This window comes from Hyla sarda, chromosome 2 (assembly GCF_029499605.1).
Source record: "Hyla sarda isolate aHylSar1 chromosome 2, aHylSar1.hap1, whole genome shotgun sequence".
Classification (NCBI taxonomy): Eukaryota; Metazoa; Chordata; class Amphibia; order Anura; family Hylidae; genus Hyla; species Hyla sarda.
In genome coordinates this window covers 16,193,446-16,265,534 of record NC_079190.1, presented here as the reverse complement: position 1 = coordinate 16,265,534, position 72,089 = coordinate 16,193,446, and the positions used below count along the sequence as shown (strand labels likewise).

Here is a 72,089-nt window from a genome sequence, read left to right as displayed (position 1 = left end):
TAAAATTTTTATTAACATTTTTTACAATAATTTGTTACTTTCTTTTTTTATATTTATTAAAATTTTTACTATTATTTTTAGCCTTTTTTTTAATTTTAAAAATTTTATAAATTCTTTAAAATGTATTTTAAAGATTCAAGTTATTTCGTTTTCTTTAGTTATTTTATAACAGAAATAAAATTTGCAATTCGGCAATATGAAAAAAATGGAATAAAATACTTTTTTTTTTTATTTTGCCATAATGTTATTTAAATCTTTTTGCATTGTACTATATTGTACAATGCAAAAAGATTTTTTATATATATATATATATATATTAATTAAAAATAAATAGAAAGAAAGCAAATTAGCAGAAAAATTGGTTACAAAAATCAAAAGCATAATATTAAATAAATAAATTAAAAAAAAATCTCTCTCTCTCTCTCTCTATATATATATATATATATATATATTTATTTATAATTTTTTTTAAATGTATTTAATATTATGCTTTTAATTTTTGTAACTTATTTTTTTTGTCAGTTTGCTTTCTTTCTATTCATTTTTAATGAATTTTTTTCTCCTATTTCATAAATTCATTTATTCACTATCTATTTATCCATCATTCCATTTTAATTATTTTTTTCTTTTAAGTGAGAACATTTAATTTTTTTTATTTAATTTTGTCATTTTTACTTTTTTTTTTTATAAACCAATTTTTTTTTACTTTATTAATTAGGCTGTGTTCACACTGTTTTTAGTTGCAGTACATTTAATTTTGCTGTATACAAAAAAAAGACAACTACGCATTTATACAAATATAAAAAAAAAAGTATAGAAAAAATAAATAAAAAAAATTTACACATTGCAATCTTTAAAAAATAAATATATGTCAAAAGGGAAAAAAATATATGTCAAAAGGCAAGATACAGCAGCATCTGTTAATATATCCTTTTTCTTTGTATTAAACTTTTACGTTAAACCGAAACAAAAAGGCAGTGTGAACCCACCCTTACATATATTAATGATTTCTTTTTATGATTCTTCTACCCATCTGATTATAATTTTTTTAAAGCAATAAAATTATTTTATTCTTTATTGTTTTATATATATTATATTATTAAACTTTTTATTATTTGAATTTTTTATTTATTGTTTTAATTCGGTTTTTTTTTATTTAGTTTTTTTTTAATGCATCCCTTTAGCAGAACATTAACCACAGCCTGAATACCGTTCTGACTCACTGCTCCTTTTTTCCCCCTTATTCTTGGCCTGAATGTGGAAAACAAGTGTATTATTAACAGCGGTATTAATTCCTCCCCTTAGGCCATGATAGGAATAGGCTCATCTGCAGGAAGGAGTGACACACCAGGGTGGGGCGCCAGTGCTGTATTATTATCCACATAGCAGGCGCCTGCTTCATACTGTAATAGTTACAAGCATAGACCGGTAGGAGAAGCTTCAGACCAGATGAATCATTCTAGGAATTGCAATTCTGCTAAAATTTTACTTAAAAATAAAATTGTCAAATGAAAAATTTTCAAAAACATTCCGTATTTGGCACTTGAGTATGCCAGTAGTTTTAGGACAGTCGCTTACTGAGTCTTCTCCTCTTCTCTCTCGTAGGATTATATTGTGTCTTTATACATTTGACGCCACCATGTGGATGATAAAATTCTTGGCTCTTGGTCTCCTCATTGCCGTGGAAGCAGCAGTCGATAAGAAGGCGGTGGAGAAAGCAGCTCAGGAGGCGCCAGCAGCGAAGAAGATCAGTGAACATGCCAACACCCTGGCCGACAAGAGCGCAGGCCTTGCCTTCAATCTCTACCACACCATGGCCAAGGATAAGTCGGTGGAGAACATCCTAGTCTCACCAGTGGTTGTGGCTTCATCTCTCGGCCTGGTCAACCTGGCTGGTAAAGCCAGCACCGCTGCCCAGGCCAAGGCCGTCCTGAGCGCCGACAAACTGAGCGACGACCACATCAATTCCGGGCTCTCAGAGCTTCTCAATGAAGTCAGCAACTCCACAGCTCGCAACGTCACCTGGAAGATCGGAAACCGGCTCTACGGTCCAAGCTCCATCAGCTTCTCCGATGACTTCGTAAAAAACAGCAAGAAACACTACAACTATGAGCACTCCAAGATCAACTTCCGAGACAAGAGAAGCGCCCTAAAATCCATCAATGAGTGGGCAGCGCAGACCACTGATGGCAAGCTACCCGAGGTGACCAGCGATGTGACAAAGACTGATGGCGCCCTCATCGTCAACGCCATGTTCTTCAAACGTAAGTAGTCCAATCCCATTGTGTTCATTGGCATAATCTGCCATGTTATAATGTTTCCACCCAACTAATATTTGTTCCATTCCACTTTACAGCCCACTGGGATGAAAGATTCCACCACAAGATGGTCGACAACCGTGGCTTCATGGTGACCCGTTCCTTCACCGTCTCTGTTCCTATGATGCACCGCACAGGTATGTTCACTTCAAAGCAAAGGGTCATATTCTCCGCCCAGTCCTTATTATCCTAAATATTCAACTAATATATTTTCTTTCAGGGTTGTACAACTACGTTGAGGATGAGACCCACAGCCTCCAAATCCTGGAAATGCCTCTGGCCCACAAGCTGTCCAGCATGATCTTTATTATGCCCTACCATGTGGAACCCCTGGAGAGAGTAGAGAAACTCCTCACCAGAGAGCAGTTGAAGACCTGGATTGGAAAGATGCAGAAAAGAGCAGTGGCCGTATCTCTACCAAAAGTCAGCTTGGAAGTCAGCCATGATCTTCAGGTAGGTTCCACTATAGTATAACATATGTCCCATTTGCCAAACTGTTACCAACTTGTTGACTTGAGTCACCTTCACCAAGTACAAGCGTAAGCCAAGACTCTTATGTTGGTCACAATTGACCATAGATAACATGAAATCCTATTCTCAAGTCCAAGAGGACATCTACTGTATATGGAAAAGTTCGGTAGATGGGTAATTGGATAATTTGGGTAGAACATATACTTAACCATCTCCTTACATAACTTGACCATTTTCTTATATTTACACTTGACCATCTTCTTACATATCTTTCTCTGATTCCCTCCTAGAAACACTTAGGAGAACTTGGTCTTACAGAAGCCATTGACAAATCTAAGGCCGACCTCTCAAAGATCTCTGGAAAGAAAGACCTTTACCTGTCCAACCTCTTCCATGCTGCTGCCCTTGAGTGGGACACTGATGGAAACCCATTCGATGCCGACATCTATGCCAGAGAGGAGCTGAGGAGCCCCAAGCTATTCTACGCCGATCACCCCTACGTCTTCCTTATCAAGGACAACCAGACGGACTCTATCCTATTTATTGGTAGATTGGTCAGGCCAAAGGGAGATAAGATGCGTGATGAATTATAGTCCCAAATGTGGTGGGGATTCGGGGTAGGGGGAGGGTAGTTTAAAAAATTTCTGTTATCAATTCAAAGGATGACGAAACATCTTGACGTGACTTGTTGGCTTTGAAGATCTTGAGCTGTTTACATCAAAAATAACATTCCACCAAAGCAAAGGGTAATTATATGATCTTTGGTTGGATCTAAGGAGCCCTATGGGTTGCCTAGGGAGTTGGGGATATGGTGCTAAGTTTACATACTTTGAAGAGTCACTGAATACCTCCTGGCCTTCACGAAGACTTGAGGCCTCAGCCAAGATAGCAGTAGTCATGGACCTGAGTATCACTACTGGACTGACAGCAGGGCCTCTGTGATTTGCTTTGGATGTCCTTTAAAGATGCAGGAAGCCGGCTCTTCTTTCCCCTATTTTAGGGGATGTAAGTCTGTTGAGCTTGTCCGAAAAACATGTGTGATGTACGAGGGCAACGCACAACTGACAACTATGCAATCACTCCGGGCACCATGTTGTGTGGTGCCGGTGTTTTTATTTTTGTTTGTTTGTTTTTGTTCTTTGAGGATGTGTGTTTGTGGGACAGGATGGGGGAGGGAGGGAGGGATGTAATTTAACAAAAAAAAATGTAAAAAAAAAAATATGGGGATTTTGAACTACTTTCACCATGTGGATTCACAAAATCTTTATTTTGTAAAAGTTACAAAACAGTATGACTGATGTGTGTGTGTTTCATTTTGCAATAAAAAAATAAATAAATTTGGTCTGTTTTTATGTTTTACAAAAACTACTCCTCCCTTTTGTCACCTTCCTGTCCTCCTCTATCAGTGACAGCCCAATTTCTCCAGTGTGTTTGAATTAGTACCCAAAGGAAAGACCATTTAGGGTCTATTCACACGTACAGGATTTCAAGCTGTCATTCAGTTTACATTGAAATCTGCAGCGGAAAATCCTGCGCATCAAATCTGTGCAGAATACTGTACGTGTGAATAGACCCTAATGGTGTATTTTGGTTTCCAGAAATGCTCTTATACATACTTACCTACCTTGCTCCCTTGGGTATCTCCCTGTGAAGTCTTCCGACCCCCCACTAAATGCTCTGGCTGCTACTTCTGAGACGGCCGGCCCACTGCAGCTGGTGATTGGCTGAGCGGGCCGTCATTGCGCATTTCAAGTCCATCTGAGAAGTTCAGCAGGATGACCGGTAGACTTCACTGGAGGATCCCTGAGGGGGCAGGGTACAAATTTACAAATATGCAGATTTGTGTACACCGGAACATCCCTTTATTGCTACTTCCAATAGGCGGCACTAGAGAACAAAGCAAATTTGCATATTATTTGTCCCAGGGAGCATTGCCTGGTCCATACATTTTTGTAACCCACCCCCCATCCCCATACACAGCTGATGGTGGCTTGACAACCCCAACAAAATCCCACCAGGTTTGGCCAAATTAAATTAAAAAAAATTTTCATCTAAGAGCTGAGGAACGTGCTCTTCAATCACCCAAAGTGCAAACGTGTTACACTAAAAAAAATGTGCACAAAGGATGCGGTCTATCGCAAGCCCTTCTCCTACAGGAGAGAGGCCCCCCAACAAACCTTACTCTTCGCCTCCAGACCAAAAGGTACCTGCGAGGTTCCAGGTTCAATGTCCCATTTTGCCGAAGCTACTAAGGGACCACAAATAATCCCAGTGAGTTTTGGCACCTCGGGGTCACCACTCCCTATAGTACCTCGGCTCTAGACCCTCTCAGCCTCATGACGAGACCCAGAGGAAACAGGCCACATCGGGGCAGCTGTTGAGCCGATTCCTCAGAACCAGCCCCGAAACGCCCCGGTACACCTGCCCCCTCCATGCAACACCCATCCCTACCAGCTCCAGACTGGCATGAAACTGATAAACACAGATACTACACTTCATCTTCGCCAAAAGGCAGAGAAGCGAGGTTTGCCAAATTTTATATAAAATGTACCGCCACTTTAAGACTCATTACGCCACCTGGTGGTCCCCATAATGAACGACATGACCCACAAGGCTTTGCTACATTGAGGCAACGGCCTCTATAATACTATAGAATGAGAATCGACAAAAAAAGGACATCAAAATGCTTCTACTGTGGTTCTCACTTCTTATTTACTGTTTCTTTGTGCAACTCAGACATTACCCAGCAGGGGGCAATAAGCGCACAGCAGAAAGGGTCCATAAAATCTGCTTCCTGGCTGCTGAGTAGTGATGTCGCAAACATTAAATTTTCAGTTCGCGAACCGGGCGAACCGCCATTGACTTCAATGGGCAGGCGAATTTTAAAACCCACAGGGACTCTTTCTGGCCACAATAGTGATTTAAAAGTTGTTTCAAGGGGACTAATACCTGGACTGTGGCGTAGGGGGGCCGGAGGGGGATCCATGGCAAAACTCCTGTGGAAAATTACATAATTGATGCAGAGTCTGGTTTTAATCCATAAAGGACATAAATCACCTAACATTCCTAAATTCTTTGGAATAACGTGCTTTAGCCCCCTTTAGGCAGCACATAGAGCCCCCCTTTAGGCATCACATAGTTAGATCCCCCCTTTAGGCAGCACATAGATTCCCCCATGTTAGGCAGCACATAGTTAGAGCCCCCCTTTAGGCAGCATATAGATTCCCCCATGTTAGGCAGCACATAGATTGCCCCATGTTAGGCAGCACATAGTTAGATCCCCCTTTAGGTAGCACACCGGTCATAGAGGGCTCATTTTTTGCGCCGTCATCTGTCCTTTTTTTAGATATGCATATATAAAACTTTTAGATAATTTTTTATAATTTTTTTTTTATAAAATGTGACAAAAAAGCAGCATTTTTGGACTTTTTTTATTTTTTACGTTTACGCCATTCACCGTACGGGATCATTAACATTATATTTTGATAGTTCGGACATTTACGCATGTGGTGATACCAAGTATGTTTATAAAAAAAAAAATGTATGCTTTTTGGGGGGTAAAATGGGAAAAACTGCCAATTTTCATTTTTATTGGGGGAGGGGATTTTTTCAATTTTTTTCACTTTTTATTTTTACATTTTTCAAAAAAAATTTTTTTTTACATTTTTTATGTCCCCATAGAGGACTATCTATAGCAATCCTTTGATTGCTAATACTGTTCAGTGCTATGTATAGGACACAGCACTGATCAGTATTATCGGTGATCTTCTGCTCTGGTCTGCTCAATCACAGACCAGAGCAGAAGACCCCGGGAGACAGCCAGAGCTAGGTGAGGGGATCTCCGGCTGTCATGCTGGATAATCGGATCACCGCGGCAGCGCTGCGGGCGATCCGATCATCCAATCAAAGTACCACAATGCCGCAGATGGCATGATCTGTATTGATCACGGCATATGAGGGGTTAATGGCGGACATCCGCGTGATCACGGATGTCGGCCATTGCGGGCGGGTCCCCGGCTGCTGCTAGCACCCGGAACCTGCCGTGTATGACACGAGCACCCTTCCGATGCTCGCGGTCATACACAGGATGTAAATGTACGTCCTGGTGCGGGAAGTTCCGCCAAACCAGGACGTACATTTACGTCCGTGATCGTTAAGGGGTTAAAGGGGTACTCCACTGGAAAACATTTATCAACTGGTGCCAGAAGGTTAAACTGATTTGTAAATTACTTCTAATTAAAAATCTTAATCCTTCCAGTACTTATCAGCTGCTGTATACTACAGAGGAAGTTCTTTTCTTTTTGAATTTCCTTTCTGTCTGACGACAGTGCTCTTTGCTGACACCTCTGTCCATTTTAGGAACTGTACAAAAAGCACTGTGGTCAGACGAAAAAGGAAATTAAAAAAGAAAAATAACTTCCTGTGGAGAATATAGCAGCTGATAAGTACTGGAAGAATTAAGATTTTTAAATAGAAGTAATTTACAAATATGTTTAACTTTCTGGCACCAGTTGAGTTAAAAAAAACACCAGACACTCTCTCCGGACTGGTCAGTTTAGACTGACTAGCTAGCTCCCCCCAGGGTTTATATGGGGGAGACTCTGGAGGGGTCCGATAGGTCACCCTGTAGGTCACATGGTCAATGGTACCTTCCTTGGTTACAACACATAGCAACATTACTTAAAAGGTATATAACAATATATACACACATTACATTAGATAACATAACAGGTACTTAGTACTATTTATGGAACATAGGTAAAGAGGGGGCCCAGGGGTCACGGAATGGAGTCTACCTGATGGGGCAGCAAGGTTACAGGGGTGCAACTCCTGTACCGGGCCACCAAAATACCATCTCTGACTGCACAAAACATCTAACCTTGGAGCAGATGGGCTACAGCAGCAGAAGACCACATCGGGCGCCACTCCTGTCAGCTAAGAACAGGAAACTGAGGCTACAATTCACACAGGAACCAAAACTGGACAATGGAAGATGGAAGAACGTTGTCTGGTCTGAGGAGTCTCCATTCCAGCTGTGACAGAATTTGGTGTAAATCATGGATCCCTACCAGCGGGTCAGGCTGGTGGGGGTGTAATGGTGGTGTGTGTGTGTGTGTGTGGGGGGGGGGGGACATTTTCTGGGCACTTTGGGCCCCTTAGTACCAATTGATCCTGGTATAAACCCCACAGCCGACCTGAGTATTGTTACTGACCATGTCCGTCCCTTTATGACCACAGTGTCCCCTGTATCTTCTGATACTTCCAGCAGGATAATGCCCCATGTCACATGACATCATCTCATACAGGACAATGAGGTCACATGACTCCAATGGCCTCCACAGTCATGTGATCATCCAATAGATCACCGCTGGGATGTGGTGGAACCTAAGATCCTCACCATGGATCCGACAAATCTACAGCAACTGTGTGATGTCATCATGTCCGTATGGAGGAACTGTGTGATGTCATCATGTCCGTATGGAGGAACTGTGTGATGTCATCATGTCTATATGGAGGAACTGTGTGATGTCATCATGTCCGTATGGAGGAACTGTGTGATGTCATCATGTCCGTATGGAGGAACTGTGTGATGTCATCATGTCCGTATGGAGGAACTGTGTGATGTCATCATGTCCATAGGGAGGAACTGTGTGATGTCACCATGTCCGTATGGAGGAACTGTGTGATGTCATCATGTCCGTATGGAGGAACTGTGTGATGTCATCATGTCCGTATGGAGGAACTGTGTGATGTCATCATGTCCGTATGGAGGAACTGTGTGATGTCATCATGTCCGTATGGAGGAACTGTGTGATGTCATCATGTCCGTATGGAGGAACTGTGTGATGTCATCATGTCCGTATGGAGGAACTTTGTGATGTCACCATGTCCATAGGGAGGAACTGTGTGATGTCATCATGTCCATATGGAGGAACTGTGTGATGTCATCATGTCCATAGGGAGGAACTGTGTGATGTCATCATGTCCATATGGGGGAACTGTGTGATGTCATCATGTCCGTATGGAGGAACTTTGTGATGTCACCATGTCCATAGGGAGGAACTGTGTGATGTCATCATGTCCGTATGGAGGAACTGTGTGATGTCATCATGTCCATAGGGAGGAACTGTGTGATGTCATCATGTCCATATGGAGGAACTGTGTGATGTCATCATGTCTATATGGAGGAACTGTGTGATGTCATCATGTCCATATGGAGGAACTGTGTGATGTCATCATGTCCATAGGGAGGAACTGTGTGATGTCATCATGTCCATATGGGGGAACTGTGTGATGTCATCATGTCCGTATGGAGGAACTGTGTGATGTCATCATGTCCGTATGGAGGAACTGTGTGATGTCATTATGTCCGTATGGAGGAACTGTGTGATGTCATCATGTCCGTATGGAGGAACTGTGTGATGTCAGTATGTCCGTATGGAGGAACTGTGTGATGTCACCATGTCCATAGGGAGGAACTGTGTGATGTCACCATGTCCATAGGGAGGAACTGTGTGATGTCATCATGTCCGTATGGAGGAACTGTGTGATGTCATCATGTCTATATGGAGGAGCTGTGTGATGTCATCATGTCTATATGGAGGAACTGTGTGATGTCATCATGTCTATATGGGGGAACTGTGTGATGTCATCATGTCCGTATGGAGGAACTGTGTGATGTCATCATGTCTATATGGAGGAACTGTGTGATGTCATCATGTCCATATGGAGGAACTGTGTGATGTCATCATGTCCATATGGAGGAACTGTGTGATGTCATCATGTCCATATGGAGGAACTGTGTGATGTCATCATGTCCATATGGAGGAACTGTGTGATGTCATCATGTCTATATGTAGGAACTGTGTGATGTCATCATGTCCATATGGAGGAACTGTGTGATGTCATCATGTCCATATGGAGGAACTGTGTGATGTCATCATGTCCATATGGAGGAACTGTGTGATGTCATCATGTCCATATAGAGGAACTGCGTGATGTCATCATGTCTGTATGGAAGAACTGTGTGATGTCATCATGTCTGTATGGAAGAACTGTGTGATGTCATCATGTCTGTATGGAAGACCAGTTCTTTAGGAAACGCAGAACCTTCCTTGTCCCTGTATGTCACATATCTCCAGTGCTCAAAACCTCTAGAGCAGTGTTTCCCAACCAGGGTGCCTCCAGCTCTTACAAAACTACAACTCCCAGCATGCCCGGACAGCCGGAGGCACCCTCTGACTCTGAACACTGCATGGTGTGAAACTTCCCCTATAGACATTGCTATTGAGCCTTGTCAATATAGTGCTGACACCTGCAGGTAGACTTATGAATTGCAGGTCCAGATTGGATTGCATTTTAGACCACCAGATCATTTTCACGCCCCCCAACCCCCCTCTTCATTATAATATTGTGGGAGGTGCTGCGCTTGCCTGTTTACACCCCCCCCCCCTCCAGCTGTGCGAACACGTCAGCCACTGGAGCTCAAGGGGTGCACGGTGCAACTGGTGAACAAACCAAAAAAAAAATCCGAAACTTCCATAGAGAAGTATGGAAACTTCTGGAAGGTTCATTAAAACTCTAAAAAAATATAATTTTGCATTTAAAACGTCCCTATCAATAATGTATATAAGTCATAGAAGTAGATTTGGGGGGGTAGGGTCACATACTTATTGAGGGCAATAGTATAGAGCAGTGGCCTACAACCTGCGGACCTCCAGATGTTGCAAAACTACAACTCCCAGCATGCCCGGACAGCCAATGGCTGTCCGGGCATGCTAGGAGTTGTAGTTTTGCAACATCTGGAGGTCCGCAGGTTGGAGACCACTGGTATAGAGAGTGGTGTCCAGTTGCAAAAACCTACAACTCCCAGCTGGTTGCAGAATCACCGCTCTATAGGAGTTGCTGGAACCTGTAGTTCAACGAGAAAGAGAGAAAGGGATGTACAATTAAACTGCTAAACATCGCCCTAATTCCTAAATCAGAGAAACATGCTGGGACTTCTAGTTCTGCAACTGGTAATGAAAGGAAATATCACTTCTTTCATCCTATTGAACAGTGTATCCCAACCAGGATACCTCCAACTTTTGCAAAACTACAACTCCCACCATGCGCGGACAGCCAACGCTGGGAGTGGTAGTTTCGCAACAGCTGGAGGCACACTGGTTGGGAAACACTGCTATTGAAGCTTCATCATGTTCTGTATCTTTACATGTGGCTGCAGGTGGTGAATGAAATTGTCCATCGTCCCCTATTGTTATTTAATAAAATCCTGTACATCAGCTCCAGGGGGGATGAAACAACAAGGAACACGACTGACAGATAGTGCCCATCAATAAACCCGCAGACAGTGACACATTGTACTGAATTAAGAGAAGCCTTACAATGGTGGGTCTAGGATGGAGGCGCCGTGTACAAAGCATTTTCTGTTGCTTCTGCTGTGGTTCTTGCCTGGTATGTGACTGCACTCTACAGGACGAGACTACACACCCTGGAGTCACTCAGCTACGCTGGGTCTACATGTCCGCCATTACTGAGACAGCCCTGCAGAAACAGACAGATGCATCAGGGAGTCCTTGGATTATACAGTTTACAGGAATACAAGAATATAACTACTATAATACTGCTCCTATATACAAGAATATAACTACTATAATACTGCTCCTATATACCAGAATATAACTACTATAATACTGCTCCTATATACAGGAATATAACTACTATAATACTGTTCCTATATACAAGAATATAACTACTATAATACTGCTCCTATATACAAGAATATAACTACTATAATACTGCTCCTATATACAGGAATATAACTACTATAATACTGCTCCTATATACAAGAATATAACTACTATAATACTGCTCCTATATACAAGAATATATCTACTATAATACTGCTCCTATATACAAGAATATAACTACTATAATACTGCTCCTATATACAAGAATATAACTACTATAATACTGCTCCTATATACAAGAATATAACTACTATAATACTGCCTCCTATATACAAGAATATAGCTACTATAATACTGCTCCTATATACAAGAATATAACTACTATAATACTGCCCCCTATGGACAAGAATATAACTACTATAATACTGCCTCCTATATACAAGAATATAACTACTATAATACTGCTCCTATATACAAGAATATAACTACTATAATACTCCTCCTATATACAAGAATATAACTCATATAATACTGCCTCCTATATACAAGAATATAACTACTATAATACTGCCCCTATATACAAGAATATAACTACTATAATACTGCCTCCTATATACAAGAATATAACTACTATAATACTGCCTCCTATATACAAGAATATAACTACTATAATACTGCCTCCTATATACAGGAATATAACTGCTATAATACTGCTCCTATATACAAGAATATAACTACTATAATACTGCTCCTTTATACAAGAATATAACTACTATAATACTACTGCTATATACAAGAATATAACTACTATAATACTGCTCCTATATACAAGAATATAACTACTATAATACTGCTCCTTTATACAAGAATATAACTACTATAATACTACTGCTATATACAAGAATATAACTACTATAATACTGCTCCTAGATACAAGAATATAACTACTATAATACTGCTCCTATATACAAGAATATAACTACTATAATACTGCTCCTATATACAAGAATATAACTACTATAATACTCCTCCTATATACAAGAATATAACTCATATAATACTGCCTCCTATATACAAGAATATAACTACTATAATACTGCTCCTATATACAAGAATATATCTACTATAATACTGCTCCTATATACAGGAATATAACTACTATAATACTGCTCCTATATACAAGAATATAACTACTATAATACTCCTCCTATATACAAGAATATAACTCATATAATACTGCCTCCTATATACAAGAATATAACTACTATAATACTGCTCCTATATACAAGAATATATCTACTATAATGCTGCTCCTATATACAAGAATATAACTACTATAATACTGCTCCTATATACAAGAATATAACTACTATAATACTGCCTCCTTTATACAAGAATATAACTACTATAATACTGCTCCTATATACAAGAATATATCTACTATAATACTGCTCCTATATACAAGAATATAACTACTATAATACTGCCCCCTATATACAAGAATATAACTCATATAATACTGCCTCCTATACACAAGAATATAACTACTATAATACTGCTCCTATATACAAGAATATAACTACTATAATACTGATCCTATATACAAGAATATAACTCATATAATACTGCTCCTATATACAAGAATATAACTACTATAATACTGCTCCTATATACAAGAATATATCTACTATAATACTGCTCCTATATACAAGAATATAACTACTATAATACTGCCCCCTATATACAAGAATATAACTCATATAATACTGCCTCCTATACACAAGAATATGACTACTATAATACTGCTCCTATATACAAGAATATAACTACTATAATACTGATCCTATATACAAGAATATAACTACTGTAATACTGCCTCCTATATACAAGAATATAACTACTATAATGCTGCTCCTATATACAAGAATATAACTACTATAATACTGCTCATATATACAAGAATATAACTACTATAATACTGCTCCTATATACAAGAATATAACTACTATAATACTGCTCCTATATACAAGAATACAACTACTATAATACTGCTTCTATATACAAGAATACAACTACTATAATACTGCTCCTATATACAAGAATACAACTACTATAATACTGCTCCTATATACAAGAATATAAGTACTATAATACTGCTCCTATATACAAGAATATAACTACTATAATACTGCTCCTATATACAAGAATACAACTACTATAATACTGCTCCTATATACAAGAATATAACTACTATAATACTGCTCCTATATACAAGAATATAACTACTATAATACTGTTCCTATATACATGAATATAACTACTATAATACTGCTCCTATATACAAGAATATAACTACTATAATACTGTTCCTATATACAAGAATATAACTACTATAATACTGCTCCTATATACAAGAATATAACTACTATAATACTGCTCCTATATACAAGAATATTACTACTATAATACTGTTCCTATATACAAGAATATAACTACTATAATACTGTTCCTATATACATGAATATATCTACTATAATACTGCTCCTATATACAAGAATACAACTACTATAATACTGTTCCTATATACAAGAATATAACTATTATAATACTGTTCCTATATACAAGAATATAACTACTATAATACTGCTCCTATATACAAGAATATAACTACTATAATACTTCCTCCTATATACAAGAATATAACTACTATAATACTGCTCCTATATACAAGAATATAACTACTATAATACTGCTCCTATATACAAGAATATAACTACTATAATACTGCTCCTATATACAAGAATATAACTACTATAATACTGCTCCTATATACAAGAATATAACTACTATAATACTGCCTCCTATATACAAGAATATAACTACTATAATACTGCTCCTATATACAAGAATATTACTACTATAATACTGCCTCCTATATACAAGAATATAACTACTATAATACTGCTCCTATATACAAGAATATAACTACTATAATACTGCTTCTATATACAAGAATATAACTACTATAATACTGCCCCTATATACAAGAATATAACTACTATAATACTGCTCCTATATACAAGAATATAACTACTATAATACTGCTCCTATGTACAATAATATAACTACTACAGTGGGGAAAAAAGTATTTAGTCAGCCACCAATTGTACAAGTTCTCCCCCTTATAAAGATGAGCGGCTGTAATTATCATCATAGGTTATAACCTCAACTATGAGAGACAGAATGAGAAAAAAAAATCCATAAAATCACATTATCTGATTTTTAAAGAATTTTTTTTGCAAATTATGGTGGAAAATGAGTATTTGGTCAATAACAAAAGTTCATCTCAATACTTTGCTCTATCCCCTTTGTTGGCAATGACAGAGGTCACATGTTTTCTGTCTTCACAAGGTTTTCACACACTGTTGCTGGTATTTCGGCCCATTCCTCCATGCAGATCTCCTCTAGAGCAGTGATGTTTTGGGGCTGTCGCTGTACTACACAGACTTTCAATTCCCTCCAAAGGTTTTCTATGGGGTTGAGATCTGGAGACTAGCTAGGCCACTCTAGGACCTTGAAATGCTTCTTACGAAGCCACTCCTTCATTGCCTGGACGGTGTGTTTGGGATCATTGTCATGCTGAAAGACCCAGCCCCGTGTCATCTTCAATGCCCTTGCTGATGGAAGGAGGTTTTCACGCAAAATCTCACGATACATGGCCCCATTCATTCTTTCCTTTACACGGATCAGTCGTCCTGGTCCCTTTGCAGAAAAACAGCCCCAAAGCATGATGTTTCCACCCCCATGCTTCACAGTAGTTATGGTGTTCTTTGGATACAACTCATCATTCTTTCTCCTCCAAACATGATGAGTTGAGTTTTTACCATAAAGTTCTACTTTGGTTTCATCTGACTATATGACATTCTCCCAATCCTCTTCTGAATCATCCAAATGCTCTCTAGCAAACTTCAGACAGGCCCGGACATGTACTGGCTTAAGCAGGGGGAGACGTCTGGCACTGCATGATTTGAGTCCCTGGCGGTGCAGTGGGTTACTGATGGTAGCCTTTGTTACTTTGGTCCCAGCTCTCTGCAGGTCATTCACAATGTCCCCCGTGTGGTTCTGGGATTTTTGCTCACCGTTCTTGTGATCATTTTGACACCACGGGGTGAGATCTTGTGTGGAGCCCAAGAGGGAGGGAGATTATCAGTGGTCTTGTATGTCTACAATTTTGTTTCTGGTGTCCTTCGACAGCTCTTTGGTCTTGGCCATAGTGGAGTTTGGAGTGTGACTGTTTGAGGTTGTGGACAGGTGTCATTTATACTGATAACAAGTTCAAACAGGAGCCATTAATACAGGTAACAAGTGGAGGACAGAGGAGACTCTTAAAAAAGAAGTTACAGGTCTGTGAGAGCCAGAAATCTTGCTTGTTTGTAGGTGACCAAATACTTAGTTTACCGTGGAATTGACAAATTCATTCATTAGAAATCCTACAATGTGATTTCCTATATTCTTCCCCCTCCGTTCTGTCTCTCATAGTTGAGGTTATAACCTATGATGGAAATTACAGCCTCTCATCTTATTAAGGGGGAGAACTTGCACAATTAGTGGCTGACAAAATACTTTTTTTCCTTCACTGTATAATACTGCTCCCTATGTGCAAGAATATAACTACTACAGTCATGCCCTTCCCCCCCCCCCCCTTGAAATTTTTCAAGAAAATTAAGTATTTCTGACAGAAAAGGATTGCAGTAACACATGTTTTGCTATACACATGTTTTGCTATACACATGTTTATTCCCTTTGTGTGTATTGGAACTAAAAAACAAAAATTTTGTCTTACTCAAGTTCATTTTGGCAAAATATAGTCTTTTTTATGTCTCTGTGTCAGTAGTGGGGTCCTCCTGGGTCTCCTCCATAGTGGGGTCCTCCTGGGTCTCCTCCATAGCGTTTCATTTCATTTAAATGTCGACAGATAGTTCGTGCTGACAGGACAGCTTGAATATCTTTGGAACTTGTTTGGGGCTGCTTATCCACCATCCAGACTATCCTGCGTGGACCAATTTTTCTCTTGCCTCCATGCCCAGGGAGATTATCTAAAGTGCCATGGGTTACAAACTTCTTGATAATGTTGCGCACTGTGGACAAAGGCAAATCTAGATCTCTGGAGATGGACTTGTAACCTTGAGATTGTCGATATTTTTCCACAGTTTTGGTTCTCAAGTCCTCAGACAGTTCTCTTCTCCTCTTTCTGTTGTCCATGCTTAGTGTGGCACACACAGGCACACAATGCAAAGACTAAGTGAACTTCTCTCCTTTTTATCTGCTTTCAGGTGTGATTTTTATATTGCCCATACCTGTTACTTGCCCCAGGTGAGTATAAAGGAACATCACATGCTTGAAACAATCTTATTTTCCCATAATTTTGAAAGGGTGCCAATAATTTTGTCCAGACCATTTTTGGAGTTTGGTGACATTATGTCCAATTTACTTTATTTTTCCTCCATTTTTGGTTTAGTTCTAATACACACAAAGGGAATAAACATGTGTAAAGCAAAACATGTGTTACTGCAATCCTTTTCTGTGAGAAATACTTCATTTTCTTGAAAAATTTCAGGGGTGCCAACATTTACGGCCATGACTGTATAATTCTGCCTCCTAAGTAGAAGAGTATGCGTCCATTTATTTGGTAATAACTTTGAAACGCTTTTACTTATGAAAGCGATTCTGAGTTCGTTTTTTCGTAACATATTGTACTTTACATTAGTGGTAAATGTTGATTAATATATTTGGCGTTTTTTTGTAAAAAAAAAATTCCAAATTCTGCAAAAAAAATGAAAGATTAGCATTTTTCTAGACTTTACATTTTCTGCTCGTATGATAAATAGTCATACGGCACCAAAATAATGATTAATTCCCATCTACGACATGTCTGCTTTATGTTCCCATCATTTGATAAACATTCTTTAACTTTTTTAGAATGTTAGAAGATTTCAAAATTAGATTTTTTAGGGACCAGTTCAGTTCTGAAGTGGAATTGAGAGGCCTGTATGTTACCCCCATAAATCACCCCATTTTATAAACCGCACCCCTTAAGAAGTTTATTAACCCTTTAGGCCAGGGGTCCTCAAACTTTTTAAACAGGGGGCCAGTTCACTGTCCCTCAGACCGTTGGAGGTCCGGACTATAGTGTGTTTAAAAAAATAAAAATATGAACAAATTCTTATGCTCACTTATATATCTTATTAGTGGACTACCCCTTTAAGTATGCAGCACACTTCCCCCACATTAGGTTGGCAGTATAGCCCCCCCCCCCACATTAGGTTGGCAGTATAGTTCCCCCACATTAGGTTGGCAGTATAGTTCCCCCACATTAGGTTGGCAGTATAGTTTCCCCCCCCCCCCCACATTAGGTTGGCAGTATAGTTCCCCCCCCCCCCCCCACATTAGGTTGGTAGTATAGTTCCCCCCACATTAAGTTGGCAGTATAGTTCCCCCACATTAGGTTGGCAGTATAGTTCCCCCACATTAGATTGGCAGCATAGTTCCCCCACATTAGGTTGGCAGTATAGTTCCCCCCCCCCACATTAGGTTGGCAGTATAGTTCCCCCACATTAGGTTGGCAGTATAGTTCCCCCACATTAGGGTGGCAGTATAGTTCCCCCCACCACATTAGGTTGGTAGTATAGTTCCCCCCCCCACATTAGGTTGGCAGTATAGTTCCCCCCCCCACATTAGGTTGGTAGTATAGTTCCCCCCACATTTAGTTGGCAGTATAGTCCCCCCCCCCCCATTAGGCTGGCAGTATAGTTCCCCTCCCCCACATTAGGTTTGCAGTATAGTTCCCCCAACAGTAGGCTGGCAGTATAGTTCCCCCCACATTAGGTTGTAGTTCCCCCACATTTAGTTGTCAGTATAGTTCCCCCACAGTAGGCTGGCAGTATAGTTTCCCTCCCCCACATTAGGTTTGCAGTATAGTTCCCCCCACAGTAGGCTGGCAGTATAGTTCCCCCCACATTAGATTGTAGTTCCCCCAGATTTAGTTGGCAGTATAGTTCCCCCACAGTAGGGTGGCAGTATAGTTCCCCCCACATTAGGTTGTAGTTCCCCCACATTTAGTTGGCAGTATAGTTCCCCCACAGTAGGCTGGCAGTATAGCCCCCCCCCCCCCCCACATTAGGTTGTAGTTCCCCCACATTTAGTTGGAAGTATAGTTCCCCCCACATTAGGTTGGCAGTATAGTTCCCCCCACATTAAGTTGTAGTTCCCCCACATTAGGTTGGCTGTATAGTTCCCCCCACATTAGGTTGGCAGTATAGTTCCCCCCCCCCCACATTAGGTTGGCAGTATAGTTCCCCCACATTAGGTTGGCAGTATAGTTCCCCCACATTAGGGTGGCAGTATAGTTCCCCCCACCACATTAGGTTGGTAGTATAGTTCCCCCCCCCACATTAGGTTGGCAGTATAGTTCCCCCCCCCACATTAGGTTGGTAGTATAGTTCCCCCCACATTTAGTTGGCAGTATAGTCCCCCCCCCCCATTAGGCTGGCAGTATAGTTCCCCTCCCCCACATTAGGTTTGCAGTATAGTTCCCCCAACAGTAGGCTGGCAGTATAGTTCCCCCCACATTAGGTTGTAGTTCCCCCACATTTAGTTGTCAGTATAGTTCCCCCACAGTAGGCTGGCAGTATAGTTTCCCTCCCCCACATTAGGTTTGCAGTATAGTTCCCCCCACAGTAGGCTGGCAGTATAGTTCCCCCCACATTAGATTGTAGTTCCCCCAGATTTAGTTGGCAGTATAGTTCCCCCACAGTAGGGTGGCAGTATAGTTCCCCCCACATTAGGTTGTAGTTCCCCCACATTTAGTTGGCAGTATAGTTCCCCCACAGTAGGCTGGCAGTATAGCCCCCCCCCCCCCCCCCACATTAGGTTGTAGTTCCCCCACATTTAGTTGGAAGTATAGTTCCCCCCACATTAGGTTGGCAGTATAGTTCCCCCCACATTAAGTTGTAGTTCCCCCACATTAGGTTGGCTGTATAGTTCCCCCCACATTAGGTTGGCAGTATAGTTCCCCCCACATTAAGTTGTAGTTCCCCCACATTAGGTTGGCTGTATAGTTCCCCCCACATTAGGTTGGCAGTATAGTTCCCCCCACATTAGTGTATGGCTGGAGGCTGTATGCCTGTGTACTGCCCAACTTCAGTGCTCCGACCACCACTCCTCCGAACCAGCCATAGCAGTAGGTCCTGGGACCGGAGTGGTGGTCGGAGCACCGAAGCTGACGTGCTGCTAGTAACACTTACCAAGCTGGCCAGCACACGTCCTGCTCGCTGCTCCGCGCTCCATGCTATGGGCGCACGCACGGTACGTCAGTGACGTCCGTGTGTGCACTACCTCCCGGCGGTCCTTGCGTTTTTAAAGTAAACGTGGGGCTGCAGAGAGTTAACAGGGGCATCCCTGTGTCCCGAAAACATCTTTTGGGACACAGGGATGTCCTTAGGCAGCGGTGGCAAAAACACCCGTCGGGCTGCATGTGGCCCGCGGGCCGTAGTTTGAGGACCCCTGCTTTAGGCATTTCACAGAAATGAAAGCAAAGTGGAGGCTGATTTTTAAAATTTCTTTTTTTTTTTTTTCAGATTTTTCATTTTAAACCATTTTTTTTCTGTAACACTGTAGGGTGTTGACAAAGAAATACAACTCGAGATTAATTCCTTGAATTCTGACATATTAAGAAACATCCCATATGTGGCCTTTATGCGCGACGTGTCTCTCATGTTCATTCTTTGTTGATGGCGCAGTGCCCGGCGGTCCTAACGCCAAAGTATCTTCAGCGGCGACCGCCTAACGGAATCTCCGGGTGCTGTCATGAAGACGACAGGGGAAAAAAAAGTTTTGATTGCTAGACATTCTTCTATGAATCACTAAGACATTTTACCCAGTTGACTGAGAGGGACCATATAACTGGACTGAGAGAAGCAGAATAGTCATTTGGACAAATTGCCCCCTTCTAGGCAGTTCTCACCAGGAAACATGAGGTGTTGGGGGGCAGTGGTTATGTGAGGGTGCACACAGGCTCTGGCCAGACAAGGATATCCCACAGGAAGGAATTTAGAAACATAGAATGTGTCGGCAGATAAGAACCATTTGGCCCATCTAGTCTGCCCAATAATCTGAATCCTATCAATAGCCCCTGATCCTATCTTATATGAAGGATAGCCTTATGCTTATCCCTATCTTATATGAAGGATAGTCTTATGCCTATCCCTATCTTATATGAAGGAAAGCCTTATGCCTATCCCTATCTTATATGAAGGATAGCCTTATGCCTATCCCTATCTTATATGAAGGATAACCTTATGTCTATCCCTATCTTATATGAAGGATAGCCTTATACCTATCCCTATCTTATATGAAGGATAGTCTTATGCCTATCCCTATCTTATATGAAGGATAGCCTTATACCTATCCCTATCTTATATGAAGGATAGCCTTATACCTATCTCTATCTTATATGAAGGATAGTCTTATGCCTATCCCTATCTTATATGAAGGAAAGCCTTATGCCTATCCCTATCTTATATGAAGGTTAGTCTTATGTCTATCCCTATCTTATATGAAGGATTGCCTTATGCCTATCCCTATCTTATATGAAGGATAGTCTTATGCCTATCCCTATCTTATATGAAGGATAGCCTTATGCCTATCCCTATCTTATATGAAGGATAGTCTTATGCCTATCCCTATCTTATATGAAGGATAGCCTTATGCCTATCCCTATCTTATATGAAGGATAGTCTTATGCCTATCCCTATCTTATATGAAGGATAGCCTTATGCTTACCCCTATCTTATATGAAGGATAGTCTTATGCCTATCCCTATCTTATATGAAGTATAGCCTTATGCCTATCCCTATCTTATATGAAGGATAGCCTTATGCTTACCCCTATCTTATATGAAGGATAGCCTTATGCCTATCCCTATCTTATATGAAGGATAGCCTTATGCTTACCCCTATCTTATATGAAGGATAGTCTTATGCCTATCCCTATCTTATATGAAGTATAGCCTTATGCCTATCCCTATCTTATATGAAGGATAGCCTTATGCTTACCCATATCTTATATGAAGGATAGTCTTATGCCTATCCCTATCTTATATGAAGGACAGCCTTATACCTATCCCTATCTTATATGAAGGATAGCCTTATGCCTATCCCTATCTTATATGAAGGATAGCCTTATGCTTATTCCATTCATGCTTAAACTCTTTCACTGTATTTGCAGCGACCACTTCTGCAGGAAGGCTATTCCATGCATCCACTACTCTCTCAGTAAAGTAATACTTCCTGATATTACTGCAGAAACCGTTCCCCTCTATATAACACTATGTTCTCTATATAACACTATGTCCTCTATATAACACTATGTTCTCTTGTTGTAGTTTTTCTCCTATATAAATCTCCTCTCCTCCTTTACCGTGTTGATTCCCTTTGTGTATATAAAGTCTCTATCATATCCCCTCTGTCTCTTCTTTCTTCTATACATGTTAAGGTTCTTTAACCTTTCCTGGTAAGTTTTACCCTGCAATCCATGTACTAGTTTAGTATCTTCTCTGAACTCTCTCTAGAGTATCTATATCCTTCTGGAGATACGGCCTCCAGTACTGCGCACAATACTCCAAGCAGTGGCGTAGCTATAGAGGTCACAGGGGTCGCAATTGCGACCCGGCTCGATGGTCTGGGGGCCCGCAGGGGCATGATGGTAGTAAACGTGCTCCGCGCAGGTACGCACGCACGTCTGCACCAAGCCCCTGACACGTCTCTGCCTCTGACCCTATGATATCAATACCAGGCAGTGGCAGGTGCAGCCGCTCGCCCGACATCGCTGCAGTGATCTCCAGGAAGGTGAGGAGACACGGGACGGGCTGCCGGAGGGGGGTGCTGGGGGTGATAAATTCACGAGGGGTTAGATTGATTGGTGAGGAGACCGAGGATTGCGGGGGATGGATTGATGAGGAGACTAAGGATGGGGTGCAGGTGAGGGGAGGGGGTGATTGATGAGACAAAGGTCGGGGGGGCCTAATTGATGGGGAGACCGAGGATGGGGTGTGTGTCTGTGTGTGGGAGCTGGGGGAAGGGATGGATTGATGAGACCGAGAATGGGGGGGCGTGGTTGGGGAATGGGGTTCAGGGGGATTGACAGAGAATGGGGGGCTGGGGGGTTGGACTGGGTGGTGGTGTATGAGGAGACTGACAATGGGGTGCAGGGGGGATTGAATAATGAGGAGACTGAGGGTGGGGTGCAGGGGGGGGGGTTGGACTGGGTGGTGGTGTATGAGGAGACTGAGGATGGGGTATGGGGGGGGCTGGGTGGTGATGTATGAGGTGATAAGGAGGAGACTGAGGGTGGGGTGCAGGGGGGGGGGTTGGACTGGGTGGTGGTGCATGAGGAGACTGAGGATGGGGTATGGGGGGGGGGCTGGGTGGTGATGTATGAGGTGATAAGGAGGAGACTGAGGATGGGGTGCCAGGGGGGGGGTCGTGGGTGGCGGTGCATGAGGTAATGACTTGGGTAAAGACGGTCTTGGTGGGGTGGGGTCTGTGACAGAGAAGCCTGGAGGAGGATAGATGGGTCTGGGGGAGGACAGTGCAGGGGTGGGATTCAGCTGGACTATGGAGAAACACTGTGTGACATTATTATTATGGGAACAGTGTGTGGCAGGGTTATATTCTGAGGATACAGTTTGTGGAAGTATCTTACTCAGGGGTTACAGTGTGTAGCAGTATTATATTCAGGGGGTACACTGGTTGGCAGTATTATATTCAGGGGGTACAGTGTGTAGCAATAATATATTTAGAGGGTACAGTGTGTGGCAGTATTATGTTCAGGGGTTACAGTGTGTAGCAATAATATATTTAGAGGGTACAATGGATGGTAGTATTAAATTCAGGGGGTACAGTTTCTGGCAGTATTATATTCAGGGGGTACACTGGTTGGCAGTATTATATTCAGGGGGTACAGTGTGTAGCAATAATATATTTAGAGGGTACAGTGTGTGGCAGTATTATGTTCAGGGGGTACAGTGTGTAGCAATAATATATTTAGAGGGTACAGTGTGTGGCAGTATTATGTTCAGGGGGTACAGTGTGTAGCAATAATATATTTAGAGGGTACAATGGATGGTAGTATTAAATTCAGGGGGTACAGTTTCTGGCAGTATTATATTCAGGGGGTACACTGGTTGGCAGTATTATATTCAGGGGGTACAGTGTGTAGCAATAATATATTTAGAGGGTACAGTGTGTGGCAGTATTATATTCAGGGGGTACAGTGTGTAGCAATAATATATTTAGAGGGTACAGTGTGTGGCAGTATTATGTTCAGGGGGTACAGTGTGTAGCAATAATATATTAAGAGGGTACAGTGTGTGGCAGTATTATGTTCAGGGGGTACAGTGTGTAGCAATAATATATTTAGAGGGTACAATGGATGGTAGTATTAAATTCAGGGGGTACAGTTTCTGGCAGTATTATATTCAGGGGGTACACTGGTTGGCAGTATTATATTCAGGGGGTACGGTGTGTAGCAATATTATATTTAGAGGGTACAATGGGTGGTAGTATTAAATTCAGGGGACACAGTATTTGGCAGTATTATATTCAGGGGACACAGTATTTGGCAGTATTATATTCAGGGGACACAGTATTTGGCAGGATAATAATGATTATTGTCTTCATGCAGAGGATGAGGATCTGCTGACAAGCTGAGGAGCCAATGATGTCCGGGCATTAGACTCTGCAGAGAAGATGGAGCTGGAAGACGTCCTGTTACCCGGACAAGATGAGAAAGAAAAGACAACAAAGATGTCACTCAGGTCCCTGATATCACTGTGTGTTCTGTCTGACCCATTCTGTGGCTCTCCAGCTGTTGCAAAACAACAACTTCCATAATGCCTGAGGATCTCCACACACGATGGGAGTTGTAGCTTTATAACAGCTTTAGAGCCACTTGAACCAAGGTGATTGGTGGGGGGTCTAAGAAGTCTGACCCCCACCAGAAAATGGGCTACTTATTTTAAAATGCCGAGCCTATTTTTGGCCCCATTCCAGCCCTGCCTGTAAGTTATTATGTTTGTGTGGTTGAGCCCGTGTAAGGGGTTCGTCAGGGATTGGGGAAGCAAGTCGTTAAGGGTAGGGGGGACCAGGCCAATTTTTTGCATCGGGGCCCTGTGATTTCTAGTTACGCCCCTGACTCCAAGTGAGGTCTCACCAGTGTTCTGTACAGCGGCATGAGCACTTCTCTCTTTCTACTGCTTATACCTCTCCCTATACAGTACATCCATGAGCACTTCTCTTTCTACTGCTTATACCTCTCCCTATACATCCATGAGCACTCTCTCTCTTTCTACTGCTTATACCTCTCCCTATACACCCATGAGCACTTCTCTCTTTCTACTACTTATACCTCTCCCTATACATCCAAGCATTCTGCTAGCGTTTCCTGCTGCTCTATTACATTGTCTTCCTACCTTTAAGTCTTCTGAAATAATTTCTCCTAAATCCCTTTCCTCAGATACTGAGGTCAGGACTGTGTCAAATATTCTACCCGAGGGTTTTTATGCCCCAAGTGCATTATCTATCCCTTTATCTTTTTAGATTTCTCTGATGTCATGACCACAGTGCTCTCTGCTGATCATTTTAAGAACTGTCCAGAGCAGGAGAAAATCCTCATAGCAAACATATGCTGCTCTGGACAGTTCCTAAAATGGACAGCAGAGGTCAGCAGAGAGCATTGCGGAAAATACATTGAAGTGAATGGAAAATCAAATTTCTGAATAATTTCAATCTGAAAAAGCTAATGGAATTACTGGAGGAAATTCATCTTGAATTCCTCAGTGTGAACGTACCCAGCCACTATTTTTTTTAAAGGGGTACTCCACTGCTCAGCGTTTGGAACAAACTGTTCCGAACGCTGGAGCCGGCAGCTTTTGACGTCATAGCCCTGCCCCCTCGTGACATCATTCTCTGCCCCCTAAATGCAAGTCAATGGGAGGGGGGTGTCACAGCAGCCACGCACCCTCCCATAGACTTGCACTGAGAGGGCGGGGCATGATGCCATGAGGGAGTGGGGCTATGACGTCACAAGCGTACGGAAGTTTGTTCCAAATGCTGAGCAGCCACGTACCCCTTTAAATTCACAACGCATTTCATGCATATTTTGCGTAAAAACTTGTTTCATTCCAATAAGTTCAGTCGTGGATGTTTATCTGGGTGACAGTAAGTACATTTTTTCTGGATACAGTGATCCCCCGGCTTACAATTGCTGCGACATACGATCATTTCAACATACGATGGCCTCTCAGAAGCCATTGTATGTTAAAGGCAGCATTAACCTATGATTTCATATGTCGGGGCCATCGCATAAACGGATAGCAGTCAGTGCAGACTGCTTTAGCTAACGCCGGATAGCCGTTTAATGTGCCCCATGTGCTCCTGTGTCACTCACCTGTCCAACGTTCCAGACCGTTCTCTTCAGGCTCCGCTGCATGGCCGTCGCTCTCCATTGTCATCACCGCGCACGCCGTCCAGTCATCCAATAGGGGCAGCATGCGTGGTGATGTGATGACGGCGATGGAGAGCGACCATCCAGAGCGGCGGGAACACGCGAATATAACTTTGTCTATTAATACACGGATCCCGAGAAGGCAAATTGATCTTCAAAATTGACTAAGAAGATATTCGCATAGGTGCCGGAGACAGGCGTACCCATCGCCGTCCCCTGCACCTGTTTATATCAAACTTTATTGTAACAAAATGTATTTTGGGACAATACAAATAATAATGAATCAGAAACGAAGGTGACGAAATCAGTACTTTTGTGAGTTTTAGACAGGAAGATGCACATAGCCTCCACACCCGCATCATGAGGGATGCGGGTGTAGAGGCTTTCAACATCTATAGAGGCCAAGAGGTAGTCTTCCACACTAGATGGCTTCTACCGGCAGGACATCAATTCTTCTGTATTTTTAAGATAAGAAGGGATGTTAGGAAGTAACGGAGACAGTAGCCATTCTAGATAACTAGATAAAAATTCCGTAACAGACCTGATTCCTGCCACAATGGGGCGCCCAGGAGGGTCGGTAAGGGATTTATGGATTTTAGGGAGTATATACCATTTGGCAGGAATCGGGGCCACAGGAATTAATTTAAGGACAGTTTTTTTCATTTAATTGACCTTATCTAATTTCTCATAGACAGTAGTACAGTGGTCCCTCAACATACGATGGTAATTCGTTCCAAACGACCCATCGTTTGTCGAATCCATCGTATGTTGAGGGATCCGTGCAATGTAAAGTATAGGAAGCTGTACTCACCTGTCCCCGTCGCTCCGGACCAGGTCCTCACCGCTCCCGATGCTGTCCCAGGGGCTCTCGATGCTGTCCCGCTGCTCCGGTGTCTTCTTTGCGATCCTCCGGCTTCTTCCGCATCTTCTGCAGGGTCCGGGCCTCGCTTGACGTTATTACGCTGCTGCACCGGCGCGGCGTGCGTAGTGACGTAATAACGACGCCGGAAACCAAGGCCCGGACCCTGGAGAAGATGCGCAAGACACCGGAGGATCGCGAAGTGGACCTGGAGCAGCGGGAATAGGTAAGCGAACATGCCAGGGATGCTTAAACTGCTATCCGACAGCAGCTTAAGCATTTTGCGCTGTCGGATAGCAGTTAATGCGATGGCCGCGACATATAAAAGCATCGTATGTCGATTTTATGATATGTCGGGGCCATCGTAGGTCGGGGGGTTACTGTATTAGTAAGGTGTTTTTGGACTTCAAGATTAGATGCATTCTGGGTCCAAACAACTATTGCTCCGCCTTTGTCAGATTTTAAAACGAATAATTCATCATGAGTGTCTAACCAGTGAAGTGCCTGTTGCTCAGCAGTCGATAAATTGGAATGTGCTTTAGGATAGATTAGTGACTTAACATGGCGTAAGACGGCATTAGAGAATAAGTCAATCAAACTACCAGAAGGTATAGGAGGATTGAATTTTGAAGGGTTCTCACCTGAGAATTGGATGTAATTCTCTAGGTATGTGGGGAACAAAGTCTTTCTCCATAAGTAATTCACATAGGGGGAGATTTATCAAAACCTGGGCAGAGGAAGAGCGGTGCAGTTGCCCATAGCAACCAATCAGATTGCTTCTTTCACTTTCCACAGGCCTCTAAAGAGGCCTGTGGAAAATGAAAGAAGCAATCTGATTGGTTGCTATGGGCAACTGCACCACTCTTCCTCTGCACAGGTTTTGATAAATCTCCCCCATAGTATCTGAACACAGGCATTATCCTGGATTAAAGCCTAAAGGGCTAACGGTACCCGGGGTTTCACCTTCATAATTATCTACAGTATTTTTCTGAACATGTGAAAAGAACTTCTGGAGATTCACTTTACGTAAATCAATTTCGAAACTCTCATATGCAAATTCTTCTTTTATACCAAAGTTTAGACCTTAGGATAATACAGACAAACAGGCCTGAGATAAGACAATTGAGATTGGTTAAGTTGACAACATTAGAAAAATCTATAGATTCCGCCACGTTTTTTCCCCGTTTCTTGGGATAACGAGGTCTTAGCTGATTTTGATCTGTCACGGCCACGCCTGATGCATTTCCTAAAGGGGTAGAGTTCACATTCGAAGGCGGAGGTATAGAAGAACTTGTAGAAGCGATGGCTTCATCTGAAAGGCTTTGGTCAGACTCGGTAGTTAGAAAGTCAGTAGCGAGTTTCTTCCTTGGGAGTGAATTTTCTTCTATTAGGTAAATTGGCTCTCTCTGGTTAGGTTTAGACCAGTTAAAGGGGTACTCCAGTGAAAACCTTTTTTCTTTTAAATCAACTGGTGGCAGAAAGTTAAACATATTTGTAAATTACTCCTATTAAAAAATATTATTCCTTCCTGTACTTATTAGCTGTTGAATACTACAGAGGAAATTATTTTCTTTTTGGAATGCTCTCTGATGACATCATGAGCACAGTGCTCTCTGCTGACGTTATTATAATAATAATAACGCTTTATTTATTGTTGTCCTTAGTGGGATTTGAACCCAAGTCCCCAGCACTGCAAGGCAGCAGTGCTAACCACTGAGCCACCATGCTGCCCTTAGCATACATCTGCTATGCATGGTTGCTAAAATGGACAGAGATGTCAGCAGAGAGCACTGTACTCGTGATGTCATCAGTGTTCCAAAAAGAAAGGAATTTCCTCTGTAGCATTTAGCAGCTAATAAGTACTGGAAGGATTAAGATTTTTTAATAGAAGTAATTTACAAATATGTTTAACTTTCTGCCACCATTTGATTTAAAAGAAAAAAGGTTTTCATTGGAGTACCCCTATAAAGGGGTACTCCGGTGCTTACACATCTTATCCCCTATCCAAAGGATAGGGGATAAGATGCCTGATCGCGAGAGTCCCGCCGCTGGGGACCCCCGTGATCTTGCACGCGGCACCGTTTGCAATCAGTCCCCGGAGCATGTTCGCTCTGGGTCTGATTACCGGCGACCACAGGCCAAGCGGTGTGTGACATCATGCCTGCACCCCCGTGTGATGTCACGCTCCGCCCCTCAATGCAAGCCTACGGGAGGGGAGGGGGGGGGTGATAGCGGAATTAGGTTGCGCTTCTTGACATTCTTTTAGAAAAAGATCATCTGCAAATTGAGGTTTTGTAAGACCTCAATCCTAGGGACACAGTTACATTCACTGTAAGCAGTCAGCGATTTTATAGTCCAGAAGACTCTTGTCCCTTTTTTTCGGCTGGGGTAGAAATTTATGTTGCAACGTTTTAAGGCTTAATAGTTGTAGTTCGTCTTTTGAATTGCAGGAAAGGAAAAAAAAAAAAAAAGTCCCTGCATCCACTCTCCCCGCTGAGATGGCAGTGTCCATAGATCTTGTGCAGCTTCCGGATCATGTGAACCATCACCTGACGTGAAACGTTGCCAGTCCCTGCAACCACCCCACTCGCCCCCTGCTGTAGCGCGTCGCCTTACTGTTTATTTTGCTCCAATGCCGGAATAAATCGCACCTGTTACAGTGGTCCCGATGGGCGAGTTGCCGCGTCTTTTCTTCATATTGACAGTTCATAAAACCCTGTTCATATCATGTGTATTGCCAAATCAGTGGATGGCAACTCAAAATCAGCAGAAATGTGTAAACCAAAAAGGTGCAAAAAAAAAAAAAATCCTGCTTGTACTTTTTGGTGCCTTTGCAAAACTACAACTCCCAACATGCCCGGACAGCCAACGGCTGTCCAGGCATGCTGGGAGTTGTAGTTTTGCAACATCTGGAGGTCCGCAGATTGAAGATCACTATTGGGTTCAAAATCTTTATTTTTGTTACATTTTGCACTTATAAATTGGGTGCGTCTTACACGCCGGTGCGTCCTATAGGGCGAAAAATACGGTACGTTCTTTTTCAATAATGTTGTGGTAGTCAAAAGAGGTTTTGCAGTGGTAGATGATGAATTCTAGAGAAGATCATGTGTCTTTTTGATAAATTTGTATGGAAAAATAACTTTATTTACACAGACAATGATAAATTCTCCAGTGTCTGGGAAATTAAATCTCCACCTTAATCATAAGCCTTTAGTTATTTTGAAGTCCCTGCCATCTGCTGGACAAACTGGGTAGTACAGTCTGAAGCAAAGAGTCACTTCTGGTATGTAAGTGTCATTCATTTATACCTAGTACTTCTACAGCTGTTGCAAAACAACAACTCCCAGCATGCCCGGACAGCCAAAGGCTGTCCGGGAATGCTGGGAGTTGTAGTTTTGCAACAGCTGGAGGCACACTGGTTGGAAAACACTGGATTTTAGACACTACACTAACCGCATCGCAAGCACCTTAGCAATTGTGGAATTACAGCAACATGACAAATAAGTAAATTTTTTGGGTGTTTTTTATTTTACATATTTGAGCTGGTATGCAAAAAACGTCACGTCCTGGTGTTCAGCATCCTGAGGAAATAAAAATAAAGACAGAAGTGATGAGGGAAGTCACAGGATAAAACCCCAATTCCCCATTAAGTCCTATACGGTTATTCAGCCATTTCATGGCCAGTGGGTTATAACCCAACTTTTCCAAGCTTCTAAAGAGCAAACCTCGCTGGTTAGGCATTGACCTGTACCCTTCACTACCACTTTAAGGCTGCGTTCACACGGCTGTCTAGACCCGTCCTGTTCTCCTGTCAAATATAAAAACCTGACTTAAAAAAAACACCAAAGACTTACAACAGATGTTATCCGTTTGGAGCCGTTATTGTTCAGTATTAACTGAATTTTAACCAAAATTTTTTTGTTCTGAGCATGCTCAGAACAAAAAAACGTATCAAAAAGAGACCGTATCGAGAAAAGACGTATAAAAAAAACCATATCGAAAAGGACGACATTAACCCCTTCATGACCCAGGGTTTTTCCGTTTTTTTCACTTTCGTTTTTTCCTCCTTGCTAGAGATGAGCGAACTTAGTAAATTCGATTTGTCACGAACTTCTCGGCTCGGCAGTTGATGACTTATCCTGCATAAATGAGTTCACCTTTCAGGTGCTCCGGTGGGCTGGAAAAGGTGGATACAGTCCTAGGAGACTCTTTCCTAGGACTGTATCCACCTTTTCCAGCCCACCTGAAAGCAGAACTAATTTATGCAGGATAAGTCATCAACTGCCGAGCAGAGAAGTTCGTGACGAATCGAATTTACTATAAGTTCGCTCATCTCTACTCCTCACCTTTAAAAAACCATAACTCAATTTTGCACCTAAAAATCCATATTATGGCTTATTTTTTTGCGCCACCAATTCTACTTTGTAATGACATCAGTCATTTTACCCAAAAATCTACAGAGAAACGGAAAAAAAATTCATTATGCGACAAAATTGAAGAAAATACAACTTTTGGGGGCTTCCGTTTCTACACAGTACATTTTTCGGTAATAATGACACCTTATTATTCTGTAGGTCCATACGATTAAAATGATCCCCTACTTATATAGGTTTGATTTTGTCGGACTTCTGGAAAAAATCATAACTACATGCAGGAAAATTTATACGTTTAAAATTGTCATCTTCTGACCCCTATAACTTTTTTATTTTTCTGCGTATGGGGCGGTATGAGGACTCATTTTTTTGCGCCGTGATCTGAAGTTTTTATCGGAAATTTTTTTGTAATGATTGGACTTTTTGATCGCTTTTTATTCATTTTTTCATGATATAAAAAGTGACCAAAAATACGCTTTTTTGGACTATGGAATTTTTTTGCGCGTACGCCATTGACTGTGTGGTTTAATTAATGATATATATTTTTTATAATGTGGACATTTCCACACGTGGCGATACCACATGTTTATTTTTATTTACAGAGTTTTTTTTAAATGGGAAAAGGGGGGTGATTTAAACTTTTATTAGGGAAGGGGTTAAATGATCTTTATTCACTTTTTTTCTTGCACTGTTATAGCTCCCATAGGGACCACGATCACTGCTGCGCGCCATTAGCCACGGGTTCTGGCCACTGCTAGGTGCCGAGCCCGACCCGCTATGACGCGGGGCCACGCCGTGGCCCCACGTTATAGAATGGGAGCCGACCCATGACGTACATGTATGTCATGCGTCGGGCAGGGGTTAAAGGCTCATCCGTCTTCCATAGACTTCAATGTTAAATATACTGTATCTTTTTTTCCTTTTTGTGACTGATGAAAAAATACTGCATGTGCCGTTTTCTGCTGTCAAAGAAAAAAAAAAAAAAAAAAAAGGAAATGATCGCAGACGGGTACAAACTGATGTAAACGGATTGTAAAAAAAAATCCCATTGACATGAATGGGATTTTTTTAAAACTGTTTTTAATTCGGTTCCATTCTTGCAGGCTGTAAACGGAACGGGGATAAAAAATATAAAATAAAAAAACGGGGACGGCCATGTGAACGCACTCTAAGCCAGTGCTTCCCAACCAGGTTGCCTCCAGCTGTTGCAAAACTACAACTCCCAGCATGCACGGACAGCCTTCGGCTGTCCGTGCATGCTGGGAGTTGTAGTTTTGCAACAGCTGGAGGCACCCTGGTTGGAAAACAGTCCTAACCAGTCACCTAAATCCAACAACATATCCACTTGTAAAAAGGATTCTAGTTCTACGACGACTCTTTCCCATTAAAAGCCCCAATTTCCACCCCTACTTTCATTTTTTTTAGATCAGAACCTTCTCAGACAAATGCCTCAGGGACATCAAGTGACGGGTGGCCCTTGGCCCAATGGACAGACGTCTACAGCACAGAACGTGATGCAGACAGAGCCCAATGGAGAAGGATTCACCCTGTCAGACTCGTCATCGTATCATCACTGAAGGCTCAGAGTCCGCGCACCCCCTCAGTACATACCCATTATGCGGTGGGCACAGGCTGGGGCATGGCGGGGGGCTGTGCCGGCTGTTCTGGCTTGGCTCCTTTCTGCTCTGAGATGGGGGTGGTTGGCAGGATCTCCTCTTTGGGCTCCACAATGCTGACGTGATCAGGCAGGGGCTTCTTAGGGCCAATCTTTCCACTTGGGTCCCATGGAAGCATGATCTTCACCTTGATACCCAGGACACCTGTAGCACAAACCAATAAACACTCAGTACAAGCAGAACAGCGTCTACTACTACCCCCCCTCCCCCCCTCAACCTCTTTCAGGGAGCGCACACACCACGTTTTTGGCGATACACTTCCCGTATACGTTTTCAATGTGAAAACTGTACGGAGCCATATTGAAAACAGTGGCCCTCATTTACTAAGAGTGTTGTGTAGGTTTCTTTGTGGGTTTTAATTCCCTACAATTTATTTTCCACGTTATTTACTAAGGTTTTCCCTACATTTAGTTTTTTTTACACACGCTCTGATCTGTCGGGTTTTCCTCAGCTAAAATCCACCACATTGTGTGGACACCTTAGTAAATATGTTGCTTTTTTTGTGAAGATGTCAGGAACACGCCCCTTTTCTGAGACCACACCCCTTTCCCCAGAAGCCGCACCCCCTTTTTTTTTGCAAAATGGAGTTAGTCTGGGGTTTTTTCTATTCTGGCGCAATGCGACAGAATCTGGCGCACAACCTGACAAAACATGTCGGGTTTGCAATAGTAAATGAGGGCCAGAATTTCAGTTTTTTACTCCGTACACAAAACTGTAGCCTACGGGTGCATGTACACCACGTTTTTTGCAATACAGGTCCCATATCAGGTTTTTGGTGAAAAACTGATTCCTCAAAACCTGACTTAACTGTTTCAAAACGTGTGTACAAATTTCAACCTGTATATGGTTATGTCCAGTTGCATCCATTTAAAAAAAAAAAAAATCCTTTTTGAATAAAGTTTCACTTGTTTGATTGAAATTCCAATAAAAAAAAACAGTGCAAAGTCAAAAACTGTATGCGAATATGGTTCCCATTGACTCCCATTTTCCAAAAATACGTATACGGTTTAATACGTTTTTTTTCACCCGGACCAAAAAACGTGGTAGACTACGGCTTTAGGTAAGAGTAAAAAAATATTTAAAAAAAATATGGACAAAACCATATAAAAGATACAGATCCGGATGATGCGTTTGACACACAGTTTACAATGTTAAGTCAATGCATACGGTTTTCTATTCGGTTCCGTATGTTTTTTTCCACTTGAAACCATTACGGGAACTGTATAGCAAAAACGTGGTGTGAACGCGCCCTCACTCTTCTCAGACAAATGCCTCTAAATCAATCAGGAGCTGGGACGCGGCTCAAGTGGAGAAAGCCCAAGTACAGAGACACAGAACGTGGCGCCGCACCAGACTCTCCACAAAGCCGGCCCCGATCTGACTCGTCATCGTATCATCACTGAAGGTGGAAACGCTGCCATGTCCATCGGTAAAACCCATTTAAGCCCCCCTCGCCCGTTCCCCAACATCTCACCCTGTCTGAGCAGGACGTGGCGCACGGCGGTATCCACGTAGTAGTTGACGGGGTCTCCACTGTGAATCATCAAACCGTCCACAAATTTCATGGACTTGGCTCTCTGGCCTCTCAGTTTGCCGGACACCACGACCTCACAACCCTTGGCTCCGCTCTCCATGATGAAACGCAGGACACCATAGCAGGCTCTGAGGGGGGGGGAATATTCAGAGTTAACAGGAGTCCAACAAAATAGGACAAACATCACATCAGAAAATCAGTGTTCGAGATGAACGAATTTACAGTAAATTCGATTCGTCACGAACTTCTCGGCTCGGCAGTTGCTGACTTTTCCTCCATAAATTAGTTCAGCTTTCCGGTGGGCTGGAAAAGGTGGATACAATCCTAGGAAAGAGTCTCCTAGGACTGTATCCACCTTTTCCAGCCCACGGGAGCACCGGAAAGCTGAACTAATTTATGCAGGAAAAGTCTTCAACTGCCGAGCTGAGAAGTTCGTGACAAATCGAATTTACTGTAAATTTGCTCATCTCCAATCAACACATTAAAGGAGAACTCCAGACCATAAAAATTGTCCCCCATAGTGCCGGCAGTAAAAAAAATAAAGATGTACATACCTTCCTCCGGTAACCGGCTCCGGTCTCCGCCGCAATCCACTTCCTAGTTGCCGGTGGTCGGATGAATCAGCCAATCACCAGCCGCAGCGCAGTCCGAGGCGCAGGTCGGCGATAGGCTGAGCGGCAGTGTGATTTCTGCCCCGGCCGCAGGTGCCGGTGTAGTGAAGAATTTTGTGTCCTGAAGCGTTTTCACACTGCCGCTCAGCCTATCGCCGACCTGCGCCTCGGACTGCGCTGCGGCTGGCGATTGGCTGATTCATCCGACCATCGCCAACTAGGAAGTGGATAGCGGCGGAGACCGGAGCCGGTTACCAGAGGCCCCGGGGGAGCGGAGGAAGGTATGTACATCTTTATTTTTTTTACTGCTGGCAGTATGGGGGACAATTTTTATGGTCTGGAGTTCTCCTTTAAAGAGAAGGTGTACCAATTCTTCCTAATAACTTTGTACTCACAGCTGATATAATACACCTCATGCACGAGGCCTCAAAACAAACAGGTCATGGTATCCCAATCCGTGCAACTGTTTTAAAGAGGTACTCCACTGGCCAGCGTTCGGAACATTTAGTTCCATACGCTGTGTTCGCGCTGCAGGGGGTCACAACACCCCCCTCAATAAAAATCTATGGGAGGGAGCATGGTGGCCACCCCCCCCCCTCCAATAGACTCACATTGAGGGGGGAGTACCCCTTTAAACCTACAACTCCCAGCATGCCCGGACAGCCACTGACAGGTGTGGATGTCTGAGTGCTGTGGCCATTTCTACTACTAGTACAGATCAGATTAGCAGTACAATGGGTTTACAGTTCCTTAATAGTCCATACATCAGTGTCCAGTAAAATGTGCCGGCCCGTGTTGTCCTCCAGAGCACATTAGTAATGTGACATGTAGAGTTGTGTCTGGCTTTAAGATAATAAGTAAACAACAAGAAATCCGCCACGGTGGCCTAGAGGAGGGTCTTCACTGCAGGACCCTTGATAGAGTTAATGACATCACTTCTCAGACAAATGCCTCGTAACTTGTCTTCATACAACATCCTGGCTGTGTCAGGGCAAATAAAGGCAGCGTGCAGAACGCAGCTCCCTCCACCACCCTGGCCACATAGGAATGATGTTAGACTCGTCATCGAAATCATCACGGAAGTAAAAATGTGCAGAACCCTCAAAGTGTACCCCCACCACCACATCGCCTTACCTTCTCACTGCCAGACCTCCCAGGAGCTTGTAGCGTAGAGATTCAGCCTGAGCGATGGCGCACAGACCCCTTGTGGCAACTTTCTCTGCATACAGCTAAAAAATTAATAAAAAAAAAAAAACAAACAGGTAAGATGCTGTGAAAAACGTATAAAGTGTCTATTACCAACGAAATCTAAGCCGATCAGAGATGCATTTCACCTGATAAGAACCCCCCTAGCAGCTACATTGACCTACATTATAAATGTTGAGTCTATGTTCCTGCTTTTAAGTTGCAATAGAATAAATCTTATAAAGAGGGATGCAAAAAAATAAGAACTTATAATCTGACCGATTAAATGCTTAAAGGGGTACTGCAGCATTAGAGAACTTCTCTCCTGCACTGTGCCCCCAGCTCTCCAATGCACAGAGCTGTGTCGACTCGCGCATGAAGCAGAGGCCAGCACGCCGCCTTCATGCATCTCTATAGTAGAGCCGTATATCTCCAGCTTCCCCAAAGAGATACATGGAGGGAGTTGATATGGCTTCATGCACAAGGAGAGCAAGGTGGTGTGCAGGGGGGATCACAGCGGTCAGACCTCGCACGATCACACACTTATTCTGTGTCCACACCATCAGCAGGACTTAAAGGGGGTATCCAGAAAAAAAAAAAAACAGAGATAGAGAGATATATATCTCTATCTATCAACTGGCTCCAGAAAGTTAAACAGATTTGTAAATTACTTCTATTTAAAAAAAAAAAAAAAATCCTTCCAGTACTTATGAGCTGCTGAAGTTGAGTTGTTCTTTTCTGTCTAAGTGCTCTCTGATGACACGTGTCTCGGGAACCGCCCAGTTTAGAAGCAAATCCCCATAGCAAACCTCTTCTAAACTGTGCAGTTCCAAAGAAAAGCAGAGATGTCAGCAGGGAGCACTGTTGTCAGACAGAAAACAACAACTCAACTTCAGCAGCTGATAATTATTGAAAGGATTAAGATTTTTTAATAGAAGTAATTTACAAATTTGTTTAACTTTCTAGAGCCAGTTGATATATAAAAAAAAAAATTTTTTTTTTTTTTTTTTAGAATACCCCTTTAACATCCTAACCGGTCACTAAACACAGCAGCACATCCATTGGTTTAAAGGATTTTAGAAGTTAAAAGGGTACTCCGACGGAAAACCATTTATTTAAATCAACTGGTGCCAGAAAGTTTAACAGATTTGTAAATCACTTCTATTTAAAAAATCTTAATCCCTCCAGTACATTTTAGGGGCTGTATACTAAAAAGTAATCAAAAAAAATGCATTTCCTCTGATGTCACGAGCACAGTGCTCTCTGCTGACCTCTGCTGTCCATTTTAGAAACTGTCAAGAGCTGGAGAAAATCCCCATAGCAAACCTATGCTATTCTGGACAGTTCCTAAAATGGACAGCAGAGGTCAGCAGAGAGCACTGTGCTCGTGACATCAGAGGAAATGCATTTTTTTTGATTACTTTTTAGTATACAGCCCCTAAAATGTACTGGAGGGATTAAGATTTTTTAAATAGAAGTCATTTACAAATCTGTTTAACTTTCTAGCACCAGTTGATTTAAAAAAAAAAAAAAGTTTTCCATGGGAGTACCCCTTTAAAATGACGACTTCCCCATTTAAGGCCACAATTTCCACCCAAATTTTAGGGCCTTTTCCTTTGTCCGCATCAGCAGAACTTTACATCCTAACCCAGTGTTTTCCCAACCAGGGTGCCTCCAGCTGTAGCAAAACTACAACTCCCAGCATGCCCGGACAGCCGAAGGCTGTCCGGGCATGCTGGGAGTTGTAGTTTTGCAACAGCTGGAGGCACCCTGGTTGGGAAAACAGTCCAAACCAGTCACCTAAACCCAACAGAATATCCACTTGTAAAAAGGATTCTAGTTCTACGACGACTCTTTCCCATTGAAAGCCCCAATTTCCACCCCTGTTTCAGTTTTTTTTAGATCAGAACCTTCTCAGACAAATGCCTCAGGGACATCATGTGACGGGTGGCCCTTGGCCCAATGGGCAGACGTCTACAGCACAGAACGTGATGCAGACAGAGCCCAATGGAGAAGGATTCACCCTGTCAGACTCGTCATCGTATCATCACTGAAGGCTCAGAGTCCGCACACCCCCTCAGTACATACCCATTATGCGGTGGGCACAGGCTGGGGCATGGACACAACTTAGGGGGCTTCTTATTTACACCGTTATCTGTGCAGTCAAACACACACCTTGATTCTTTAGGTCGGCACTAGAGATGAGCGAATTTACAGTAAATTCGATTCGTCACGAACTTCTCGGCTCGGCAGTTGATAGCTTATCCTGCATAAATTAGTTCAGCTTTCTGGTGCTCCCGTGTGCTGGAAAAGGTGGATACATTCCTAGGAGACTCTTTCCTAGGACTGTATCCCCCTTTTCCAGCCCACCGGAAAGCTGAACTAATTTATGCAGGAAAAGTCAGCAACCGCCGAGCTGAGAAGTTCGTGACGAATCAAATTTACTGTAAGTTCGCTCATCTCTAGTCGGCACAATTACATCATCCAATTTGTATAATCATGTTTTGCCATTTTAAATTTTTGCATTTTTTTTTTAAATTTACATTCTGACTAGAGATGAGCGAACTTACAGTAAATTTGATTCGTCACGAACTTCTCCGCTCAGCAGTTGACGACTTTTCCTGCATAAATTAGTTCAGCTTTCCGGTGGGCTGGAAATGGTGGATACAGTCCTAGGAGACTCTTTCCTAGGACTGTATCCACCTTTTCCAGCCCACCGGAGCACCTGAAAGCTGAACTAATTTATGCAGGAAAAGACAAACTGCTAAGCGGAGAAGTTCGTGACGAATCAAATTTACTGTAACTTCGTTCATCTCTACTTATAACATGTTTTTCCGTATAGGTGGATGTATGAAAGAATTTTGCGCCGTGACGTGTAGTTTTTTTTTAATTAATAACCTTGAGGCATAGAGCGGACTTTTTGATCGCCTTTTGTTCCATTTTTTCTGGGATAGGATGTGATAAAAGAAAACAAATATGGGGTTTGGTAATTTTATTTACGTTGATGCCGTTCACCACACAGGATGAATAATGTTCTATAAATTATGTTTTAATAATTCGGACAAATCCACATGTGGTGAAACCAAAATATGTATTTTTCTATGGACAAATGGAGATTTAAACTTCTAATATGGAAGGGGTTAGTTCTAAAGTATTACATTATTTTAAACACTTTATTGGTCCTATAAGCCCTATGGCTGTCTTCACAGTATCTTCTGGTTACTCTAATGGACAGAGAACGGGTCACTGCCATAGGGCATTACAAAAGGGACACTTACCTCTACGCTGCCCTCAGGAAAGCCGAACCTCTTTTGTACCACAGCAGTCAGCTCACGGATACGGCGCCCCTTCTCACCAAGGACATTCTGGGTCCTGGAGGGAGATGCACAAACTCACTATTACTATATACGACAAGTTACATGCGCCGGAAACAAGAATCATAGCAAAATACATAAAAGACTGGAACCCACATAATAGTCACCAGCACAAGCTGCAAGGAGGGGGTCTGCTCTGTATTAAAGGGGTATTCCACTGCTCAGCGTTTGGAACTGTTCCGAACGCTGGAGCCTGCGCTGGGAGCTCGTGACATCATAGCCCCACCCCCTCATGACTTCACACCCCCTCAATGCAAGTTTATGGGTGGGACATGACAGCTGTCACACCCCCTCCCATAGACATGCATTGAGGGGACGTGACGTGACATCATGAGGCGCAGCTATGACACCCCAGGCTCCCGGCGCCAGCGTTCAGAAGTTTGCTCCAAATGCTGAGCAGCGAAATACTCCTTTAAGGGGCCCTGCAATTGTCCGTTAAAGGGGTACTCCGGCGCTAAGACATCTTATCCCCTATCCAAAGGAAAGCTCCGGGTCAGATTACTGCCGATCACGGGGACGGAGCATAGTGACGTCACGCTCCGCCCCCTCAAAGCAAGCCTATGGGAATGGGCGTGACAGCTGGAAGATCACGGGGGTCCCCAGCGGCAGAACCCCCTGGGATTAGGCATCTTATGCCTTATCCTTTGGATAGAGTCAAATAGTGACTCCGGTCGGCTCATTTTTGCCCCTTATCCAGTTTTGTGGCCGGACTGAAAAAAAAAAAATATTAATTGTTTGCTATGGTTCTCAGTCCGGCCACAAAACCGGATAGAGGACAAAAATGAGCTGACGAGTCATAATCTCACTCCGGTCGGTGCATTTAAATAAATTAGATTTGGCACTGGTCCGGCTGGGATAGGAGAGCCCCCGGTATTGAAACTTCCCCGTCAGATCCAGCAGCTGGATTTCGGAAACATAGTGTGAATGCAGGTCTAGTGGGTAAAAACCTTTATGTTAACATCTAGAGGCTGGAAGTCCTTCTCAGAGATCAGGGTTTGTTACAATGTTTTATTGTAAGCAAAGTCTGGGGCAATATTTATGCTGCAGCATTAAGGAATTCTCTACAATGATCCATGGTAACGAAGTCTCAGCTGTGTGAGCAGGACCAGCTATGAGTGCATGTAGTTTCAGCTGACTGATCAGTATATACAGTGGGGCAAAAAAAGTAGTCAGCCACCAATTGTGCAAGTTCTCCCACCTAAAAAGATGAGAGGCTGTAATTTCCATCATAGATTATAACCTCAACTATGAGAGACAGAATGAGAAAAAAATCCATAAAATCACATTGTCTGATTTTTTTTTTTTTAAAGAATTGATTTACAAATTATGGTGAAAAAATAAGTATTTGGTCACCTACAAACAAGATTTCTGGCTCTCACAGACCTGTAACTTCTTTAAGAGTCTCCTCTGTCCTCCACTCGTTACCTGTATTAATGGCTCCTGTTTGAATTTGTTATCAGTATAAAAGACACCTGTCCACAACCTCAAACAGTCACACTCCAAACTCCACTATGGCCAAGACCAAAGAGCTGTCGAAGGACACCAGAAACAAAATTGTAGACCTGCACCAGGGTGGTAAGACTGAATCTGCAATAGGCAAGCAGCTTGGTGTGAAGAAATCAACTGTGGGAGCAATTATTAGAAAATGGAAGATATACAAGACCACTGATAATCTCCTTCGATATGGGGCTCCATACAAGATCTCACCCCGTGGTGTCAAAAACTCCCAGAACCACACGGGGGGACCTAGTGAATGACCTGCAGAGCGCTGGGACCAATGTAACAAAGGCTACCATCAGTAACACTACACCGCGAGGGACTCAAATCATGCAGTGCCAGACGTGTCCCCCTGCTTAAGCCAGTACATGTCCGGGCCAGTCTGAAGTTTGCTAGAGAGCATTTGAATGATCCAGAAGAGTATTGGGAGAATGTCATATGGTCAGATGAAACCAAAGTAGAACTTTTTGGAAAAAAATCAGCTTGTCGTGTTTGGAGGAGAAAAGGCTGAGTTGCATTCAAAGAACACCATACATACTGCGAAGCATGGGGGTGGAAACATACTTTGGGGCAGTTTTTCTGCTAAAGGACCAGGACGACTGATCCATGTAAAGGAAAGAAAGAATGGGGCCATGTATTGTGAGATTTTGAGTGAAAACCTCCTTCCATTGAAGATGAAATGTGGCTGGGTCTTTCAGCATGACAATGATCCCAAACACACCGTCTGAGCAATGAAGGATTGGCTTCGTAAGAAGCATTTCAATGTCCTGGAGTGGCCTAGCCAGTCTTCAGATCTCAACCCCATAAAAAACCTTTGGAGGGAGTTGAAAGTCCTTGTTGCCCAGCGACAGCCCCTAAACATCACTGCTCTAGAGGAGATATGCATGGAGGCATGGGCCAAAATACCAGCAACAGTGTGTGAAAACCTTGTGAAGACTTAAAGAAAACATTTGACCTCTGTCATTGCCAACAAAGGGTAAATAAAGTATTGAGATTAACTTTTGTTATTGACCAAATACTTATTTTCCACCATAATTAACCACAATTCTTTAAAAATCAGACAATGTGATTTAATGGATTTGTTCTCATTCTGTCTCTCATAGTTGAGGTTATAACCTATGATGAATATTACAGCCTCTCATCTTTATAAGGGGGAGAACTTGTACAATTGGGGGCTGACTAAATACTTTTTTGCCCCTCTGTAGGCTCATTAGATAGCAGCAGGTAATACCCACTGACACTTACCTGGTGGCAAGGATGATGATTTCTGTCCTGGTGGGGGTGACGCGGACCTCCACACCGGAGTAGCCATCTTCAGCCAGCTCCCGGGTCAGGAACTCGTTCAGCTCAGCTTTGAAGATGCCATCAGCGACAAACTATAGAGAAAGAAGAGAAAAATGTGGTGACATCTGGAGAATGAGACACAGACTCCAGCCAGAGCAAATTACTCCTCCAATTGGGGCCATAAGAAACCAGATTGAGACTGTCTACAGGTGACTTACAGCCCACCAGGACAATCCCTAACCGAGCCGCATATACTGCAAAATAAGACTAGAGGCCTCTCCCGGGACTAGCATATCAGAAGAGCGCCCCCTACCTTCACTACACCGCTTAACACGGTGCTGGAAACACAGGTGTGTAGTACACAGCTTTACATGGTGCTGGAAACACAGGTGTGTAGTACACAGCTTTACATGGTGCTGGAAACACAGGTGTGTAGTACACAGCTTTACATGGTGCTGGAAATACAGGTGTGTAGTACACAGCTTTACATGGTGCTGGAAATACAGGTGTGTAGTACACAGCTTTACATGGTGCTGGAAATACAGGTGTGTAGTACACAGCTTTACATGGTGCTGGAAATACAGGTGTGTAGTACACAGCTTTACATGGTGCTGGAAATACAGGTGTGTAGTACACAGCTTTACATGGTGCTGGAAATACAGGTGTGTAGTACACAGCTTTACATGGTGCTGGAAATACAGGTGTGTAGTACACAGCTTTACATGGTGCTGGAAATACAGGTGTGTAGTACACAGCTTTACATGGTGCTGGAAATACAGGTGTGTAGTACACAGCTTTACATGGTGCTGGAAATACAGGTGTGTAGTACACAGCTTTACATGGTGCTGGAAATACAGGTGTGTAGTACACAGCTTTACATGGTGCTGGAAATACAGGTGTGTAGTACACAGCTTTACATGGTGCTGGAAATACAGGTGTGTAGTACACAGCTTTACATGGTGCTGGAAATACAGGTGTGTAGTACACAGCTTTACATGGTGCTGGAAATACAGGTGTGTAGTACACAGCTTTACATGGTGCTGGAAATACAGGTGTGTAGTACACAGCTTTACATGGTGCTGGAAATACAGGTGTGTAGTACACAGCTTTACATGGTGCTGGAATTTGAGAGGGTGACGCATATACCGCTATAAGATGGTATAATACTGGAGATCCCCCTATATACTGCTATATAAAGTTATAATACTCGAGAACTCATACTGCTATGTGTAGTGCAGGATACCGGAGAACTCCTATATACTGCCATGTGTAGTGCAGGATACCGGAGAACCCCTATATACTGCTATATGAAGTGCAGGATACCGGAGAACTCCTATATACTGCTATATGAAGTGCAGGATACCGGAGGACCCCCTATATACTGCTATATGAAGTGCAGGATACTGGAGGACCCCCTATATACTGCTATATGAAGTGCAGGATACTGGAGAACCCCTATATACTGCTATATGAAGTGCAGGATACTGGAGAACCCCTATATACTGCTATATGAAGTGCAGGATACTAGAGGACCCCTATATACTGCTATGTGTGGTGCAGGATACTAGAGGACCCCTATATACTGCTATATATGGTGCAGGATACTAGAGGACCCCTATATACTGCTATGTGTGGTGCAGGATACTAGAGGAGCCCTATATACTGCTATGTGTGGTGCAGGACACTAGAGGACCCCTATATACTGCTATGTGTGGTGCAGGATACTAGAGGACCCCTATATACTGCTATATGTGGTGCAGGATACTAGAGGACCCCTATATACTGCTATATGTGGTGCAGGATACTAGAGGACCACTATATACTGCAGGATACTAGAGGACCCCTATATACTGCAGGATACTAGAGGACCCCTATATACTGCTATATATGGTGCAGGATACTAGAGGACCCCTATATACTGCTATATATGGTGCAGGATACTAGAGGACCCCTATATACTGCAGGATACTAGAGGACCCCTTTATACTGCAGGATACTAGAGGACCCCTATATACTGCTATATATGGTGCAGGATACTAGAGGACCCCTATATACTGCTATATATGGTGCAGGATACTAGAGGACCCCTATATACTGCTATATATGGTGCAGGATACTAGAGGACCCCTATATACTGCTATATATGGTGCAGGATACTAGAGGACCCCTATATACTGCTATATATGGTGCAGGATACTAGAGGACCCCTATATACTGCTATATATGGTGCAGGATACTAGAGGACCCCTATATACTGCTATATATGGTGCAGGATACTAGAGGACCCCTATATACTGCTATATATGGTGCAGGATACTAGAGGACCCCTATATACTGCTATGTGTGGTGCAGGACACTAGAGGACCCCTATATACTGCTATATATGGTGCAGGACACTAGAGGACCCCTATATACTGCTATATATGGTGCATGATACTAGAGGACCCCTATATACTGCTATATGAAGTGCAGGATACTGGAGGACCCCTATATACTGCTATGTGTGGTGCAGGACACTAGAGGACCCCTATATACTGCTATATATGGTGCATGATACTAGAGGACCCCTATATACTGCTATATGTGGTGCAGGACACTAGAGGAGCCCTATATACTGCTATATATAGTGCAGGATACTAGAGGACCCCTATATACTGCTATATATAGTGCAGGACACTAGAGGACCCCTATATACTGCTATATATAGTGCAGGACACTAGAGGACCCCTATATACTGCTATATGTGGTGCAGGACACTAGAGGACCCCTATATACTGCTATATATGGTGCATGATACTAGAGGACCCCTATATACTGCTATATGTGGTGCAGGACACTAGAGGAGCCCTATATACTGCTATATATAGTGCAGGACACTAGAGGACCCCTATATACTGCTATATATAGTGCAGGACACTAGAGGACCCCTATATACTGCTATATGTGGTGCAGGACTCTAGAGGGTCCCTATATATGGTGCAGGATACTAGAGGACCCTATATACTGCTATAAGCCAGGACATCTCCATAGAAGTCTATAGACAGAACACCTGACAGGAAGCATTAACAAGCGACATGCTAGGAGTTGTAGTACTTCACATACACAAGCGCTGGGGGCTTCACATACACGAGTCTCCACACCCGGCTCTAACACCTCTCAGGCGGCCATGTCAGCCGGGATCACAGGCCACAACCAATCCACCTCAATCCGCGGCCAGTCTACAGTCACGCCGGCCCGACCGGGCCCCAAACACCACGGGGAAACCTCCCGGATCACATCGGACCGATATTACCGGGGAGACCATTCGCGATGACAGACAGCGGGACGATCCATGGGGCTTACCTTCCTCTTCTTCGAAATCTGCACCGCCATCTTGGCCTGCGAGGCTGAAAGGAAAGGGATAGCATTTCCGGCGGAAGTGTCTATATAGGATTAACCGGAACCGGAAGTAGGGACGTTGCGGCGCGAAGCATCATAGGATGTGTAGTTTTACGCGTCTAACGTGAGTCTCCCCTGAATTTTGGTTTTCTGGCTCACGTTTTCTTCCTCCTCTCCCACATTAGAGACAAATTGTACTTTTCAATGGCTCCCTTTATTTTATTATATAATGCAGTGTTTCCCAACCAGGGTGCCTCCAGCTGTTGCAAAACTACAACTCCCAGCATGTCCGGCATGCTGGGAGTTGTAGTTTTGCAACAGCTGGAGGCACCCTGGTTGGGAAAAAATGATATAATGTAATGCGAAGGCAGAAAAAATTATATGTTAGGCAAAATTGTAAAAAAAAATATGGACTTGTGCAATTTTGTGGGGCAATAATTTTTTCGGAGTTCACAATTCCTTTTATGGGTAAAACGCTATTTATGGTTAGAACGTACATTTAAATTTTTTTTACCGCAATACATTTAAAAAACATTCTTTTTTTATTTTTTACTTCAGTGTTCTGACCCCTGCATCTTTTTTCCACCTACAGAGCTGTTTTAGCATTGATTTTTTGCGCCATGAGCTGTAGTTTTTTAGCGGTACAACATTTGGGTGGCTTTTTGATAACTTTTTATGAAATATTTTTCCACATATGATGTGACCAAAAATCAGCAGTTTTGTAATTTGGATTTTTTTGTTTACACTGTTGACCGCATGGGATCGGGAATGTAATAATTTAATGAATCAGACGTACGCAGTGATACTTAAAATGTTTATTTTTTTACAGTGTTTTATTTGAGGACTGGTGGGTAATTTATTTATTTTTGGAGGGGGGGTGATTTCTTTTATTTACTTTTTAAAAAAAATTTTTGTCCCCCCCCCCCCCCAATGGTCTATTATAAGCCATCAGTAGATGCTATTACATTACATTGAACTATGTTAGCCTCCATTGCTGATGAAAGGAAGACTCAGAGGACCAGCTAAGGCCTCAGGCTTCCCCAAGAACCCATTAGCACCCCGCAATTACATAGCAGGGGTGCCGATGGGACCCTACACACCAGTGATTACCTGTATTAAATGTTAAAATGATGCAATCGGTATAGATCGTGGCATTTAACCATTTAAATGATAAACATTGGAGTGATCTCCAAAGTCCATCATTACCGGCAGATAGCAGCTGGCATCTGCCAGTTATGACGCAAACCCAACTCGCGGGCCCGCTCCATATTCCCCTCACGCGACCCATGACATACATGTACGTCAAGGGTCAGGAAGGGGTTAAAAATAAAAGCTGGAGTGTGATTGGTTGCTATGGGCAACTGCTCCACTGATCCTCTGCACAAAGTTTGATAAATCTCCCCCAAAATGTTTGTGTATTCTTTTGCAATAATAATTTTTAAAAAATCGCACAAAACATGTTTCTTTAAAGTTGTGATGGGGTGATGGTGCAGGAATAATTGCATCGGGACGTGTAACGTGAAAATGCAACAATGAAAACTTTATTGTACATCCCCAAAAAATATACCTTTACACAGTCTCTCCAGAGGTGATCGCTATGCCAGGACAATGCCATTGTCCCCTTTCGGTATAACAGGCCCAATTTAGGGCTGGATTAACGTATTGACTGAAGCCCCAGGCCCTCTATCTAAAAATAGTATTACGGCTGAGAAAAAGCTCAAACAGAGCTCCTCATAAGGAGGATACACAGGAAAAATACAAGGTATAAAGCAGAGAGATCCTTGCAGGGGTCTGCTCACCTGATAGGAGTTGTAGTAGGTACGGACACTGCAGCTCAGTTCAGGGGATGTTTGTCTAAATGGTGCAGCCCTCTGGTAATCGGCATGAGCAACCTCAGCCGAGTAGCAACATGATTGTGTGGTTTGAGGATAAAAAGCCGGGTAAACGGCGCGATCCACCAGTCAGAGAGTAGTAAGTTCAATCATAAGATTCTTTATTGCCCAATAACATAACGCGTTTCAAGGCTTAGGAGCCTCTTCGTCAGATGTGCTGGCTTAGATACATGTATACAAATGAGAGACGTTTATATGAAAACAATTGGTGCCAATTTCTTAAGGACCACCCCCAAATGGGAGGGGCTACCTGTGAGTGACATAGGAAAACAATGCATCTGTACCAAAACACACAATTTACATAGTTCACTATAACAGCGAATTTGCATATGCAGCTATGCTTGGGAGACCCTGGATGTGTCTTCACTATATTCGAACATCCCATATTCTCTCGGGATCGATGTGATCAAGAAAACCCTGGAATGGGACAACTCTATGCCACAAGCTCAAAAAAAACTTCATATGTGACTGCATTGAATTTATTTTACACCGTAATTTATTTGTTTTACACCAAATATTTCTACAAACCCAGGGAACTGCCATGGGCACGCACTTTGCTCCCGCCTTCACAAATTTATACATGGGCGCTTACGAAATCAACTATATTTATAGTAATCACAAGTGGAAAAGCAAAATCAAGTTCTAGAGACGTTATATAGACGATCTCCTTTTTATCTGGGATGGATCGGAAGGAGAATTTTTCACAGAACACCTCAACAACAACAGTTATAATATCACCCTTTCCAGGAACTTCAGTCAGACCCCAATTCAATATCTAGATCTGGAGATATACAGCGAAAAAACAACAGAATCCTCACTAAGACTTTTTTTTTTTTTAAGTTGACTGCAACAGCCTCCTTGCCTTTGACAGCTGTCACTGCAAAAAAAATGGAAATTAAATATACCATATGGCCAGTTTCATCAACTACGGAGAAATTGCACCAAAATCAGGATACCCCTTCAAGATCATCAATACTTTGTATAAAAGAAGCCCTGAAAGGCTTCAGAAACACATCAAAGAAGAACTCTCCAAAGACCCTGGAAAAGGATGGAGAAATGAATAGTGAGACACATGTAATTACACACTCAAATACTATGACGAAAAAAGATCTTGACACCAAGAACAATGAAAAACCAGGAGAAATTATGAACATGAAACATAATTTCACAAAAATCTAAGCCCAAAGGGCAAAAGGGGCCCATATACAAAAAAATCACTAAACCCCAGGGCCGTAGCCCGGGGTGTAACCCCTAATTAGTATAGCCTTAAAAAGTAACTTTTATTTCAGTTACCGTATTAAAAAGAATTGAACCCAGAAAAAAATATTTTAAAATTGTATCCAGTGTAATATCAAGGAGTAAATGCTCCAATATAGATAATTAGGTACTGCAGATACCTTATGACCCACTAGGATGTATTAAAACACACTATACAGTGGTCCCTCAACATACGATGGTAATCCGTTCCAAACGGACCATCGTTTGTTGAAACCATCGCATGTTGAGGGATCCGTGCAATGTAAAGTATAGGACAGTGGTCTACAACCTGCTGACCTCCAGATGTTGCAAAACTACAACACCCAGCATGCCCGGACAGCCGTTAGCTGTCCAGGCATGCTGGGTGTTGTAGTTTTGCAACATCTGGAGGTCCGCAGGTTGAAGACCACTGGTATAGGAAGTTATACTCACCTGTCCTCGCCGCTCCGGGACGTCACTGCTCGTCACCGCTGCCCGGGATGTCACCGTCCATCGCTGTCGCCGTGTCCCCGAGGTGCAAGGCCTCCGGCAAGGCCTCTGCCTCCCTGGCATCCGCACTCTCCGTCGCCGCCATCACGTCGCTAAGCACGCCGCTCCTATTGGATGACGGGACGGCGTGCGCAGCGACGTGATGACGACGATGGAGAGCGCCGACGATGCAGGGGATCCTGAAGAGGACGCGCCGGAGCCCCGAGGACAGGTAAGTGATCGTCAGCGGACCACACGGGGCACCGTAAACAGCTATCCAGTGGCAGCTGAAGCAGTCTGCGCTGCCGGATAGCCGTTTATGCGATGGCCCCGACATACAAAAGCATTGTATGTTGATGCTGCCTTCAACGTGCAATGTCCTCTGAGAGGCCATCGTATGTTGAAATGATCGTATGTCGGGGCCATCGTAGATCGAGGGGTCATTGTATTGCCAGCCTCAACATGTTTCGCTGGTACACCGGCGTTCTCAAGAGGCAAACAGTGGCCTCTGACCACACATTCACCGAATAAAAACATGAACTGCTATACAGCTATAGTGCAAAAAATGAAAAAGTGAGGTACTTAGCTCACAATTTGGCGGCCAAATAGTTTGGACCATCCCGCCACGGTAAGGTGACCTCATTGGGACGGACCCTACACTGTGAATATGCCTCTGTGTAATCAGTTCAACAGGCGTCCCATGGTGGGATGGTCCAAACTATTTGGCGGCCAAATTGTGAGCTGTCTACCTATCCAACATACCTACCTGGCTGTCTACCTAACCAGCTAGCCATCTCCCTACCTGGCTGTCTACCTGCCTACCCACCTACCTGGCTGTCTACCTAGCTAGCTTTGTGACATCTGGGGCGTCCACAGTTTGAAAACCACTGGTTTATGGCATAGGTTTCGAACTTGCAGCTTTCCAGTTGTTGCAAAACTAAAACTTCCAGCATGATCAAAAAGCTGTTGGCATGCTGGAAGTTGTAGTATTGCAACATCTTGAGGGCCACAAGTTTGACACCTTTGATCTATTAGTTACAACTTCCTGCTACAGGGTCAATGTCACCATTCTCTACTAGGCCCATCCTGTTCACCACTACTCATTATCTATTGCTCTCTTCTGACTCGCAGGTGCGTTCCGCGTAGCCTCGCATAGGGGACAAACACACTACATTTCTTAGGGCTGTTAATCATATCTGTTGGCATATCCCAGATGAGGTCACTAGGTCCACTTGGCCCATTGAAATGAATGCTGCTCTCCGTTACCGTATATGTCGACACAGTATTTTCGGCTGGATGTCAATGGATACTTTTTCATATAGTCTGTACCCCCTGAAATTTTTCAATAAAATGAAGTATTTCTCACAGAAAAGGATTGCAGTAACACATGTTTTGCTATACACATGTTTATTCCCTTTGTGTGTATTAATTGGAATTAAACCAAAAAGGGAGGAAAAAAAGCAAATTGGACATAATGTCACCAAACTCCAAAAATGGTCTGGACAAAATTATTGGCACCCTTAACTTAATATTTGGTTGCACACCCTTTGGAAAAAATAACTGAAATCAGTGGCTTCCTATAACCATCAATAAGCTTCTTACACCTCTCAGCCGGAATGTTGGACCGCTCTTCCTTTACAAACTGCTCCCGGTCTCTTATTGGAAGGCGCCTTTTCCCAACAGTAATTATAAGATCTCTCCACAGGTGATCAATGGGATTTAGATCTGGACTCATTGCTGACACTTCAGAACTCTCCAGCGCTTTGTTGTCATCCATTTCTGGGGGCTTTTTGATGTATGTTTGGGGTCATTGTCCTGCTGGAAGACCCAAGATCTCGGACACAAACCCAGCTTTCTGACACTGGGCTTTACAGTGCGACCCAAAATCCATTGGTAATCCTCAGATTTCATGATGCCTTGTACACATTCAAGGCCCCCAGTGCCAGTGGCAGCAAAACAACCCAAAACATCACTGACCTCCACCATATTTCACTGTAGGTTCTGTGTTCCATTCTTTGTAGGCCTCATTCCGTTTTCGGTAAACAGTAGAATGATGTGCTTTACCAAAAAGCTCTATCTTGGTCTCATCTGTCCACAAGACGTTTTCCCAGAAGGATTTTGGTTACTCAAGTTCATTTTGGCAAAATGTAGTCTTTCTTTTTTATGTCTCTGTGTCAGCAGTGGGGTCCTCCTGGGTCTCCTCCATAGTGGGGTCCTCCTTGGTCTCCTCCATAGTGGGGTCCTCCTGGGTCTCCTCCATAGTGGGGTCCTCCGGGGTCTCCTCCATAGTGGGGTCCTCCTGGGTCTCCTCCATAGTGGGGTCCTCCTGGGTCTCCTCCATAGTGGTGTCCTCCTGGGTCTCCTCCATAGTGGGGTCCTCCTGGGTCTCCTCCATAGTGGGGTCCTCCTGGGTCTCCTCCATAGTGGGGTCCTCCTGGGTCTCCTCCATAGTGGGGTCCTCCTGGGTCTCCTCCATAGTGTTTCATTTCATTTAAATGTCGACTAATAGTTTGCGCTGACACTGATGCTCCCTGAGCCTGCAGGACAGCTTGAATATCTTTGGAACTTGTAATAATCCCAATAAGACAGAAATATGGATGGCACTCGCAAGTTGGATGCACAAAAATGACAATTTTTATTCACTTACATGAGTCAGGCGGGTACAATTGTAGGGGAAGGAGCAGACTGAATGGAACAACGTCTGTTTCGCAGCCACCTGCCGCTTCTACTGGTTCCTACAGGTGCACATCAGAGAACACCTCCTAAACATCCTGGGTGGTCTAGAGGCGGAGGCATGCGCTCAAAACGCGTCAAGATTTCACAGACCTTGTAAAGTGTGTGTTGCCATCCTGTTTTTTAAAGAGGATTGAATAAAGCTGGGAATTTCGTCAGTGCTGGATCATTTTGTTTTTTCTTCATAGGTGACACCTCCTGCATGCGGTTCATGGGGTTAGTCCGCATTCACACATGGCTGGATGGCGGCGATGTCAATGCGGCACTGTTGAAACAAGAAACTCCCCTGATAATTAGAACTCAAGCATTGGGCCCTTTGGGTCTCAATGAGAGAAGTGATCTGAGTGTGTTTAATGAATAACCACTTGCTGTATATGAATTTGGTTTTTGCTTTTCTTCTCCTTAGTTTTTCTTCTTTTTTTCTCAATTTGTTGTATATATGGTATATTGGTATATGGTATATTTGTGTGCACATGGTGATAATATGCAGTCATAGTTGAATTATGTTGCTTTTCTAGACCGCCCAGGATGTTTAGGAGGTGTGCTCTGATGTACACCTGTAAAAACCAGTAGAAGCGGCAGGTGGTTGCGAAAACGGATGTCGTTCCATTCAGTCTGCTCCATCCCTTACAATTGTACCTGCCTGACTCATGTAAGTGAATAAAAATTGTCATATTTGTGCATCCAACTTGCGAGTGCCATCCACATTTCTGTCTTTTTGGGATTATTACCAGTGGCTTTTTGCTCTTAGGATAGAGCAGTGTGGTGTATGGAGTAAGCCGGGAATCGCACCTGTACCTCCGGGACGATCCTGCTCTAGTAGAAGCCTGTAGTGCCGTCCCCCACTTCTTTTTCTGTATCTTTGGAACTTGTTTGGGGCTGCTTATCCACCATCTGGACTATCCTGCGTTGACACCTTTCATCAATTTCTCTCTTCCGTCCACGCCCAGGGAGATTAGCTACAGTGCCATGGGTTGCAAACTTCTTGATAATGTTGAGCACTGTGGACAAAGGTAAATCTAGATCTCTGGAGATGGACTTGTAACCTTGAGATTGCTGATATTTTTCCACAATTGGTTCTCAAGTCCTCAGACAGTTCTCTTCTCCTCTTTCTGTTGTCCATGCTTAGTGTGGCACACACAGACACACAATGCAAAGTCTAAGTGAACTTCTCTCCTTTTTATCTGCTTTCAGGGGTGATTTTTACATTGCCCACACCTGTTACTTGCCCCAGGTGAGTATAAAGGAACATCACATGCTTGAAACAATCTTATCTTTCCACAATTTTGAAAGGGTGCCAATAATTTTGTCCAGCCCATTTTTGGAGTTTGGTGACATTATGACCAATTTGCTTTTTTTCCTCCTTTTATGGTTTAGTTCCAATGCACACAAAGGGAATAAACATGTGTATAGCAAAACATGTGTTACTGCAATCCTTTTCTGTGAGAAATACTTCATTTCCTTGAAAAATTTCAGGGGTGCCAACATTTACGGCCATGACTGTAAACCCTAAGCGCAGTCTGAACCCAGCCTTAAATATTTGTCCTGCAGATACTAAAGAGATGAGATTTGGTTGGGAGAAATCATCATGGCGGTCTGATCCGGATGGAAAAGAAAAGAGGACAACTCCCATCAGAGAAGACGTTTCCTGCGAGTCACTGGTTGTAACTGTAATCACTATATACAGGTATTCAGATCCTGTGTACAGCTGGTATATACCCGGATATGGTCACTTTAAGGAGCTTGGGATACTGGTCAGTGTACAGTGCTTTTATTTAGTAACAGTACGGTGTATTAGTCAGTGACTGTGTGATAGTAATGTGTGTTCTTGGTGCTCCGTCACCCTCGCTTGACACATCCTTTAGCCACTGGCGAGCGCGAAAAAAAAGTTGCAAACCGTTGCGCAACTGAGCATTGCCTATGAATTTGCAACTTTGTATCACTGGAAACCTGGCATAAAGACTTTCATAAAGTAGTTCTTATATATCAACCCTCTGTGACTTTGGAGGTGAGACACTTTATCTGAATTAAAGGGGTATTCCAGGAATTTTTTTTATTTGACTATGCTACAGGGGCTGTAAAGTTAGTGTAGTTCACAATATAGTGTCTGTACCTGTGTGTGACGGTTTTCTCATAATTCTTCTGTGATTTTCATCCCAATATTTATTTTTAACAGCATACAAAATGACTGTTGTCTCAGATATTTCCCAGGTTGCAATGCGGCCGAGACCTGACATCACTAGTCAGCTGATGTCAGGGAGCCTGTCTGCTTCAATGGGTGGAGCGATCGCTTGGTGGGAGAGAGAGATCAATCTGCAACTAATGCAACAGCTGTAGGCACCCTGATTGAAAACCACAGGTCTTTTGAATGGATGCAGCTCATTTATGTTTCAATGGGTGGGGTGGCTGATGTGTGGGAGGGAGGAAAATGGAATTATGGGATTTGTAGGCAAAAAAGTAAAGTCAAACACGAAATACCAGTTCACAAAAAGCTAGGCACAGTATTATGGTAATCTCACAGCATAGCCATTTATCCCCAAGACAATCGCAGATCCTTCCTAAGCATGTCCATTACTGCCTGCCAGGTACATACTAAAATCACCTTAAGCCCCTTTAAGGCTTTTTTGGGTCCGCAGGCAGTATTTGTGACAATGGCCTCTGCGTCACTACAATTGTCACCCTAGGGGGAGAGGCGAAATGCATTATTCGAGAGAGGATAGTAACTGTATATCGGGTCTGGGGTCTAAATAAATGGGGGATGCATAAAAAAAGTGGAACCAGCTCACAGCTTGTTTGCATTTATCGCCAACCAGTGTCCAATAGAAAGATCCAAACCCAATCCACAAGTTTCTAGTGCCTATCTGCACCCTTAGTCATGTGTGCATATAGGCACCAGAAACATATTGTCTGAAGCAGAGATTTGTTGCACTGTACTAAACATACAACCTGTTTTTATGCTGTATATAATAAAGGCTAATTATTGGAGATGAGTTGATGATGGGTGTTGTAGTGCGTTGTAGTTTTCGTAGTCAGGATAACAAAAAAAGAAATTATTTTCAGTATTTGTTTATTGTAAAATATGTTATTTTGATTTCAGCTCTTCTGCATCGGTGACCTTGTTGCAGTTTCCTAAATTTACCACCAGGGGGCAGCAGAGATATTGTGAATTTTGTTCCTACAAATGGATTTACAGTACACAGGTATTCCTACATGATTGTGAATACTTATACAGAATGTTTCCATGAAGTATAACAGTATATATATATATATATATATATATATATATATATATATATATATAGCTTCTGCCATCCTCCATGGCCCAGGACAGCAAATCTGCAGTCTATGGTTTATCAAAACCTGTGTAGAGGAAAAGTTGCCCAGTTGCCCACAGCAACCAATCTGAACACTTCTTTTAATTCTCAGAGGTCTTGTTAAAAATTAAAGAAGCGAGCTGATTGGTTGATATGGGCAACTGTTTCTCTGGACAGGTTTTGATAAATCTCGCCCATAGTTCCATGGATAGCGATGGAGTTTGATGGAGTTCGATGGATGGCGATAGAGTTCGATGAATAGCGATGGAGTTCGATGGATGGCGATGGAGTTAGTTAGATGGATGACGATGGAGTTCGATGGATGGTCGATGGAGTTCGATGGATGGCGATGGAGTTCGATGGATGGCGATGGAGTTCGATGGCGATGGAGTTCGATGGATGGCGATGGAGTTCGATGAATAGCGATGGAGTTCTATGGATGGCGATGGAGTTAGTTAGATGGATGGCGATGGAGTTCGATAGATGGCGATGGAGTTCGATGGATGGTCGATGGAGTTCGATGGATGGCGATGGAGTTCGATGGATGGCGATGGATTTCGATGGATGGCGATGGAGTTCGATGAATAGCGATGGAGTTCGATGGATGGCGATGGAGTTCGATGGATGGCGAGGGAGTTTGATGCATGGCGATGGAGTTCGATGGATGGCGATGGAGTTAGATGGATGGCGATGGAGTTTGATGGATGGCGAGGGAGTTTGATGGATGGCGATGGAAGTCGATGCATAGCGATGGATTTCGATGGATGGTGATGGAGTTCGAGGAGTACTTCATCAGTTTTTCTGTGTTGTCATACAAGTCCTGTGATGTCCAGCTAAAAATGGTCTCCTTGAAGCGGCTGCACCCCACATCTTATGTCACGACAGGCCTTCATGAGCTGTTGTGTCTCGTATGCAACAGGCCAAGGTTATCCAACACCAGGTTTCCTTTCCTGGGGCTGCCAACCTACATATAGATGTTCTATTTGGCAGACTAGATGAGCCGAAAGGTTCTTATCTGCCGAAACATTCAAAGTTACTCTATGGGGAGCTCTGTAATAGGGTTCTCTTCTTCCCTTTTGATTTCAGCTACAGTGCTGTCATGGAGACACAACATATTCACACATCCACCATTATATCATCCAGGTAGGATGAAGATTTTGATGTAGATGGGGCTTTTGATCCACACATGGTCTCCATGACAACACGCTGCACCTGACAGAAATCAGAAGATGACATCTCTCGGTAGTACTACAGCCTCAGGCTTTGGGCCTGTAACTTTGAGCAGTCAAATATCAAGATTTGGATAAGCAAGCAATGTTTTAACATTTTTAATGTACAACTGAGGGTCTTTTTTAATTTTTCTCTGGTATTGTATTGATTATCGATATAACCCAACACCCATGTTTGGACTATAGGTATGATACTTACATATAAACAAGTGGTTCCTAACCTGTGTCTGATTAGATGTGGCAAAAACTACAACTCCCAGAATACCCTCACAGCCTTTTGCCCATACACATGATTTACTGATAAGAAGTCTTCAGAATCAGTTGGGGTGGGTGGGTTAGGGGGGGTGTCATGTAAATCCTGACAGAATTCATACTTGCCAAAAAATGTTTTTCTTTTTTAATTCCAAAAATTTTATTTTATAAAAAGAATACATCATTACATAACACAATTATACAAATAGTCCTAAGAAAACCCTCACCTCTTGCCCTCCCACCCCTCCTTTCCCCCAACCCAACCCACTACCAGCTAAGCTACCTCCATACTTGCCAACATTAAAGAAGTAAAAAATTGACATTTACACCTCAATCACTAAAATCACCACCATAATGGCCCCATTTAGGGTGTGGTTGGGGTCCAAGTCAAATCAGTCAAGAGAACATGACCTTATACAGTGATGGCCTCAACATACAATAGTTTCAACATATAATGGTCTTTTCTGGACCATTGTAACATTAAACCAGACTCAACATACAATGCAACAAACTGTCCAGATCTGTGATACGTGTCAATGGCTGAAAGAATTGACCAATCAGAATGGGCATTCACTGGTAATACACCTGTATTACTGAAGTGTATGCACTGACTACAGAGCCGGGAGAACAGCTGATACTGAGAAGTAGATATACATCATATATCTACTGCCCAGCAAGAACTTACAGTGAGCCTGCAATGTGTATACAGTATACACATTGCTGGCTCTCTTAACCCCTTGCTGAGCTGTGCGCTATGCGCCAGCCCAGCAAGGAAAGAGTTAACTTACACTGCTGTACAGTGTAGGTTAACTCTTTGGGCGGTATACACTACATACAGCTATCTATAGGGGAGTTTTTGAAAAATAAAAAATTTAGCCTCTCTATGGTGGACCCGTCTGCATGAAAGTGAATTAGGTAGAAATCCTGACCATAGGAGCTTACAGTCTATACCTTTCTATAGACAAATGTCTCATCCTTTTTTGATGGTTTGATTTTTTTCTTAAGGAGAAGAGCTAAGTTGCATACTTTTTTCCCATGGATCATTGCCTGGAAATCCTGTAAATTCATAAATCACTGGCCTCTTCAATGAGAAACAATACCCTGCCTAACCTATAAGGCACAAAGAAAAGGTGCAAGAGGTGGGATGGAATCAGTGGTTTGGAGAAGCAATGGACAGATGGTTATGGATAGATTGGAGAGGTGTTAGTCTGCTCGTTGGTGGACCCCATAGGCGTGCGCAGCCTATTGCATTAGGGTGTGCACCCTAAAGCACAAACTCACGCAGCGCACGCATGTGTGTGATATATACACACACACGCACTCTCGCTTGCATGCACACATACATAAACAGACCTACACTCATAAATATCAATACAAACAAAATGAAAAACTTTATTAAAACTTTTTTTGGGATTGGAGGCTCCATTATACATACACTGTACAGCAATCATACCTCCATTATACATACACTGTGACTGTACAGCAATCATACATCCAATCCATTAATAATGGATTGGATGTATGATTGCTGTACAGTCACAGACAGTGTATGTATAATGGAGGTATGATTGCTGTACAGTGTATGTATAATGGATGTATGATTGCTGTACAGTGTATGTATAATGGATGTATGATTGCTGTACAGTGTATGTATAATGGATGTATGATTGCTGTACAGTGTATGTATAATGGATGTATGATTGCTGTACAGTGTATGTATAATGGATGTATGATTGCTGTACAGTGTATGTATAATGGAGGTATGCTTGCTGTACAGTGTATGTATAATGGCGGTATGATTGCTGTACAGTGTATGATGGTGGTATGCTTGCTGTACAGTGTATGTATAATGGTGGTATGCTTGCTGTACAGTGTATGTATAATGGAGGTATGATTGCTGTACAGTGTATGTATAATGGCGGTATGCTTGCTGTACAGTGTATGTATAATGGCGGTATGATTGCTGTACAGTGTATGATGGTGGTATGCTTGCTGTACAGTGTATGTATAATGGTGGTATGCTTGCTGTACAGTGTATGTATAATGGATGTATGATTGCTGTACAGTGTATGTATAATGGATGTATGATTGCTGTACAGTGTATGTATAATGGTGGTATGCTTGCTGTACAGTGTATGTATAATGGATGTATGATTGCTGTACAGTGTATGTATAATGGATGTATGATTGCTGTACAGTGTATGTATAATGGTGGTATTCTTGCTGTACAGTGTATGTATAATGGTGGTATGCTTGCTGTACAGTGTATGTATAATGGAGGTATGATTGCTGTACAGTGTATGTATAATGGAGGTATGATTGCTGTACAGTGTATGTATAATGGTGGTATGATTGCTGTACAGTGTATGTATAATGGTGGTATTCTTGCTGTACAGTGTATGTATAATGGTGGTATGATTGCTGTACAGTGTATGTATAATGGTGGTATGCTTGCTGTACAGTGTATGTATCATGGATGTATGCTTGCTGTACAGTGTATGTATAATGGCGGTATGCTTGCTGTACAGTGTATGTATAATGGCGGTATGATTGCTGTACAGTGTATGATGGTGGTATGCTTGCTGTACAGTGTATGTATAATGGTGGTATGCTTGCTGTACAGTGTATGTATAATGGAGGTATGATTGCTGTACAGTGTATGTATAATGGATGTATGCTTGCTGTACAGTGTATGCATAATGGCGGTATGATTGCTGTACAGTGTATGTATAATGGAGGTATGATTGCTGTACAGTGTATGTATAATGGATGTATGATTGCTGTACAGTGTAAGTATAATGGAGGTATGATTGCTGTACAGTGTATGTATAATGGAGGTATGATTGCTGTACAGTGTATGTATAATGGATGTATGCTTGCTGTACAGTGTATGTATAATGGCGTTATGATTGCTGTACAGTGTATGTATAATGGTGGTATGATTGCTGTACAGTGTATGTATAATGGCGGTATGATTGCTGTACAGTGTATGTATAATGGCGGTATGCTTGCTGTACAGTGTATGTATAATGGAGGTATGATTGCTGTACAGTGTATGTATAATGGATGTATGCTTGCTGTACAGTGTATGTATAATGGCGGTATGCTTGCTGTACAGTGTATGTATAATGGATGTATGATTGCTGTACAGTGTATGTATAATGGCGGTATGCTTGCTGTACAGTGTATGTATAATGGCGGTATGATTGCTGTACAGTGTATGTATAATGGAGGTATGATTGCTGTACAGTGTATGTATAATGGAGGTATGATTGCTGTACAGTGTATGTATAATGGATGTATGCTTGCTGTACAGTGTATGTATAATGGATGTATGCTTGCTGTACAGTGTATAATGGAGGTATGATTGCTGTACAGTGTATGTATAATGGATGTATGCTTGCTGTACAGTGTATGTATAATGGATGTATGCTTGCTGTACAGTGTATGTATAATGGATGTATGATTGCTGTACAGTGTATGTATAATGGTGGTATGCTTGCTGTACAGTGTATGTATAATGGATGTATGCTTGCTGTACAGTGTATGTATAATTGATGTATGATTGCTGTACAGTGTATGTATAATGGTGGTATGCTTGCTGTACAGTGTATGTATAATGGATGTATGCTTGCTGTACAGTGTATGTATAATGGTTGTATGCTTGCTGTACAGTGTATGTATAATGGTTGTATGATTGCTGTACAGTGTATGTATAATGGATGTATGATTGCTGTACAGTGTATGTATAATGGTGGTATGATTGCTGTACAGTGTATGTATAATGGAGGTATGATTGCTGTACAGTGTATGTATAATGGATGTATGCTTGCTGTACAGTGTATGTATAATGAATGTATGATTGCTGTACAGTGTATGTATAATGGTGGTATGATTGCTGTACAGTGTATGTATAATGGATGTATGCTTGCTGTACAGTGTATGTATAATGGATGTATGCTTGCTGTACAGTGTATGTATAATGGATGTATGATTGCTGTACAGTGTATGTATAATGGATGTATGCTTGCTGTACAGTGTATGTATAATGGTGGTATGATTGCTGTACAGTGTATGTATAATGGATGTATGATTGCTGTACAGTGTATGTATAATGGATGTATGATTGCTGTACAGTGTATGTATAATGGATGTATGATTGCTGTACAGTGTATGTATAATGGATGTATGATTGCTGTACAGTGTAAGTATAATGGAGGTATGATTGCTGTACAGTGTATGTATAATGGAGGTATGATTGCTGTACAGTGTATGCATAATGGACAGGGCCGTCTTTAATTTTGATTGGACCCTGGGCAAGCAATTTTTTTTGGTCCCCCCGGTCCCCCACCCCCATCCCACACACACTCGGGATCAATACAGGATAAGTAATGTAATGTATGTACACAGTGACCTCACCAGCAGAGTAGTGAGTACAGCTCTGGAGTGCTGACCAATTAGTTGCGGGTGTGGTCGTGCTTCAGCTGTGCTGTGTGTGTCTGCTGTGTCTCCTGAGCTCCAGGGATTTCCATCTGTTCCACCTGGGGCCTGCTTCCTCCTCCCCAGGGAGGGAGTGGGTTTCCAGGCATGAGTGAGGGAGGCGAGGCCCAGGCTTCTGCTCCTCGGAATAGGCCGCAGGGGAGCAGTAGAAGCCAGCAAGCGGCCGGAACATCGGAGGATTTGGGGGTGAGGCGTTCTACCAGGAGTCGCAGCAATGCTGCTCCAACTCCCCCCACAGAGGCGAAAAACTCCAAGGTGGGATCCTCCTTGGGAAAGCTGGGTGCTGCCAGTGGAAAGCTGGGTTCGTCCGGAAGAAGGCAGAGTACTCACGGAGGTGAAGCCGACCTCAGTGAGGAAGGCTGGGGAGTGCTGAGGACCCGGGAGTCTATTTCCACCTATACCTCCCGGGTAAAAAGTCACCTCCGTGAGTATGAAGACGCCTGTAAGGCCATCAGGAGGCTCCGAGAGGAACTGCGCTGTCAGGTTGCAGCCCCAGGGCCAAGGTAACTCCAAAAAAGAAAAAGACGGAGATCCAGGGGCAGATAAAGAGACTTATGGCTGAAATACAAGTTTTGGAGGAGAGGAGAGCAGAATTACTGGCGAAGAGTGGGCCATTTAAAGAAAAATTGGAAAATGAGGAGCGCTTCAGGGTGACAGAAGAAGAAAAAAATAAAAGGTTGATGGGGCTGCAACCTGAGAGCCAGGTGGATGATGTGGAGGAGATGGAGGAAGAACAACAGCCAGATCCACCTGGTGGCCTGCGGCAACAGCAGCAGGCCCCGTACAGTGGGCCCCCTGCACAGCAGCCAGCATTATCACCTGCCGACTCAGGAGAGGACAGTGACAGCAGCTACCAGGGAGGGGCGCTAATGGCCCAGATCCGCATGCTGGAATCCCCAGTGTGTCCTCAGAACCTGGTGTTTGGAGATGAGCTCCCAAATGAGGCACCTGGGGGTAAGAAGAAAAAGACCAAGCCAAAGCAGCAAGAAGTGGTGAGTTACATCTACACCCCCCTCCCTGTAAACCCTGAGTCGGCCGCAGGGTCAGCTCATTGTGCAAGCCCCGTTACCCAGCCCAGCCCGTGTTCTGTGGTGGACTCGGTGCAAAGGTGCGGGGAGAGTACAGATACTAAAAGGGCGCAGAGCTCCATGCCTGTTTGCAGTAGCAGGGATGGAGCAGAGAAGGCATCGGCCGCAAGGCCGTACAGTGAGGGCGGCTCAGCGGTGGGCATAGAGGCAGACTCCGGTGCTGTAGTTCGCTCCCCTGTGGGAGAGGGGGGTGACTCAGTGCCGGAGGTAGTAAAGGGCATAACGGACACTCCCAAAAGTGAAGAAAAACGTTTGTTTTGCATTGGTGCCGCTGATCCCATTGATCAGCGGCGCCATGAAAAGACTGGAGATGATGCTGATGAGGCGGAGGGCACTAATAAGAACAGGGCTGGGGCCTCCTCTAGACCGGGCAAGCATGCTGCCCGGTCCCTTAAAGGGCCAGCGGAGGTTGTCCCAGCCCTAGTGCCCCGTGATGCTGAGGCCGGATTATCTGTTTCTGGTCCAGCCAGTGTGAATGAGAAGGTAAATGGGGGTACGGGGTGTATGACTGGGGAGCGGATGGAGGTTAATGTTATTGGAGAAGGTGATTTTGCTGTTGCTGTAATTGGGGGTGGTGATGGGACTACAGATGATGTTATTGGAAACAATGTTGTTGGGGGAAGTGCTAATGTTGTTATTGAGGGTGGTGGGGATGTTGTCATTAGAAGTGGTGTAGGTGTAGGGTCTGGTCCGGTTGCCCCCCCAGTGGTGACAGATCATAGGAGTTATGCCAATGTCACTGCTGGGGGAAGTAGAATACTTTCCTCGTCTCCTGACTCTAGGGACGGTTTATTGCAGCGACGTCTCCTGGAAGCTCTGAAAAAGGGGGAAAGGTCGATTAATGTAGAGGGTAGAGCAGTTGATCTGTCCTTCTGGATAGAGAGACACGGTCTCTCTGCCTTCCGAGAGGAAAGAGGGGGCGATACTGTGTGGTCCCTCCCAACAGCCGGGGCAGGTAGTAACCGTAGGAATGTGGTCCGTCTTCGGTGGCAGGGCGAAGATATGTGTCCTTCAAGGACCAAAGTGGTTGAGCTCTTGCTAAGGATGGGCTTCAAGGCAGTTGATATCTTTGCCTTGATACATCCCTACGGTGCTCCTGAATTCGATATCAGTTTTGTTCGGCCAGAGGGGCTTGAGCTTTTCTGGTCGAATTATGAATTGGTAAAGAATGAGCCCGGCTGGCGAGACTTTGCCGTACAGGCATTGTCTCGTCAAAACGAAATCAAGAGAGTGACCGTTTTGACCCGTAACGAATCACTCTCTTGTGTTGACATTATCACCTGGTTAGGACGGTATGGCGAGGTAATGGGGGTCCCGCAGAAGAACAGGGACGAGTTTGGCATCTGGTCAGGAGCCTGGACGTTTTTGGTAAAACTTAAGCGTTCAGGAAATACAGTTACCCATATTCCATCCTCTGCCTTTCTCGGCAGGGATCGTATCCAGATTTTCTACCGGGGTCAGCCGAAGCTCTGTCACAGATGTGGTGACCCCACACACTTCAGTGCAAATTGTACGGTGCAGAAATGTGCCTTGTGTGGGGGTGTAGGCCATCTTGCCGCATCTTGTGCAGAGATTAGGTGTCACCTGTGTGGTGACTTAGGTCACCCATTCAGTCGTTGCCCTCGTTCTTTCGCTAATGCGGTCTTGTCCCCAGCGGGTGAAGATCACGAGCCGGAATCTGCTGGGGAGGGGACTAGCAGAGGTGGAGGAACTGAGGGGTCAGTGAGGAACAGCAAGAGAAAGACACCAGCCCAACTAAGACGTCTTGATAAACGCCAAAGGGATAGGGTGATGGGGAAAGCCCGGGTTACCGGGACAACCTCTCATTCTGTCCCAGAGGCCAACCTTGCTGCTGAGACCCTGAGGGATGGCGAGCTGAATGAGGAGGTCAGGAGGATCCAGAATGAGGAAGGTGCCATCTCCTCAGATAGCGTGGAGGAGGATGATATGGGATGGCAGAAGGAGACACGAAAGCGGGGTACAAGTAAAAAAAAAAAGGGAGATTTGAGATCTTCTCCCACCCTGGTCCAGGTGCCAAAGGAAGGCAAAACTGACTCCCCTCTGGTTGGCCTTTCCAATCGATTCCGACCCCTCAGGGACATCTCCTCCTCTTCTTCGGAAGGGGAGGATGAGGGGGAGGTGGCAGAGGGGCTTCCAGGGGGCGCCGAGTCCTCTTCCCATGGGGAGGTTATGTCCTCGGGGGAAGGGACTGGCCTAGAATCCGGAGACGAGGAAAGTAAAACGACGTCTGGTGAGATGGACACTTCTATTTCTCTAAAGAGGGTGAAGAGTTCTTCTGATGTGGAGGGTGAGAAGGGGAGTGGGAAAAAGAAAGCTGTCTAACTCAATCACCCTTGATGGCGGCACCCTCTCCGTTGACTCTGGCATCCATTAATGTTGCCAGCATTAAGTCAGATACAGCTCGATTTGCGGCCTATGATTTTTTTGCCCATATTAATGCTGATATTTTATTTTTGCAGGAGACCAGGCTAACAGATATGTCATCTATCTACAAGGCTAAAAGAGAGTGGAGGAATGGGCCCTCCTACTGGTCTCTTGGGGCCGAGCCGTATAGCGGAGTGGCGGTCCTTTTTACCGCAGCGGTAGAATGCCGACGGGTTATCGAGTTAGAAATGGGGAGGTGCCTGATCTTAGATGTCCTCATGAGGGGACAAGAACTTCGCCTTATTAACATCTACGGCCCACAGTCTAAGTGGGACCGGAAGTGCCTCTTTATGAGGATCAAGCCCTATCTTTTTACAAGTCGGCAGGTGGTCTTTGGAGGGGACTTTAATGCTGTCACGAGGCCCCAAGACAGGGGAGGTGCCAGAGACAAGCTGACTTATGATAGCGTCGCCCTTAATAGCATAGCGAGTGAGGCTCGCCTGGTGGATGTCCACATCCGGCACACCCCAGGCCACGCGGGATTCACCTATCATAGGGGTAGTTGTAGGTCTAGGATAGACAGGTTTTATTTAAAGGAGGAAGCCGTCTCTTCAGCAGTGTCTGTTGTTGAGGTGGAGTTCTCCGATCACTGTTTAATTTTGTTTTCTCTGAATGTCACAGAGACCCCCCGGATGGGCAGAGGCTATTGGAAGCTGAATTCGTCTCTCTTGGAAGAAGCGGAGATAAGACAGTCCTTTGAGGATTTTCTTCAGAGCCAGGTACCATTGCTGGGCCTTTGTAGCAGTAAGTCAGAGTGGTGGGAGATCTTCAAGGAAAGGGTTGCGAGATTCTTCCGCCAGCTCTCGGGCCTCAGAAGCCTAAACAGGTACCGCTTGTACCAGGGCCTGAGGAAGAAACTTGAGAACCTTGTCTCGACTGGAGGTAGTCGTGATGATATCTCCAGAGTGAAGTCCTTGCTGATGAGGTGTCAGTACGATAGGCACGCATCTTTGGTTTTTGAGAGGGATTACGGGAAGTACCGCTCGCCCGACCCTTACAGAAACTGCAAGATGTCAGTGAGTAGTAAAATAGTCTCAGGACTGATTGATAGTACGGGATCCTTGAAAAGGTCCAGATCAGGGATCCTGGAGGTCGTCAGATCCTTCTACTCGCACCTCTTGGGAAGGAAGGATCTAGATCGAGATAAGGTATCAGCTTTCTTGGCTGAAACCGTCCCTGAACCAGGAGTAGACCCCTCTCTTGACGTTTTGACAGAGATGATCCGGGAAGAGGAAGTCAGGATGGCTATTGATGGGCTTGCCCTCAAGAAGTCACCCGGTCCGGATGGCTTAACATCTGAGTTCTATAAGACCTTTAAGGACACTTTGGTTCCCCTCTTGACTGCGGTTTTTAATGAGTGTCTATCCTCGGGCACTCTGCCAAAGTCAATGAGGAGGTCAGCGCTGATCATCCTGTCAAAGGGTAAAGACCCGTCCCACATTGAGAATTGGCGTCCCATAGCACTTCTCAATGTGGACAGAAAGATTCTGGCAAAAGTGCTGTTTAACCGGTTGGTGGAGTTTGCACCCCGGCTCCTTTCGGGGGCTCAGCATTGCTCTGTTCCGGGCCGCAGTACATTCAGTGCTGTGCTCAGTGTCCGAGAGGCTGTGGAGCAGGGTAGGGCTGGCCACTGGAAGGGGTACTTGCTGTCCTTGGATCAGGCAAAAGCGTTTGATCGGGTTAACCATGAGTACCTCTGGTCTGTCCTTCTGAGATATGGCCTGCCGGGGGGTTTTGTTGATTGGCTTAAGACCTTGTATGTAGGGGCAGAGAGTTTCCCGCTTGTGAATGGTTGGATTGGCCGCTCTTTTGAGGTTGGGTCTGGTGTCCGTCAGGGTTGTCCTTTGAGCCCTTTGCTGTACGTGTTTGCAATCGATCCTTTCCTTAGAAGGATTGGTTGTGGACCGTTGGCGGGGGTGAGAATGGACCTGGTGGTGCCGGATTCGGCTCTGAGGGTGGTAGCGTACGCTGATGATATCACCGTGTTTGTCTCCTCACAAGAGGAGGGCAGATGGTTGATGTCAGAGGTGGACCGCTACTCGGAGGTATCCGGGTCCAAGATCAATCAGGATAAGTGTGAGAGTCTCTGGCTGGGAGGGGGAGATCCTGATTTTAATCTCCCGGACGCCCTTCCAGAGCCCCAGGAATCCGCAAAAGTCCTCGGCATCGAATTTGGTCAAGGGGATTACCCCAAACAAAACTGGGACAGCAGGCTTAAGATCGCCGCTCAGAGGGTGGATCAGTGGAAGGGTTGGTCTTTGACCCTCCGGGAAAGGGTTAACCTGATGAAAACTTTCCTGCTCCCTTTGCTGATATATCTGGGCAGCGTATGCATGTTGCCAGAACCTCTTTGGACCCGGGTCTACAGTGTGTTCTTCCAAATGTTATGGGGGAATAGACTGAACCTAGTGAAGAGGGAGGTTACTTACCGTACGAGGAGACTAGGGGGGTTGTGTATGGTCAACCCTGTGGTGTTCCTAGTGAATACCTTTCTTAAGACCAATATAGCAAACCTCTGGTCAGAGAGGGCTCCTCCGTGGGTATCCTCCTGTAGGGGATGGTTTTGGCCTTTCTTCCAGGAATGGGAGACAGGAGGGCAAGTGAAGGATCTTCGCACACCACACGGGCATCTCCCGGCTTACGCTACCCCGGTTCTGAAGGTTATTCGTCGGTGGGGTCTGGGGATGTGGGAGATTAGGACTCTGTCGAGGAAATTCCTTGACAAGAGGGTCCTGTCTTCTCATTTCCAGAGGCCATTGGCGCTCAAGGACTGCCCAAGTCGGGATCTGGAGGTGGGTTTAGAGCTTTTGAATTCTATCAGGATCCCCTTGAAGTTTTGGGACTTGACTTGGCGCTGCTTCCACGGGAAACTGTGTGTGAGGGACAATCTGAAGTGCAGGAGCTCTGATGACCGGGGATGTCCCCGCGAAGAGTGTGGAGGCATGCTGGAAAGCATGGAGCATTTTCTGCTTCATTGTCCCTTTAACACAGAGGTTTACAACAGGGTGGGCGCTTCCATTGGTTGGCCTCGGCTGGCCAGTCTCTCCTATGCGGAATGGGCCTATGGGGCATTCAGAAACCTTGGAGGCTGGGACCAGTGCACTTTATTCCTAGTCAGCTCAGTGGTCAGGTATTACACGTGGAACGCACGGTGTTTAGTGTCGACGCAGCGTAAAATCCTCCCTGTGGGTGAGGTGGTTAGGAACATTCTTGGTGACCTGGTGAAGGTGCGTTCTCTGGAGTACGAGAGGCTGGGTGCTGGCAGGGCCTCTCGTCTGTGGAGGGGCTCTGCCTTTAAAGTGCCTTAGCCTGTTGTCTCCCCCTGGTGGTGGGCTGATGCTGGCACATTAGTCTTTTTGTTTTGTGCTGTAGATATATGGTGATATAGGGCTTGCAGGCACTGAACTTGAGCTTTAGGGGATTGTGTGATTGAAAAGCCTTATTGTTGTTTGTTTTGTATAGTTTGTATTATTTTGTATATATTTGTTTTGTTTGTACATTTATGTATATGTATATATATGTATATATATTGTTTTTTTTCTAGGGGTTGTGTTGTGTTGGGGTTTAGTGTTAGGTTGGGTGGTGGGTAGATGGGGGGAGGGGGGTTTCTGTGTGGGACCTTTTATAAAAAATAAAAAAAAATAAAAATAAAAAAATCCTGGACTGGTTCATGGACGTCTGTTATCATGTACTGGGGGCATGGGATGCGGGACCAGCTCAGGGCCAAAAAAAATTGTATATTCTGTTTTTCTGTTTGCGGTGTTTGTTGGTGGTTTGACACATATTTATTATATTTATTATTTTGGGTGGGGAAATGCAACCGGACCAGTTTTTTGTTATAATTGTTGTTGTTATTATTATTACTGTAAGTATTATTATTATTGTAGAGTGTTTAGTAGTTGTTGTTATTATAGCGGTGTGTTTGGTGAGAATGAGGCTGGACCAGAAGATACTTGGTTGGACATTTTTGGACTAATATGGACTCATTTTTGTATATATTATACAGGTGTATGTTGTTTGTATTATTGTTATGGTGATGTTCGTTCTTTTTGTAATGTTTTATATTTTTTAATAAAAGATCTACAGGATATAACTCAGGATCAGTACAGGATAAGTAATGTAATGTATGTACACAGTGACCTCACCAGCAGAATAGTGAGTACAGCTCTGGAGTATAATACAGGATATAACTCAGGATCAGTAAAGGATAAGTAATGTAATGTATGTACACAGTGACCTCACCAGCAGAATAGTGAGTGCAGCTCTGGAGTATAATACAGGATATAACTCAGGATCAGTACAGGATAAGTAATGTAATGTATGTACACAGTGACCTCACCAGCAGAATAGTGAGTACAGCTCTGGAGTATAATACAGGATATAACTCAGGATCAGTACAGGATAAGTAATTTAATGTATGTACACAGTGACCTCACCAGCAGAATAGTGAGTACAGCTCTGGAGTATAATACTGGATATACTCAGGATCAGTACAGGATAAGTAATGTAATGTATGTACACAGTGACCTCACCAGCAGAAGAGTGAGTGCAGCTCTGGAGTATAATACAGGATATAACTCAGGATCAGTACAGGATTAGTAATGTAATGTATGTACACAGTGACCTCACCAGCAGAATAGTGAGTACAGCTCTGGAGAGAGGTTGGGTGTGTCTGAGCTCCTGTTACTTCCAGACTCTTCCAGTGAAGCAGTGATTTCCATCCGCCCCTCCCCAGGTGTGTGGCAGATACCTGGGTAGAGGGTTTTCCTGCTATGGAGCCCCAGGAGGCTTCATCTTGCACTCCCCGTACCCGGCCGGCGGGGGGTGCAAAGGAAAATGCGAAGGCCAGCAGCCAGGATGGGGTGAGACGATCCACCAGGGCCCATCGCCATGTGGGGCCCCCTCCCCCATCCCCAGCTGGGAGCTGCAAGGCTTCCAGCAAAAGTTCCTCTGGGAAAAGAAGCTCATTCAGGCAGAGGAGTGGAGTGAAGGCTTCTACCTCAGGCTCCTCAGAACCCCAGCAATGGGGGGTAAAGGAGTCAAGGGAATCCCTGGAGACTTTTGGATCTAGAATCCAGGCAAAGATGGCCCAATATGAACAGCTTGGGAAACAGCTACGAGGTCTTAGAGGAGACATAAAGTTTGCAACTTACCAGGCGGATACAGCAGCCAAGGGCAAGAGAGCAGCGTTCACTGCAAAGGTGAGAACACCAAAGAAAGAGGTGGAGGAGATTGTTCAGCTGAGAGCGGACATTGTGGCTGGAGCCGGCTTCTTTAGTGAGAAGATACTTAATGAGGAGAGGTTCCCCAAAAAGGTGGTCTCCATAGGTGCAGAAAAAGAAAGTCACCAAGATGAGAGTGAGGAGGAGGAGGAGATGGAGGGAGGTGAGGAGGGAGTGAGGGGGATATGGACACGGGTTCTGTTTGTACCACCACTGTTACCCCAGACCCCCCACTTACCCTCAGTGAGGACTACATAAACCCAGCTCAGGTGGCCTTACCTCCCTCCAGTGAGGACGATGAGGATGGCAGTGACTGCAGTGATGGCAGCAGCTCGGCAGATGGGGGTCTCCTGCGGGCAATTGTTATGCAGGAGTCCCCCACTCGTCTAGAAAATTTTTCTTTCGGGGATGATTTGGGCCCAGAGGAGAAGAAAAAAGCGAAGGGCAAGAAGAGGAAGAAGACACAGGCAGTGAAGTTTGTCTTTGCTCCCTTCCAGCAGCCTGGGTCGGCTGAAAAGTCGGTTCAGGGTGCTGGGTCCCCCAATCTGCCAGACCCCGTTTCTGTAGTGGAGCGGGGCCAGCATGGGGGATACAGTTGTTACGCCGAGCGCTCCGGGTCCCCGCTCCTCCCCGGAGCGCTCGCTTCACTCTCCCCGCTGCAGCGCTCCGGTCAGATCCACTGACCCGGGGCGCTGCGATTCCGCTGCCAGCCGGGATGCGATTCGCGATGCGGGTAGCGCCCGCTCGCGATGCGCACCCCGGCTCCCGTACCTGACTCGCTCTCCCTCGGTCCTGTCCCGGCGCGCGCGGCCCCACTCCCTAGGGCGCGCGCGCGCCGGGTCTTTGCGATTTAAAGGGCCACTGCGCCGCTGATTGGCGCAGTGATTCCAATTAGTGTCTTCACCTGTGCACTTCCCTATATCACCTCACTTCCCCTGCACTTCCTTGCCGGATCTTGTTGCCATTGTGCCAGTGAAAGCGTTCCTTGTGTGTTCCTAGCCTGTGTTCCAGACCTCCTGCCATTGCCCCTGACTACGATCCTTGCTGCCTGCCCCGACCTTCTGCTACGTCCGACCTTGCTTCTGTCTACTCCCTTGTACCGCGCCTATCTTCAGCAGCCAGAGAGGTTGAGCCGTTGCTAGTGGATACGACCTGGTCACTACCGCCGCAGCAAGACCATCCCGCTTTGCGGCGGGCTCTGGTGAAAACCAGTAGTGACTTAGAACCGATCCACTAGCACGGTCCACGCCAATCCCTCTCTGGCACAGAGGATCCACTACCTGCCAGCCGGCATCGTGACAGTAGATCCGGCCATGGATCCCGCTGAAGTTCCTCTGCCAGTTGTCGCTGACCTTACCACGGTGGTCGCCCAGCAGTCACAACAGATAGCGCAACAAGGCCAACAGCTGTCTCAACTGACCGTTATGCTACAGCAGTTACTACCACAGCTTCAGCAGTCATCTCCTCCACCGGCTCCTGCACCTCCTCCGCAGCGAGTGGCCGCTCCTGGTCTACGCCTATCCTTGCCGGATAAATTTGATGGGGACTCTAAGTTTTGCCGTGGCTTTCTTTCCCAATGTTCCCTGCATCTGGAGATGATGTCGGACCTGTTTCCCACTGAAAGGTCTAAGGTGGCTTTCGTAGTCAGCCTTCTGTCTGGAAAAGCCCTGTCTTGGGCCACACCGCTCTGGGACCGCAATGACCCCGTCACTGCCTCTGTACACTCCTTCTTCTCGGAAATCCGAAGTGTCTTTGAGGAACCTGCCCGAGCCTCTTCTGCTGAGACTGCCCTGTTGAACCTGGTCCAGGGTAATTCTTCCGTTGGCGAGTATGCCGTACAATTCCGTACTCTTGCTTCAGAATTATCCTGGAATAAT

General features: G+C 44.0%; 2 protein-coding genes and 3 non-coding genes across 7 annotated transcripts in view; 1 reads left to right on the top strand and 4 right to left on the bottom strand.

Moving 5' to 3' along the window:
* Positions 1–3,988, top strand: part of SERPINH1 (serpin family H member 1) — a 16,547-nt gene extending 12,559 nt beyond the window's left edge. For all 3 annotated transcript variants that reach the window (XM_056561246.1, XM_056561244.1, XM_056561243.1), the window contains 4 exons: positions 1,606–2,264; positions 2,357–2,455; positions 2,539–2,771; positions 3,080–3,988. In XM_056561246.1, coding sequence (XP_056417221.1) covers positions 1,640–2,264; positions 2,357–2,455; positions 2,539–2,771; positions 3,080–3,382 — 1,260 coding nt within the window. In that variant the 5' untranslated portion in view covers positions 1,606–1,639 and the 3' untranslated portion in view covers positions 3,383–3,988. The remainder of the gene's footprint in view (positions 1–1,605; positions 2,265–2,356; positions 2,456–2,538; positions 2,772–3,079) is intronic.
* Positions 3,989–30,405: 26,417 nt separating this feature from the next.
* On the bottom strand, positions 30,406–45,865 carry RPS3 (ribosomal protein S3). The gene is made up of 7 exons (XM_056561239.1): positions 45,777–45,865; positions 42,396–42,526; positions 39,558–39,651; positions 36,229–36,323; positions 34,424–34,611; positions 32,885–33,093; positions 30,406–30,481 (listed from the first exon to the last, which is right to left on the bottom strand). The coding sequence occupies exons 1-6, from the start codon at positions 45,804–45,806 to the stop codon at positions 32,888–32,890; spliced, it is 744 nt and encodes a 247-aa protein (XP_056417214.1). The 5' UTR covers positions 45,807–45,865; the 3' UTR covers positions 30,406–30,481; positions 32,885–32,887.
* LOC130359735 (small nucleolar RNA SNORD15) lies at positions 32,706–32,852 on the bottom strand. The gene has a single exon (XR_008890420.1). It is a non-coding gene; the product is annotated as a small nucleolar RNA SNORD15 (small nucleolar RNA).
* LOC130359738 (small nucleolar RNA SNORD15) lies at positions 34,205–34,354 on the bottom strand. The gene has a single exon (XR_008890422.1). It is a non-coding gene; the product is annotated as a small nucleolar RNA SNORD15 (small nucleolar RNA).
* LOC130359736 (small nucleolar RNA SNORD15) lies at positions 38,189–38,335 on the bottom strand. Its single transcript, XR_008890421.1, has one exon. It is a non-coding gene; the product is annotated as a small nucleolar RNA SNORD15 (small nucleolar RNA).
* Positions 45,866–72,089: the final 26,224 nt, after the last annotated feature.

Excerpts from the sequence above, each read along its gene's own strand:
- RPS3 (XM_056561239.1), bottom strand. The coding sequence starts at position 45,806 with ATGGCGGTGCAGATTTCGAAGAAGAGGAAG. Across the intron at positions 34,612-36,228 it reads GGAGGTCTGGCAGTGAGAAG|AGCCTGCTATGGTGTCCTGC; the intron begins GTAAGGCGATGT and ends CCCCCCCCTCAG. Across the intron at positions 33,094-34,423 it reads CCACGTCCTGCTCAGACAGG|GTGTCCTGGGTATCAAGGTG; the intron begins GTGAGATGTTGG and ends TTTGTGCTACAG.